Source organism: Rattus norvegicus, chromosome 14 (genome assembly GCF_021556685.1).
Source record: "Rattus norvegicus strain SHRSP/BbbUtx chromosome 14, alternate assembly SHRSP_T2T, whole genome shotgun sequence".
NCBI classification, from domain to species: domain Eukaryota; kingdom Metazoa; phylum Chordata; class Mammalia; order Rodentia; family Muridae; genus Rattus; species Rattus norvegicus.
Genome location: NC_141547.1, coordinates 16,713,981 through 16,786,069, shown reverse-complemented (window position 1 = coordinate 16,786,069; position 72,089 = coordinate 16,713,981). Strand labels below are relative to the sequence as shown.

Sequence of the window (72,089 nt, the reverse complement as noted above, 5' to 3'; positions counted from 1 at the left end):
TAGAAGGAACAAGCCATATTCCGAAGCATAAACCTCTTTTCTTTTTAAAGATTTAAAATAAATTCCTCTTCTTGATAGGAGAAGCAGGTATGATATTTTCCTTCTGTCTACCAGTCCACTTGGGATTTAATTATGTCTGCTTCTCCTCATCCAAAAGTTCCCTTACCTCCTATGGTTGCCTCAAGAGTCAATACAGTGTGGTTCTACCCTCTACAATGAACTTTTTGCAGTTTTTAACTTGTTTAAGTGGAGATGAGACTCTTTGGCTCTGGTGTCTTGGTACCTCCTCTCGATGTGTAAACTTCCAAACTTAAAAAAGAAAATCTGTTCTTCACATGCACAACATTCAATAGCGGAAGACGCCAAATGATGGATTCTCCTGCAAAAAGAAAAAAAAAAAGCAGGAGCAGACAGCAACTGCTATGTCCTGGAAAATTCCGCCATCCGGTTGAGCGTTTGTCAGAAGTTCCTCCATGGAGGGCGAGGGACGATCTCTGTTTGGAATGCAGTTGTGCTTGCAGGGTAGCTTCCTTGTCCATGGCTCTCTGTCACATGGTTCCACTGCCTGTGCTCACTCAGCTAACAACTGGACTGTGTCCATGATTCCAGAAGAAATGTCAACATTGGAAACCGAGCTGAGTTCTTTACCTCTGTCCACTTGACTCCTGACAACTAAGTTTTTCACTAACACAATGTTTTAAATCTCATGGATTTTCCTTGAGACTGGGTTGAGTTTACCTCTTGGCCACTTATGCTTCTTTTCCTGGAAAGTTTGTCTTTGTCGTGGGTGTGTCTGTATACAAGCTAGTACCAGGTCAACTTGACACAAGCAAGAGTCACTTGAGAAGGGAGAACAATGCCCCCATCATATTGGCTTCTGGCCAAGACTATGGTAGATTTTTATGATTGATGATGGATGTGGGGAGCCCAGCTCATGGTGGGCTGTCACTCTAGGTGGTCCTGGTGCTCTAAGAAAGCAGGCTGAGCAAGGCGTGAGAAGCAAGACTATAAAAGCAACGTTCTTCCATGGCTTCTGCTTCAGTCCCTGCCTTCAGGTTTCTACCTTGGGTTCCTGCCCTAACTTAATTCAGTAATAAACTATTACCTAGAAATTTAAGATATAGTAAAAAAAAATCTTTTCTTCTCAAGTTGTTTTTGGTCATGATATTATTATACCATGATAAAAACTCTAAGACAGTTTGCCCACTCACTATTCACAGTGCCCTTAATGCGCTTTAATAGTGCATATTCATTTATCTGTTATTTTAAGTTCTATTATACCATCTTCCAAAGGATGACATAGCTGCACCAGTGTTTTATTTTTTCATTCATTATTTGTCTCATGTTGGTGAGATAATACAACCTCAACCCAGACAGCCCTAGACCCCTGTGTTTGCTGTAAATTCTACTTAAAGCTGTGTCATTATCCCCTCCACTTTGTCTCCTTTTTTGACCCTTTCAGCAGTTTGCCTATCAACACCATTCATTCACTGGACACAGCAGACCTTCTGAGTTACTGCGGGTAACCATTTTGCAACCCCATAATCTTGTTACACGTGTTCTACCTGCCACAGCACTATCCATCAATATCTCCACTCCAATGTCTTGGTAGCTTCATCTAACATTTTCCTTCCATTCTCAAAGGAGCTGAGCTACCCAGAAGATTCTCAGACAAAAAAAAAGCTGCTTTGATTTCATTTCTGCCCTCATAAGTGATCTCTCATTCATATCCCTGTAAGTAACTCCAGGTAACCCCAATAAAACTCATTGATTCACCAAGATGGACTTTGACAGCACATGTACTTTGATCTGTCATTGGTTCCATATCTGGGGTGAGTAAGTATTTGTTCATATCTACCCAGGAACGACCTGTTCTTATGGAAAATATTTTCTGATCCTAGTAATAAAAGCACAGAGTCAGGGAGGATTAACTGACTGGACCCTTGGCGGGAAGAACTGAAAAAAACCATCCTATCTCCCATTTCCTCAGTTCTTCTCCCCTCCCATCTTCACAAGTCTACCAAAAGACTTGGATCCTGTGTCTTGTCTTCTGTCACACTGTGACCTTTGACAAACAAACGCATGACTCAGAGCCATGATTTAACAGCTACAAAGAATTAGAAGTTTGGGCTCAGTAAGCTTTTTCACATATAAATGATATTTTACCCAAGTCAAAATCATGAAGCCCTGGTTCAAATTAGGCGGGAAAGGTTCAGCTGCACTCAGTTTACAAATGCGCAAAAGTCTCCTCCCTGCTCCTGTGCCTTGCGGCAAGTTCTTAACCTGCCTCAGGCACCGCCTCTATTTCCCTAGATTCCGACTTTTTTTTTTCATTTCATCGCATCTCTGTGTTTTTTCTCAAGATACACTTCACCAGCCTCACAGAAACCGAGTGGTTCCTACTCCCCATCACAGCTGCTGATGTTTACAACCAGGAAAAGGACAAAGTCCCCAAAGTAGCTAGCAATCTATCAAATATTTGCTGCATGCCTGCTTTGTGTTCATTTTGATGATCCAACTTTAATCGTAAGTAGGTGTAGGTGCCTGCCGTGCAGTGCTCTACCAGTGGGAGAGGCGGGTGTTAATTTACTGGTGATATAAGGGTCCCTAAATAAAATCACGATGACCCCCACAAAAGAAACATACAGATTACTAAAACCACACGTGAAAGTACAGGTTTCAACCAACCTCTGGTGCGCTGCAGAGGTTTCCAGGAAAACTTCTAAGAAAGGTATTTCACCTTCAAGGTGAAGAATGACGAGAGCAGCCTGGCGAAGTTGGGGATGAGCAGGGCTGGAGAAGGTACTCGAAAGGAGTTTACCTTTGAATTGCAGAACACTGGACAAGTTCCTCGAACACAGATTCTGAGCCTGATTCCTTCTCTGTACAACAGTGAAGGGTTTCATACCTGCCCCTTAGCATTCCAGTAATGGAATGCTTGCTTACTTAATTGTGTGTGTGTGTGTGTGTGTGTGTGTGTGTGTATGTATGTATGTATGTATGTATGTTTTGTGTGTGTATGTTTTCTGTTTATGTGTGTGTATATTTTGTCTGTGTTGTGTGTATGTGTGTGTATATTTTGTATGTTTGTATGTTTTGTGTGTATGTGTGTGTGTTGTGTGCATTTATGTGTATATGTGTTTTGTGTTTGTCTACATTTTGTGTGTATGTGTGTATATCTATGTTTTATGTGTATGTGTGTGTGTTTGTATGTTTTGTGTATAAGTGTGTTTGTGTACTTTGTGTATATGTGTGTATGTGGGGTTTTTTGTGTGTGTATGTTTTGTGTGCATGTGTATGTGTGTGTATGCCTGTGTATGTTTTGTGTGTGTGTGTGTGTATGTGTGTGTGTTTGTATGTTTTGTATATATTTACATGTATGGGTGTTTTGTGTGTGTATGTATGTTTTGTGTATAAGTGTGTGTGTTTTGTGTATATGTGTGTATGTGGATTTTTTGTGTGTATATGTTTTGTGTGCATGTGTGAGTATGTGTATGCCTGTGTATGTTGTGTGTGTGTGTGTGTGTGTGTGTGTGTGTGTGTGTGTGTTATACAGATGCTATACAGATGCATACCGCACTGGCAATCCTAGTCAGGACATTCCCCTTTGTCCTTTCCCTTTCTGGAATTGCATTACCTAAGCTCCTGCCTGTGGGATGGCTGGGAGAACATGCAAGACGCTTTAAAACAATACTTGGTGCAGGATGGTTGTTGTATCAAAGTTAGCTTGTGCTAAGAAAAAAGAAAGAAATCTCAGGACACCAAATAAGCATTGAGAAATTATTCCATTGTTTCTATGTAAATTGAGATGCAAACAGTGAAATGAAACTTAAAAGTGTAATTATCCACTGTTTAGGTAAGGGATTGCATGATCTGAAATTCAGACATACCCTTTCCAAGTTCATTCCATGAGCACGCCCCATAGACCCAGTAAAACCTGCCTTCCAAGCACCTCAAGAAAAAGCCATTGGCTAATTGGCAATAATATTGCCATTGCCAACAACAATCTTTTACAGATTAGAAAAGACGACTTTGCAGAAGACATTTCTGAACTCCAGAGAAGCTAGCAAAAGTTTATGTCACTGATTATTTTAACAGAATACTTAACTACAGCACTAAGAGCGTTATGTTTCTCAACAGAAAATAACCTCATACTTGAGCATGACAGGTAGAATGGAGGGGGAAAAGTTGTGCTGCCTCTTGAAACTCTCATCTTTTAACGACAAACAGAGCTGTTCAACTCCGAAACACACTGCCAAGATCCTCTCAGATGTTCCCTATAATGAGGATTGCCTGTGTCAAACAGTGATGGGAGCATACTGTAGGGTCATACTTACCTGGGTCTGTCTGACTCCGCTTCTCTGATTGTGTCTGCTGCAGGATTGCTGGCCTCAGATCCTGCACCACGAGATGCTAAGAATTTCTCCAAGAGATCAAAACGGAAGCGGCGAGCAACACTAAAATGCCCAGAACCTTAGAGCTAAGCCTGGTTCAGAATTGGAGAAAAATACCCAGTGAGGCAGAACAAATCCTTAATTCTCAATCTTAGCACTATTTCCTTTTGGCTTGGTTTCCATGACAACCTGTATTTCTTGCTCGGTTCCTGGTGTACTTGCTGAAGGCACGTGATTGCTTTCCCTCTGCCTCAGGTAGAGGGAAGCTATCCAGAAAGCAGCTAGTACAAAGAGACTTGCACAAATTCGCTTAAAATGTCTACGTGCATGATAGTCATCATACAAAAGAAATTAATATCAATATGAGGACTATCGGGATGAGGAAGAAAGAGACAGAGGGGAATGTATACTTCTGACCACCCCAACTAAATAAGCATTGCTTACCCTGAGGCTCAAGCCTCCTGAGAGGCCCACCCCTCTCTGAGTCTACTCCACACCCATTCCTCTCTCCAAACTCTTCTCCTTCTACACTTAGGCATTGATGTCTGCTCCTGCTACTGAACAGAAGCACAGGACAGGCACTAGCTGACTAGCAGGGAAGCCATAGGCCAATGGTATCACCATCCGTAAGTTTCACAAATTAGAACTTCTCTCATCTCTGACTCTCTCTTTACCTGAGAGTTTACTGCAGCACAGAAGGGATTGTCTGTGACCAACACAGTGCACTGTTAAGCAAGAGCACAGCCGTTGGTGATAACCCTCAGGCAGTGGGGGCCAGGTGTATGTGAATGAACAGTCCCCCTTTGCACAGCCTGGGTGGGATATTTCTGAAAGCACTGGCCAGTTCTTCGGAGAGACCTATGCTAAATTGTTCACTGCAGTAATGTGCTCACTGCCATGCCTTCCAAGCTTCTCCTCAACTTTCCTCGCTCCTCACATGTAAACTAATTTCTACAACACAACCATTCTCAAACTCTCACATCTCAAAGCCCTCTTTAAAGTGAACGCAAATGAAAATATTAATGTGCTCCTTCCTTGGCATCAGTGTCTCTACCAAATAATATTAATGGCTATTGAGTAATATCGCCAATTGAAGCAAAAGTAAGTCGATAGTTTGAAACTTGCCACCACCCAATGTCTGACTTGCTGTTTTGGTTTGGTTGCATCAGTGAGTCAGAGCATTGAGGGGCCTACATCAAATTGTTAACTGCAGGCCACGTGAGGGTCAGCAGCTATCTAAGACTAAGGAATAAAAGGTTAAGACAGGATAACCATGCTACAATCCACAGACTCAATTAAGCCAAATAACAAGGAGAGCCTAAGGGAGGATGCTTGACTCTTCCTCAGAAGGGGAAGTAGAATAGAGATATCAGGGTGATGGAGGGACGGAAAAGGGTCAGGGAGGGGATGCAGACAAGGACCAGGCAAGGAGGGTGATCAGGTATAGGGAGAACAGTGGAGAGAGAGAACTGAAAGCCATGTTGTTGTAGGGCATGCATCTCTAGGCCATGCTAGAGACCTGGGATGGGGGTGGGTGCGGGGGCAACTCTAGCTGAGGCTCCTAGATATTGGGCCTGAAGTGGCCACCACCTGTGGCCAGGCAGGACTCCCAGTGGAAGTATGGGAACAATTACCCACAAAACCTGGCACCCATCCTGCTAGCAAAATGTGCAAGGATAGGGATGCATCAGAGATAGAAGGAGTGGCTGACCAATGACTGGCCCAGGTTGGGACCCATCCCATGGCAGAAACAAACCCCTGATGCTATTAATGATACTCTAGTATGCTTACAGACAGGAACCTAGTATAACTGTCCTCTGAGAGGCTCTACCCAGCAGCCAATGAAAGAGCTGAGCACAAGATGAAGCCAATGAAACAGAGACCAGAGCTAAGCGTTGGATGAAGCTCAGGGAGTCTACTGAAAGAGTTCAGGGAAGGATTGGAGGACCTAAGGAGGATGTGGGCTCCTCAGGAAGACCAAGGGCTCCAACAGACTGAACCACCAACCAAAGAGCTAGCATAGGGTAGACCTGCACCCTCCCATACATATGTGTAGCAGATTTGCAACTTGGTCCTCATGAGGGCCCCCAGTTGGGGGTGGGGCTGTCCCTGATTCTGTCAGTCTACAGATCCTGTTCCCCTAACAAGGCCACATTGTCTAGCCTCAATAGGAGAGATTGTGCCAGGGTGAGTTGGTACCTTGGAGGGCCATCCTCATTCTCAGAACAGAAAAGGAGGGGTAGGTGGAGTATCTCTGTGAGTGGGGACTAGAAGGAGAGATGCAGCCTACGTTTGGGAGGTAAAGTGAATGAATGAATGAATTAATGAATGAATTAATGAATGAATTAATGAATGAATGAATGAGGGGAAAACACAAAATGATATGGCTAAGATAGCCCCAGCTAGAAGCACATGACTCCCAGGTACACACTGAAAAGCATTGCAAACCTTTCAGTTGCTTTCTGTTCAGACATTGATTTTCCGATGGAGAACTAGTCTCTGTCCTCTCCTATCTCCCATGTTGTATGTGGATTAAATTCTAATCTATAACCTAAAAGGAATGGAATTATAAGAAAGTGAAACCCTGGGTTGAATTTCTTCCTTAAGATTTAGAGTGGATTCCAAGAAGGGGATGGTCATAGTTAGGACAGAAACTGCAGTCAAGTCAAGTAAAATATACCAGACGCAACCTTAGACAGTGCTAGACAAAGAAGGGAATGTCTTACTACCCAATATCTAGACGGCACAAAGACCGTAATATACCACCTTCCTTGCCAAAATTAGGCAGAGTCTAGCCCAGACAGAATCTGAGAGTCTCTGTAATTTGGACCTACCGGGATATACCCATTCACTAATCCATTAATTAGTCAGATATCCCTGCTTACCCTCTTCAATCCTTGGCTCGAACATGTGACCATTGGGAAAAAGAAGAGGAGATTGGAGACATTATGAGGACTTGAGCATTTTTATGTCAAGCAAGCCAAAAAATTTCTAGGAAAGCCTCTTTAAATTACTCAGCTGAATTTAAGCCAGATGGGATATTTAATTTCTTTGGTGTTCTCTCTCTCTCTCTCTCTCTCTCTCTCTCTCTCTCTCTCTCTCAACAAGAATGGCAAAAAAATAAAAATATTAGTAATGGACACAATTTATTAGATTCTGTGCAGACATTTTGAAGAGTGAGCTTCTATTTTGTCAAAACACACAAAACCGCATGCCCTCTGAGGCAATCCCTGAGAGTTAAGATGTGGACTCTGTATTCACATCCTAAGGGATGCTGTTCAGTTGCCATATTGTTTTTTCTTTTGTGAAATCTGTGCTTTTGACTGTGGTGTATACTCGATGCTAGCAACACACCTCACTCCCAGCTGTGTAGGTAAGCTAATGCTCAGTGAACACACAACAGAACCCTCCCTCCTCCCTCCTCCCTCCTCCCTCCTCCCTCCTCCCTCCTCCCTCCTCCCTCCTCCCTCTTCCCTCCTCCCTCCTCCCTCCTCCCTCCTCCCTCCTCCCTCCTCCCTCCTCCCTCCACTTAGCACTACTGCACCTTGATCTTGATCTTGATCTTGGACACTTTAGTACATTTTCAATTCAGGAACATGAATCAAGCCCCAAACCTACTTACCTTCCTATTGCTGTGCACATAAGCGGAATGCCTTCCCCGTATTGACTAAGCACTTCAGCTAGAGCAGTAACTGTACATTTAGTCTTCCCTTCACTGCTAATACGAATTCCCTTTTTGTCTTTCCTAATCTCATACCTAGGAGATTTCCTTTTAACCCCAGCAGAGGACTCTCTCCTCCCTATTGTCGCAAAGGCTCTTCTTTCAGCCACAGGAGGTGGTCTGCGACTTCCCTCACAGGAATTCCCATCTCATTACTTTTGCAGTTGTGGTCTTTTAATTTGTAATTTTGTGGTTCACTATTGAGTAAGACAAAGGTTACTCGAACACAGCACTGTGAAACTGGGAGGTGCAGTCTGATACCCCAGGTGACTCCTGAAAGGCTAAGGGACAGGCGATTCACACAGTGTGGATACAATTAACCAAGGGATATTTACGTTCTGGCTGGTGGAGGGGAAGTTAAGGTTTCCTCGCACTAGTTGGAACAACATACAGTGCCTAATTCTCCTGACTTTCATTTAATGTTTTGGTACTGAGGTTATCGGGGTAACTAAAACCACGAAAATCAAAAGCACTGACAAAGGAAAGTTGCTGCTCTCTGGGGAATCCTTGGAACGTTGCTCTCATTCCTTTGCTAAAATTAGTCATTGCCTTGGCCTGGACTATAGTTATTTATGAATTCCAGGTGATCACTAAGATAGTCACAGAATCCTTAAAACTATGTTTTGTACCGAAACCAAAAGTCACTTCTCCTACTTCATCCAGGCGTTCTTCACCTCAATGTGTTCTTTCTTCTCCAACCCACATCATAATTAACCATAGAAAAATGTCACAGAGAGATGGGTCACAGGTTAATAATACATACTGCTCTTTTTTTAAAAAAATTAGTTATTTTATTTATTTACATCTATTTATTTACATCCCTAATGTTGCCCGCCCCCTCCATCCCCCCTTCCAGAGTTCTTCACCCCATTCCCTCTCCTCTTTGCTTCTGAGGGGCATCCTCTGTCCCTGGGGACATGGTATCTCTACAGGATTAGGCACATCCTCTCCTACTGAGGCCAGACAGGGCAGTCATCTGCTACATATGTGCCAGGTACCTAGGACCAGCCCATGTATGCTCTCTGGTTGATGGCTTAGTCTCTGGGAGTTCACGGAAGTCCAGGTTAGTTGATACTGTTGGTCTTCCTATAGGGTTGCCATCCTCTTCAGCCCCTTTAATCCTTCCCCTAACTCTTCCATAGGGGTTCCCACCTTAGTCCAGTGTTTGGCTGTAAGTATCTGCATCTGTCTCAGTCAGCTGATGGCAGAGCCCCTCAGGGGACAGCCATGCTAGGTTCCTGTCTGTAAGCACAACATAGCATCAGTAATTCTCTTACAGAGCACTTGAGTTCAATCTTCAGTACCAATTTCAAGTGGGTCACAATAATCTGTGACTACAGCTCCTGGAGATCTGATGACCGTTTCTGACCTCCAGAACACCCACACATGGCATTCACTCACACAGACTGTGGTGGTTTGAATATTCTTGGCCCATCGGAACTGCATTATTAGGAGGTGTGGCCTTGTTGAAGGAAGTGTGTCAGTGAGAGAGTGGGCTTTGATATGCTCAGGTTCTGTCCAGAGCAGAAAAGAGCCTTCTTGTTGCCTGTGGAAGCAAGTCTTCTTTTGGCTGCCTTCTGGTCAAGATGTAGAACTACTGGATCCTCCAGCACCATGCCTGTCTGCATGCTGCCATGCTTCCTCTATGATGACAATGCACTGAACCTCTGGAAGTGTAAGCCAGCTCCAATTTGTTTTTTTTTTATAAGAATTGTTGTGGTCATGGTGCCTCTTCACAGTAATGAAACCCTAACTAACTAAGACAGATGCATAATTAATAAATATGCATAATAAAAACAGATCTTGAAAAAGGAACATTTTCTCTGGTTAAAGCTGGGTGGTAGTATTGTACATACAAAAACTTGGTATGGTAGCAGACTCTTAAAATCCCAGCACTGGGAAGGCAAAGGCAGGGTACCTAGGACTCCCTGGGCACTCATCCTAGCCTATTTGATGAGTTCTAGATTAATGAAAGTCCCTGTGTCAAAAGAAAAAGAATGTGAACACCTGAAAACTACTGAGATTGGCGTCTTCCCTGACCCACATGAATACACAAGCTCACACAGAAGAACTGTGGCAGTACCAGCATGATGCTCTTGCTTTTCTCCAACTCTACCCTCTCATCCCCCAAGCCAACAGATTGCAAGATCATGTTAGCTCTCCAAAATGACTTGCACGATTCACAGTCAGCTTCTAGTTTACCCTTCGCAGTTCTGCAGGAATTGTCTTTCTAAATCAAACACCCCATGGTGGCACTTGCTTGCCTCAAACCTTTTCTTTTCCTCCACCTAGAAAAATGCAGGGTTCTAGCATGGCATAGCATGCACACCATTGCCTCATTGTGAGCTCTCTGTCAGACTTTCTTGAGGTCCATTCCTCTCTATACCCCGCTTTCCATTATTCCACAAAAGAATTGACAGACCAAGCAATGACATGTACAGAGTGTTTGACACATACTTACTTACATATTATTCGCCATTTTCTACAATTGAAATTTCACCAACTATTTGTTCTTTACCTGGCAGCATAGATCAACACAGGAGCCACCAGATATATCCCACACTTAAAAACCCATGAAACTCATTTGTGGTTGTTTTCTTGTCAGATGGAAATCTTCACCATATCTCCCCCCTTATGCCATAGATCTCTTAGCAGTGATGTGATCTGACACTATTCCCTCCTGGGACAGGCCTCATCTCCCTGTCAGTATTCATTTTAATAAATGTTCTCCCCCTCGTCCTCTTATTACTGTAAGAGATGAAATAAAGAGATGAAACTAACAAAAGGCACGCAGAGTTTCTCACTGGAGCATGATGGGAGATGAGCTCTTAGGGAAAAATCTATTTAATTACTTAGTAGACAAATACCAGGTGAGGGAGGGATGATTCTGATAGACATCAAGTCAACCCATCCCTCATTGAGAAAAGGACCACTGTCCCACGGTTAAGACTCTAACCTTGAAAGACATCAGAGGATCTAAGAAGAAAGCAATGGGGCCATGGGTCACAGAAGACAGGGAGACTGAGGAAGTGTTCAGGAAATGAAAGCAACACAAAAGGAAGTTACAGACGACCATTTGAAGGCCAGGGGCGGCTGAGTTCAGCTCAAATTTCCTCCTCTTTCTTCTGAATGTAAAGTTTTGTGCATAACCACCAAATTATTTTAATGAATGGAATAGATACACTCCACACATGCAGACACACTACTATGAGGAAGAGTGGGTGGATGAGGCAGCATTGGGAACGAACACAAGCATCCCCTACATTCTGGTCCCAAGCTGACCAGACACTTCCTCAATGGACTTGTGGATTCCCCAATGTCTTTCCATGCAGATGAGATACCAGCGAAAAGGGGTTGTTTCCAACTACAGCTTGGTCCTTCATAGAAGCTAAGGACTTATACATAGAACCTGGAGTGTCAGAAAAGTTGAAAGCAGACCCATAGCCAGTTCTGTATAATTATTTCCCAGCCCTGTCTTGTTTGACAGGGTTGATTTATTGAGAATGTCAGTCCCCCGAGCTGCATACAGATACATTGCTGACTCTGACCCCGCAGGTTTGTTCAAGAGATTGCATGAATGCATTTCTCTTCCCTCCCAGAGGTGAGCATGACTTTTGTTTCCAAATCTTGGCCCTTTTTGGCAGGAAGAAGGTTATAAGATTTTGTTTGACCACTGAGAAGGGAGAGTTGCCAGAAGAACAAGAGACAAAACTAATAAATCATAAGCAATTGAATTCCATTCATTTTATTGCCTAATAAAACAAGGAAAAAATGGGCTTTTTGAGGTCGGGTGTTGAGAAGAAGAAAACAACACTGCTAAGGGATTACCAGAGAGCAAGAAGAGGGTCGGGGAAACAGACTAGACCTGATGAAGGGCGAACCGTCTGAGCCTCCAAGTCTCCGGCTGGTGCCAACTGACAATGCGCAGAGAGCAGAACTGACTGGAAGCCAAACCCTGCAGAGGCTGTGGAGCTGATCACAGCCTTGGAGAGGAGATGTGTGGAAGGAGCCACTCCTTGATATCAAGCCATGTAGATGGTGAACCAGTTCCGAGGCTGGGACCCTCCTTTCTGAACTGGATCTTTAACCCTGTGTCATCTCAAGAAGGAATGGGGGCTCTCCTGTCCAAAATCCAACACTGTCACCACCAACCATTCCGATATGCTGTCTGCTATCTTTCCCCAGTCCACTTTGGCTTCCATTTACAGAAGGCAAGGACTATAACCACTGAGACTTTGTTTAAACTTTCACATCCTCATAGGCTAGGAACCAAACTACATCCACAAAGCAACTGCAATGTGGCCAGGAACACTGGTGTTTCCTCTGTGCCCATTGTGAAGCAGGCACCCACCACACATGGGCCAGCATCACAGTTTATGAGCTCTAGTTCTAAGGGAGACGCTGGGCACATTGATCAAAGCTTAAGAATTTGGAGTGTGAGTCCATTCTCAGGAGAAGTTCTGTCTACTAAGTAGGTCTCAAATCCTAAAGCCAGTTCTGAACAGGGGCTTCACCAGCTCTGAACAGGGGCTTCATGAGCTCAATGCTAACACATGGGATGGGGACCATAATATCAAGTTCACAGATTAAGAAACTGAGGCTGGATAAATTAACTTCCCACACAAGTCATGGAGTTCCCACTGAACTCAGTTGGAAAATCGTTTGGTTAATATCTACAATATCCATGGGTAGAGTGAAATGAATGTCTCTTTACTGTCAAGTAGAGATGCTTGTGTGTTTACAGGAAGCTGAGGTCCCACAAAGGTTGTTTGGTGTTTGGTTTTGTTCTTTTTTGACACAGGGTCTCACTGGGTAGCCAGGACTGAAAGTCACTATGTAGCACAGACTGGTTATAAATTTACACAGTTCTACCTGCCTCTGCCTCCAGAGTGCTGAAAAATAAGGCCTGATGATTTGGGCTTGCCTTTTTTTTTTAAGTCTGGACTGGGATGAGAATAAGACACTTGATCATTCTTCTCTGATATTTAAGGGAGGGCCAAAAACTGTGTGAGTCTAAACAAATACCTAAAATCCATGTAGAGCTACACATGGAACAAAATATCAGAATTATAAATAAAGATAGGCTGTGGTAACTTATTTTATAGCCTGACAAATTGTGACAGGGACAAACTCTTTCCAATGATCCTGCAGTTCTCTGTCTTGGACCACAGATCCCAGCAGTGTAAGTTTATGAGAGGGCCGAGGAAAGTCTATGAAGAAACTGGACAGCAGCAGTCCGATGTGCAGCATGCTTCCTGATGACAAAACTTGTATTATTTTTTTCTACTTGGTTCAAACACCAGGATGGCTCGAGAAGGGTCTATAGACGCACCCTATCTTTGGCCTCAGTGCTCAAGATGGAGTAACATTGTTGATCACTAATTGTATTTCATGTAGTGCTCATGAGTATGATATAAAGTCATTGATTTACACCTGCTCTGCCATAGATATCCTAAAGAACATTTTGAAAGAATATACCCATGTGAAAGCAAACACTGTCTGGATGACCGAACACATGCTCTTCTTGCCATGATGATGGAGAGTGCTATGTGGTTTAGAGTTCTATGTTTGGGAGTCCAGTTGGAGTAAGGAGGCAAAGAAGTGTTCACATAATAATTCAAGATCACGTTCTTCTTGTTTTAAAGAGTGAAACAAATAAAAACCAACCAAGCAGATAAAAACACTCTGTAAGTGACATTTTAGAATTTTTGCTTCCAGTTCATTGAGTAAACAAAAAGTTCCTAGGATGTTAAAATGTAAAGTATAAAGAAGTTTATTTTAATTAATTCATACATTGCAGTGTTTCAAAAGTAGATCTAGAGATCAAGTCAAGTTCAAGATTTTCCTTTACTTTTTTTCCCTAGAACAAGGAACACCATTATCTAGCTTGAGTAAGAGAGTTTCAGGACATTTTCTAATTCTTCATCCATTGTATAAAAAAATAATTATATTTGTCATGGCAAGCAATGTTAAGGAGCTTGGTTTTAAGAAGCATTTTGCCTCTTCAAATAAACCGAAGACAAAAATATAAAGGGGAGGAGTCTTTTGGTTTACCTGTGTCCCACATTATCTATTATGTAATTTAAACTTCAGTTAAAGTACAAAGCATGCAAGGAAAAATCCTTTGAAAACACAGTTGGTCAATAGAATATAGAATATAAGTACCAAAAATAACTGTTGACCGATTGAACTGCCAGACCCGCCTTTCGAAATGTCCAGCAACAATGTTAATTATTTATCACTTGAAATAACCAATGATACGTTTTTCAGAGTTGTATAACTTTATGTTTTCCTTATAAAGAATTTTAGACTCCATGAATGTCAGTAGCTGATGGGGCCTGGGGAAGAATGAGTTGCTTGCCGAAGTGCCAGCTAGATGTTATGATAACACACACATTCCTAGCGTCTGGTAACATTAGCTAAGAGGCAAAGGTGGAGTAATTGCACATTATGTTCTGGCATTAATGCTTGGCTGGCAAAGGGAATCATATGGGAACCAGTTACTCTAAGGGGAAAAGAATTGCACTGACGCATAAAGGACTCTGAGGAATAGCAGGTGCCCAAGTATAGCCCCAGTGTTCTTCAAGCCTAATGAACAGAAGTAATAAAAACCAATTTTAGACCGAGGAGCCATAGTTACGCATATTACAAAATATGTCAGTTACTGAGGATCGTGGAAATCTCCCAGTTATCCTGAATGTTGGGCTTTTCTGTGAAGGTTCACCTTCCCTTTAAGACTCTAAGACATTGTTTAGCTTTTGTTTGCTTATTAAAACACTTGGAAATAATGAAAATATTACAGACTTAAAATCTGATAATAATGTCCCTCAGTAGTTTTTTGGATATGACTCACTTAAATTCTATATTATGAAAGGTCAGATTCACTCAAAGAAAGGCCATGAGGTTAGAGGTTTTGGGTTTTTATAAACATTTTAACTGCTTTACGTAATTGGTATAAATCTAGTGCTGACAGTACTTGGCGCCTACTACATATTTGAAAATAACTTTTAGATGAATGAAGACATGATCAAGCTAGTTATATGCTGATTACTATAAAAATAAACATGTCTTTAAGGAAATGTCCTGGTCTCTCTAAGTCAAAGACACTGGATACATTTTTTTCTTTTATAAAACCTTACTCAAGCTGGTTCTTTCTTTCATACTTTATTTAAAATGTTTTCCATGTAATATATTTTGGCTATGTTGTTCCCTTTCCATAACTCTTCCCAGTTCTTCACCATAACCTTACCAAGTCAATTTCGTGTTCTCAATTTTGTGTTCTCTCTCTGTCTCTTTTTCTCTCTGTCTCTCTCTCTCTCTGTCTCTCTCTCTCTGTCTCTCTCTGTCTGTCTCCTCCAACACATTCCTTGGCTCCTTATGACACAGAGCACCTGTATTAGGGCTCTCTAGAGTCAATCAATAGAATGTGTCTACAGTTACATGAGTGGGAACATTAAGGGAATTGGTACATGTGATTGTGGTGTCTAATAAGTCACATGACACATTTTTAGCAATCTGGAGACTTGGGGATAACAGCAATGTAGCTCGGTTCAATTCCAAGTCTCTTGATACAGAAAAGCTATGGCTATAACTTTGGGTATAAGACTGAGAGCCCAGGAGGATGCTGGTCTAAGATCCAGAGTCCGAAGACTGAATAGCCTTGAGTTGTAATGTCTATGGCTGCAGAAAATGGGTCCATTTCATGTCCCTTCAGAATCACATGATCATTGCCTCCAGGAACATGCTAATAGGCAAATCCAAAATGATGCTTTACCAAGTTTTTAGATATTGCATTATCCAGTAAAGTTGACATTTATATGAACAGCATCAAACGATGTGGAAATTTTCCATGTGTAGCTCATTCACCCTCAGATGGGTGCTTCTAGAGGGGCCACGCCTTATTCCCTTGTAGGTTTCTCACTAATGGCCGCACAGTACCTGTGGTGGAGTGGTGCAAAGTGGTGTTCTCTGAATACCCTGTTCGTGAGCAACCCTGCACGGCTGTACAGTGAAAATGGAATTCTGATGTTGGAAGTGACCCTCCTTTTATACATTGGCAGGCACTATTTGAAAACAACCTTCTCACAGAAGACAACAGTTAATTTTTTGTTGGTTTTTTTTTGTGTTTGTTTTTTGTTTTGTTTTTGTTTGCTCTTGTCATCCCATTAAGAAGCTCTTGTCTACAACCTCAGGACACAGCTCAATCACTTAGTTCCAGGTCAAAGAAATTCAAAGAGAACTATCTTAAGCCAAATGAGGAATTTACTATGGAAATACTAACATGTTTCATGGAACTCATAGACTGGAGAGAGCCTAGGCTGTAAGAGTGAAAGTGATCAGGCCTGCGGTACTGCCTATGGAGCACTGGCTAGAAGCCTCTCTCTCTCTCTCTCTCTCTCTCTCTCTCTCTCTCTCCCCTTCCTCCCTTCCTCCCTCCCTCCCTTCCTTCCCTCACTCCCTAAGAGGTTTCTTTACTTTTCAAGTCCACATGATGCTAAATACAGTTGTCAACAACTTTTAAAAATCTATGTCTTTTCTTCCACGTAGTCACATGCCTCCCTGACCACTGGCTAAATTTCTTCACAGATCTCTATTTGGCTATTTTTAAAATTTCAATCTTTTGAAATGAATTGGCAGATTTGTTTTAAAACCATATGACTTCAGACAAAGAGTTACATAAAAGGCACACTTATATGTACCCATATCCATATGTAATGTGCAACATATACATAACATATATATATATATATATATATATATATATATGCTACATAGGCAGAAGTAGGCTTATGTGTTTGTCTAAAACCACTTTTGTATTTATTGTTTCTATTGCCTGGCACTAAAAATCATGAACATACTATATTTTCTATTAGCTGGTTTCAGAATCAACACACATACACACACACACACACACACACACACACACACATGCACACACACTCACACACACACACAGAGTGTGTGTATGTATATATACTTTACACTCTCTTAAAGGTACCTTAAACTATGTGGCTTCTGAAAGCACTATGTAGATATGAACTGATGTCAGCAAATTTTAAACAGACATTTTTATACTCCCCAAACCAAGGAAAATTGATTTCAAGTTTCTAATTCCCCAGGAAGTAGTACTTCAATGGGCCAACCAAATACAGCTTGAGGTAGAGTTCAATAAAAGGGTCAAAATCCTGAGCAGACAGTCACATGGATGTCCCCATGCTTCCAAGTGCATTGTTATTAAAGAAAACATATGAGCCAAGTAGACTATCTCTAATGCTTCAATGAATTGTTTCTATAAACTTTTAAAAGCAATTGTATTTACATTTATTTCCACTAATAATTCATAGTATTAATTTCATAGTAGAAAATTCTCAAGGAAAGATATAGAGGCTGCTTTGTTTAAAAATAAATTTATTTTATTTCATTATAACATTGACAGTCTATATAAACAACATAGTATATGCAAAAACAATTACAAAATGCACTGTGAAAAAAAACATGAAAGATCTTGAAATTCTTTTATGATATCAGAATTTCAAGAGACACCATTAAAATGTTTCAGATAAAAACTGAGGAGATTCCTAACGTTGACTGCTTTGGTCAGTCAACCAGGGACCAGGAAGCAGAAACACCTAACAGTACTGATGGTGTTTTTAATGTTCTAGTGTCCATGTAATTCAAACCTGTTTAGTGTCAAAGAAGACTGAAGAGAAAACTCACACAGGAGCCCAAGGAAACTAAATAAAAGATGGATCTGAGTCAGGTATGGGTAGCCCTTTTCCAAGAATGGACATTCAGTCACAAGGAAGAAAACTCATTTTGAAACTTGCCAGTTCCGAGACTTAGCTGGAATTGGCAGGTAATCTTCATTATTGAACCCCAGCCTACTCACAAACACTGTGCTATAAGAACATAGGGAATGTAGGCTTTGTCTGAATCTATGGCACCTCTCTTGTAAAGTAAAACTTACAAGGACCCCAACAGACAGGAAAGCAGCACTCTCCGAGGACATCCTCCCATCAGCTTTTGTAAGTGACCTGTCTGATCAATGTGGAAATTTCCATGTTCTATAGAACACTGACTAAACATAAATTTTAATTTTTTTATGTTTAATATAGTTTCTACTAAATACAGCATGTAGTCAAGGGAACACAATAGTGGCAATATAGTTCAACTCATAAATCCTATGGTCAGGATGTTATGGTATCAAAATTCGCCTGAGAGCAATTATACATGCATCTGACGCTACATGTGGTCGCCTATGTTCAGCTGAGACATCACCGATGCTAACAGTCTCTTCCTGTGCTGTTCATACTTTACTGAACATAAATACCCATGCAAGGGCTGACGAACACCGGCCATTTACTTTCGCTGTTTGTTTCGGTGATGTAAGAATTTACTCATGTCACTGAGACTTTATGAAAAAGCAAGATAATAATAACCGTGACGTCAATCCTGCAGAAATCGTGATGCTGACACCAGCTCTAGCCAGGACTCCATATTCTGTGCCAACACGGGAAATATCACCCTACCACCTCAGAACATAGCAAAGCATAGTTCAGAAGGAAATCTTGGACTACACAGTTGAGTTAGATCTCAGGAACTCAAAATAACAAAACTGATAAGAACGTCAGCTTTGAATCGGGTCCGTCCAGCTCTGGCTCTCCAACTTCCTCTATCTCTACATCTAAGGGAAATCATTTAACTTTTTTATATATAGGAATGAGAAAAAAATGCAATCTCACAGACTACTGAAACGATAAAACGAAACAATATATTTCAAGCTCTTAGCATACGGTAAGTGTATAAACCTGGGGAGCCCTTTTATCGACTCAGGTGTTTTGCTGTTTGGTTGATTGGTTGGTTTGGTTTTGTGAGACAGGGTTTCTCTATATAACCTTGGCTACCCTGGATCTTGCTTTGTAGACCAGGCTGACCTCAAACTCCCAGAGATCTACCTGCCTCTGCTCCCAAGTGCTGGGATTAAAGATGTGTGCCATCGCTGCCTGACCATGACTCAGTTCTTAAAATCTAACTTCTTTCCAAATTTTGTTTGTTTAATAATCCTAGCAACAAAGTTTATATTCAATGTCCCTTATTGTTGTCACCTAACCAGGTCATTTTTTTCTCAGCTATCAGACTGTAACAAAAATATCATTATTAAAAACAATAACAACACACAGTTACAAATAAAATAAAAAAAGCAAATACAATATTTAAACATTCATTTCTGCAAGCTGTTTTCCTGAGACATGTCCTGTCCATCTGCAAATGAGTCAGGTCTTTTGGAGCTCGCCATCAGCTTGTGGTAACTTTATAATCTGTGAGAATGAAGAAAATAAAGGCAGCAACTTTAAAAGAAAGCACTGTGCCATACGACATTAGCTAATCCAGAATCGGCTTTCGTGTTTTGAGTCATGAGGGGTATCTTTGTAATAAATAGCAAGAACACTGTAATTCCTTAGCAAGTGTTACTAGCCATGATTGGGATTGGCTGCCGAGATGCTTGTGAAAAGGAGAGTCATTGTACCCAGAGAGCTGTGGAAAGAAACTGCTTTCTCACGCTAAGGCTGAATGAGGAAACACCAGGCTTGTTGCTCCTAGCCTCTCTAACCTAGAGGAACTGGCCAGGAATTTAGCCAGCGCTGTGAAGAGTTAGCAGAAAGAGAAAACGTTTATTGCCTTAAACACGAGTTTCAGTGCCACAATGGCACCATTTGTGTGAGTCCACACGCTACTTTATTCTTAGTTGTATTTCATGTCGTTATAACCCAAATCACCCCATGTTTATTCTGCAAATTGTGGTCTCTGCGCCCCTTGCAGATTTTCCAAGGCACCCCGTCTACTGATGACACGGTTGAGACTCCGCTCCACTGTGACTTGTGTGGGGTGCAGCTACCCAGTACCAAGCGTGTGGTGAAGATTTGAAGCAGGGGACTTTGGGCCATTTTTTCATTGTTTTGGTTTCAGCAGTGATTCCTTCTGCCACAGCGTCTGCCTCTGCCTAGCAGGGTACAGCTAATCCTCATCAAGGTATTTGATGGCTTTTCACTGCCACCAAAGTCAAGTGGCATGGTGTTGGCTCTTCTTGACTCCTCGGAGACTGACCTAGCAGTGTTCTCTCATCAGAATATCTGCACTGAATTAGCTGAAAGGATCTGGAACTTCTGCTGGGATCCTGACTCATGAACCATTCAAGAGTTGGGAAGTGTGCTTTATGTAAGGTACATTCTCCACCATCACCATCACCATCATCATTATCATCATCATCACCACCACCATCACCATCACCATAACCACCACCACCACACCACCACCGTCATCGTCATCGTCATCATCATCACCAATAGCCCACCATCACCATTGTCACCAGCATCATCATGGTCATCATCATCACCATCACCAACACCAACCTCACCACCATCATCATCACTGCTATTGTATCTCTTCTCTTGATTTGATATGTTTAAATTAAAATACTTCTTTTGTTCAAAAGTGTGGAAGAAAACATATACAAAATAACCATGACAACTACGTAGCATTAGGATGCCTACTTCTGTGGTAGTACATTTGAGATAAGGAAAAAAGAATTGTTCTTTAAATATAAATATATAAAATATAAAATTAGGATTAATTATTTTGGTGTGTTCAAACAGAATCTTGTTTCTCCTTTTCTGTGTTGTTATGTCGTGATACAGTTAGGGCAAAACTTTTAGGTTTTGTCATAAGGGAAATGAATTTATCTTTCAATGTTTGTACACATAACCCAATTCCAATCAGTAATTATTAGACACAATGAAGCCCCTACTCATCACTTACAGTCACTGGTTTTCCCTTCTACTGGGTTTAGCCTGCTTACCATTAAGTTAAGCAATATTGGTCTCTTGAATATCTTCACTTATGGGAGTTTTATCTTTACTCAAAGTTTCCATTTTCTCTTCCTTCTTCTTTTTGCGATGTTTCCGAAGAGGACTTCGAAAATAACATATTAGAATTAGTCTGAGTATGTAGAGTTCACAACAGCATGCAAATAGTCAATAATAGAGCCCGGGGTCTTAATTCTATGCTGTTCAAGATGTGTAAGCTCCATTTTGTCTTAAATCCACTGTCTTCTCTTTTGACGCATTCCTTAGTTTTGAATTTACATTCATAGGCCCACAGCAGTGGTGACATATATTTATATACACAGGAAAAATCTTGTTCCTGATTATTGATAGAGATTAGTAGGACAGAAGAAAACTTGTCATGCAAAGTTATTTCACAGTACAGAACAATCAGTACTATACAGTATTAAGGAGAAGCAGAAAGGGCTGGAATCAGACATAAGAAACTGGAAGAGTGATAGTCACCCCTAGAAATAGTACTAAACTAGGCACGTAAATGAAAAAAAAAATGCTTTAATATGCTGGGCTGCACTCTAGTTTTCTGAACATGTGGTTCAAGATTAATATAAAAAGGTCATTTTCCAGCTGTGCTCAACATATCCTCTATGTTGACCTAACTGTAAAATTAAAAATAGTCCTTTCTACCATAAAGTATAAAAACTCAAAACTGGGGTTGGGGATTTAGCTCAGCAGTAGAGCGCTTGCCTAGCAAGCACAAGGCCCTGGGTTCGGTCCCCAGCTCCGGAAAAAAAAAAAAAAAACACTCAAAACTACTTTTCAATCGAATAGCTAGGATTCCTGTAAATTACATGTGTTTTTACAGAAAATACAATCCAAGCTCAGAGACAATAAGAAATGTGTTTGAAATCTCAAAAATATCTAATTGTGGAGGTGGTCAAAATTAGTTTTTGTTTTATTTTGGTTTTTGGTTTGGAAGTTTTTGTTTGTTTTTCTGTGTTTCCGTGTTTTATTCTAAGAACACTGCAAAGGAATCAACCACACCCACTTTCGGTACTGTTTGGAGCCCAGAAGAGGACACCGTGGTTTAGGAAGGGATGCTCCTTAAGACAAGAAATGTTTAAACTTAATGATACGTTTCCAAAGAAACACTCACATAGTAGTAACACCCTAGCCCACTGTCCCTTGAAGAAAAAAGAGAGATGTCTCTGAATTCCAAATGCATAATGAAAACTCATGAAAATTAAAACAGACGAAGTCACCATGCAGATGAAATCAATTATTTTAATATGGTCACAAAAAAGGGTTTCAGTTTCGTTTTATTTTTTTTCATTGTCACTACGTGATGAAGCAGTTTTGGAAAATGATAATTCCATTCAACTTGCTAACAAACACAAACTGAAACGTTTAGCCCAAAGACATCTACAAATTTTATTTTAACTTATAATTCTTTATTTCCTGTAGATTGATACAAAATTATCTACACTATGTTTCACTACTGGTAAAAACATTTTATGTCAACAAACACAAGCCTCAGAAAGTTGATTTATTTAAAGCAAGACAAAAAAGTGAAGAGATAGTGGGGAAAAGAAGAGAAAGAAAAGAGAAGAAGGGGAGAGAAGCAAGCTACGATTTCTCAGCTTTACTTAAGAGTCATCTTGACACTTACTGACAGCAGGTGCAGACGCCAATGACTAAAATGATGAACAGCACCATGACGCCTATCAAGCAGACCACCAGGATCTGCCCCCTGTCCTGCTGGAGATAAAACAGGTCCACCTGCTCACACCGGGCCCCAAAGTAGCCTTTCTCACAGCTGCAAGGAAAGAAACTTTCATGAGTCTCCAGTTCTTTTTGGAAGAAGTTAGCACCGGTTTTCATTACTTAATAAAGAACATAGTTTCTTTTTAAAAAGGAAGCTCTCCTGAAGACAGCCAGACCCGGCCTCACTGAAACCCACCATCACCGGAGCATTATTGACTTGTCTGGTAGGGATAGACTGTCATGGCCACCTATTAAAATATTGTACAGTTTTAATCTTCCAGATTATGCAGAGAAAGGGATGTTAAAATTCCCTCCACAGCATTTTCAACTTATAAAAATCTCACGACAAAGAAGGCAAAGCTGCTCGCGTCAACGTAGAGTAAGTCAAACATTGCATCAGTGTGCTACCTTAAGACTACATGATTTCATATGCCAGCAGCGGTGGCTCACACCTTTGATCCCAGCACTGGGGAAGCAAAGGCAGACAGATCTCTGTGAGTTCAAAGCCAGCCTGATCTACAGAGCCAGTTCCGGGACAGAGGACAGCCATGGCTACACACACACACACACACACACACACACACACACACACACAGACACCATAAAATCTGACTCAAAAACCTACAATAAATAAATTACATTTCATATAGTCAAACATGGTAATGGGCATGAAATCCCATGACTCCAAGTCCAAAACAATGAAGTTTTAGAAAGATCATTTCTATAGAATCTCCCCAACACACACACACACACACACACACACACACACACACACGCCCTGGGTTTTAACTGTATGACGGGGAGACTTCAAGTCAGGAAGCAAGCTTCTTTTGCCCATGCATCTACACCTCACAGATATGTCACAAGTCCTGATCTAGCCTCTTAGATGGTTAAGTATGGCTACTTTCCAGGTGTGTTCACCACTGTCCTGACTCCACTCCCTTCTAAGCAGTGTCTTTTGATTCCAAGGCCCCTATTAAAGAAAAGCAACCAGAATCGCTCAGAGATTGCTGTGGGGCTCTGGCTTCCCTCAGTCTCTCACATCTCCACCAGTATAATCTCGAGAAATACTTTAACTCTTCAGACCCCCTAGGCCTATGGTTGTTGTTAGGGAAACTTTTGACCAAGCTGGGAATTATCCATACAAGGCTCCCTGATTTAACAGCTCAAAGATATATGGATGTCACACATAATTCTGTGAGTTGTTACAGAAGCTTAAAAGATACATAAAAAATTGAGAGCATTTAAATCAAATGTATTCCTTGCAAGGCCAGCATCTTTGAATTAATATTTATCCCTATTCGCTACAGATACACCCAAACACAATGAGATATTGATCACATGCACCGTTATTTAAACACCAGAAAGATCAAATCCTGTACCTTGGAAAGATTTCTGTGCCACCTCACTTATTTATAAACCTCACGGTTTATTGCCAAGCTGTTCTTGTGGAGCTAGTGCTCCACAAGAGCCAAGGCAGTTAATTCTCACAAAGCCAGTGCTGCTTCAGTAAGAAGACCCTAACACTGTAGCTCACAAGATGTTCCAAAGCCAACAGTAGCATATAGAAACAACCTCCAGGAAAATGTGAACTGTTCCAAAGAAAACAGAGACCCACACTGGGACACAGAAGGATGCAGAAGAGGATCTCAGGACAGGCAAGGGAGAACTGCTACATTCAAGACCACTGGACGCCATCATTCTAAGGTCAAACCCAGGCTAAGGAGCTGGAGAGATGGCTCAGTGGTTAGGGGCACTTGCTACTCTTTCAGAGGATCCAGGTTCAATTCCCGGCACCCACGAGGAAGCTCAAAGCCATTTGAAATTCCAGTTCTAGAGGATCCCGTGCCTTCCTCTGGCCTTCATGTGCTTCTGTGTACATGTGGTGCACTCAGGCATTAAAAAAAAGTAAATATTTAATTTTTAAAAAGCCACAGGTGAAAATTTACAGCTTAAAATATCAAAAATGGTCTTTAAATCGGGCCTGAAAAGGATCACTTTTAATTGAATGAGGCAGGGGAGGTTATTAAGCCTCTATGAAGAATATAATTAAGCCTCACAAGTGTGCATGCTCTCTTTTAATTAAAGTAATGATTTCTTTAATAAGCTTTCTACATATGACTCTTTAAAACAACTGTTTCGCCCATACATGGCCAGCCATTACCTGCTGCTCTTTGGGAATTTCTGTCTCACTATGAACTCTGGGTCCAGTGGCTTTAACGAAATGTCTCAGCAAACAGAACTTCCTATAGGTTGTAACCTAATGACATCGCGCTAGAAGTCAAACTTGAACATGGCTAGAGCACTGCCCTGGTCATCTCACCATTCAACAAACCAACTGCACATTGACCGTGACCATTTTCACTGTGAGCCTCCTATGTGGAAAGCAAGAGGAAGAGAGAGCGGAACTGAGTCATCTTACATCACTGGTAGGGAAAAACTCTGAGGAGTAACAAAGGGATTTGTATACCAAACCCTGAGAAGTGACACAGGATCCTACAGGACATCTACAAACACAGTGAAAAATAGGCCAAGAAAGTTAATCTAGGATCAGAGGACTTTTGGAGGCTAAGGACATGGGTATTACCCTCCTGTCGAATGGGGGAAGTGTGAATTGATTTTAGGGAGGGAGATTACACAATCTGGCTTTCATCTCAGAAGATGGCACAGTTAAAACAACAATCAGCAGACATGGGAACCAGTCAGGAAAAAATGTACTGGGTCAAAGGGCATTCATCTTTTACAAACTCAGTATATGTCTCTAAGCCAGTAAAAAACACTAAATGAAAATTTTAAAAATCAGGCCTACTCTTACACACACACACACACACACACACACACATTTTTACACTAGCAATTCTTATCCCACCTCTAAGTATTATCTGTGCATACTTCTTTATAGAAATGAATTAAATTAAATTTTGAAGAAGCCCATGTATAATGTTCAGACAAAATTGTGAGATTTTTGTATGCTTATGAGATACTTATGGGGAATTATATATTAGGGAGGCCGTATAGAAGAACATGTTCTGTGAACTTCGGGTTAAATTATGCTTTAAAAAAATCACTTGAGGGGGTTGGGGATTTAGCTCAGTGGTAGAGCTCTTGCCTAGGAAGCACAAGGCCCTGGGTTCGATCCCCAGCTCCGAAAAAAAGAACCGAAAAAAAAAATCATTTGATCCCTCTGTGAAGCAAAATCCTAGAATTCTCTTTATAAAGGGGCATCCCATTAGGAGAAAATGAATATTAATGATACACAAAAGAGTTGGAACTTGGACTCTTGATCTAAGACTTGAAAAGTCAAGCCCTCTTCCCACTCACTCCCGAGTGGGCTAAATAGGCCTTGATGATTTATATTTGGAACTAGGTCTGACTTCCTAGTTCAGTGACACCTGCGAACAGAAAAAAAAAAAAACAAACCAGTAACTAATTTGGCAGGAGTCCCTTCATATTTATGTTAATGGCGGAACTGCCTCACACAAGCCAAAGAATCTGTTTTCATTTGAAACACCCAGGAGATGACTGGAACTGTCGAGCCTCCTAACACAGTTAGAATCGCCTCTTCTTGCTCAAGGGAGCTGGGGACACCAGCAGCGCAGAACTGGACCTGGATCCTCCTACTCAGATTTCAGGAGGAAAGTCTGCGTCAGTTTCTCCACAAGTAGATGCTGAGTTGGGCCTTATAAAGTGGCTGAAGGCAAGACCCGGCGGAACTGTGTCCGGACAGATGGTAGGGTTAGCTCAGACTTTCCAATGTTGTCAAGCCCCAGGCTGAGAGTATGTTGCACCCCTTCGCTCATGGGCACCGGGCTTTCCACTTACATGCAGGAGGGAGTTTGTTCGTCCATCACGAAGCGGCATCTCCCATGGATGCAGTAATGCTTGTATTGCTTGGGGCACCGAGAGAAGTGGGTTTTCGATTTCTGTCTAGGGGTGGTACCTGGAGAAGGAGAAACCAGTATTAAAATACTAACTCCCCGATTTATTCGCTGATTCACAGCTAACATATGCCTAAGGTTGAGAGAAGAGCCGCGAGCCAGCTCCCACCCTGAGCTAACCTTCCATGCTCGTGGCGAAAGGAACACTTTGCAGGACTGAGACACGGGGAGAGGAGAGGAAGCAGAAAGACACATAGCAGTCGCTGCGGAGTCCCATTTCCCACATGCCAACGATATTGAGTCGCGATTTGGTTCACAATACCTACTGAACTTCTTTATATTAACATAACACCTCTGGGGCAGACAAAAGAATCTGGAAGACTTTTGGGTAACCGATACAAAGATCTCCATGACGCCAAGATGTCGTGCAGATTTCTCAGGACCCATGGGAGATTGCTTTCTGGCCCTTGAGGGGTTCCTAAACCCAAGGAATTCTAAACTTCTTATAAGATGTGGTGTAATGTATATGCATAATGTATATACATCCCCTCTATACTTTGTCATCTCTAAATTGCTTACCATACCTGGTGCAACATGAATATGAAATAAACTGTTACACTGTATTGTTAGTAAATAAATAGCCTGCTAATCTCAAGGACAGGTTTGAGCCACAGTTGGATGAACGTGTCCATGCAGAGCTCACAGGCTCTAAGAGCTACTCTGAAATTTCAGCGCGTGGCAGACTGCCGCTGAGTTTGCTGGCTGACCTGGTTTTCATCACTGAATCACTTGACTCCCAGGCTGAATGCTTGTGCATGCCAGATATTCTTCTCTCGTGCATGCCAGTTAGTGGGACTCATCAGAAAAGACTGCAATTCTCCTAGAAATAACTGCACAGTGTGTCAAAGCGAAAACCTGTGCCTTCTGCCAAGCCTCTTCATAAGTCGGTTCCAACCCGCTGAGCGTTTTCCAACCCTTTCAGTACAGGTACTGAAGCATCAGTGAGCAAAGTACCCTCTGTCTGCTTCAAGTGGCAGGATAGCACAAATCAAAATTAGGAACAGCCAGGAAACATCTTAGTAACCATGCTAGCAATTGCAGTGCAAGCGGGGAAACATGGAAAGGACCCTGAACCAGGTGTGCGAGTTTGAGCTGAGAGAAAATAGCCTAATGAAGCTGCCAGAGCCTCAGTTTCCTCACCTATACAGAGAAGATGATAAAGCCCACCTTAATGGGCTGTTGAGAGGTATAAACAAAGACGTGAAAATCCTTTTAAAAAATCCCCCTAAAAAGCGTGGGAGTCCCCAGCAAAATGAACATGAGTGAACGGAGGGAGACAGATGTCATGGAGTGGGAGGGTCTTGCCAGGATGAGCAAAAGAGGAGAGGGTGGAGTTAGAGGCTGTGAGGCTCAACGGACTGTGGTGACACGTGGAGACTAGACGGTGGTTTGTGCCCAGGAAGTTCAAGTCAGATCATTCTTTCAACCATCAGGCAAGGCACTGTTGACTGCATTAGCATAAAGAGATGCTGGGCACTAAGAGACCACCAAGGAATACTGGGCCATGCAGGTCAGTGTGAATGTGGACCCAGACCAGGGAATGGAAAGGACGTAGATAACTCCAAGATGTAAGCAAGACCCCATGGCAGATCTGAACGCTCCAGGAGGTCTTTCTTGATTTGCAAAGCACCCTTGCTTTTTTTTTTTTTTGGAGCTGGGGACCGAACTCAGGGCCTTGCGCTTCCTAGGTAAGCGCTCTACCACTGAGCTAAATCCCCAGCCAGCACCCTTGCTTTTAAATCTAAGCCATGAGGCTGTGCATCTAAAACTTCACTAATTCCTCTCATCGCCGGGGTTCCTTTATATGCACCCAGACTTACAATAAACGCCACATAGAATATCATTCCGAAAGACAAATTAGCCAGCAGCTGCTGGATGCTGTGATTTAAACAGTCTCTGGCTATGCGTGCAATACACAGCCACGCCAAAGCCAGCAGTTGCCAGGCCTTGTTTTGATGGCTCAGCTGGCCTTGCTGGAGAAGCATGCTTTTTAGAATTCCCAGTATCAATTTGGATTTAAAACCCTTTCCAAGCCACCAGGCAGCAAAAGTGTCTGGTGATTTCTCTATGGAACTTTCAGAGCCGAAACAGAAATAAATCACACATCCTGATATTTAATAGCAAATGAACGAAAACCTGCCTTGCGTTATCTTTGAAATGAGAAAAATCTGTCGTCGTTCTCCCTGCAAATGGCATCTAGAGGAATAGCATCTCATTCAGCATCTGCCTTGGTCACCCTGTCTGAAAATGGACTGGGAAAGCATATTCTGACTATCAAGAGACCTGGGTGAGAGAGGCCAGGGGAGAGCCCACTCCACCTTTCAGGTGCACAAATATTTCTCAAGAAGGAGTTAAAGGATAAAACGATCATTCCTATGACAAAACTACCCTCAGTCCCAACTCTTGCATTTCTCTCTTGAAAACTGAATGGCATACTCCTAGAACACGGAACAAGAGTAGGGTCCATGGTTTTAGAGGGGAGTGAGTTTAATTGGTCTTCCTCCTCTCACCTTAACCTGGTTCAATGCACTTTATTCAACTGAGTTGCTCCCTTGAAGGTTGGGTGCTATTTCAGAATTTCACAGAGCAATTACACTATCAGATGGCCAGGGCACAAGGCTAACCTCACACTTGGAGAGCTGCTAAGGATGTTCTATCTCAGTCTCCTGTGGGCCACTGTATCCTCAGATTCGAAGGCCAACTGAGTCAGAAACAATTAGAGTTATAGCAGATGAGTGTGGGCAAAGTTTTGATTTAAGGAGTTTGCTGTAAGGATCAGAAACAAAGATGTCTTGCTCGGCTCATCTGGGCCATTCAATGAGAAGCAAGCGCTTGCTCTGGTTGAGTTAGTTAGAGTAGATATGACAGATTCCCGCAGGCTAAGCCATTGGAGAGAAATCCAGAAGACAACTAGTTCTGATACGGAATTTTCCTGAATCTGCCGCATTTATAATATTAGTATGTAATTATTACATAGCAGACTTTCTGTAACATTTGTTTCCTTTCCAATAGAGCTTGTAAACAATTATTATTATATATTTTATATATTATTTTATATATATATTATTATTAATAATTATCTAAGTAGCATGCTACCAGTAACTCTATTCAGTAGGTAACCAACTCTAAGGGTAACATACTATAATTATTGTGACATGTAAACATTTTGTTATATTAATTATTAATTAACTTACATGTGTACGTGCATATGTGCGTGCATGACGTGCGTGGGTGACTGACGGCGTGAGTGTGGACCTCAAAGGACAACTTGAAGCAGTTGCTTGTCTCCTACCGTGTGGGTTGTAGGAATCAAACGCGGATCCTCAGGCTTGGGCAGCAAGTGCATTTACCACCTGAGCCAACCCAGCAGCCCAGCAGTGCTTTTTGTAAGACTTACTGTGGTGATTATAAGTCTACATTATTTCTGGCCCTTTAGTTACATGTTGAACTAACTACAAAAGAATGCTAAGCATTGAAATAGAAGTCTTATGGGATAAAGAAAGAGGAAGAGGTAGACAGTGACTACACATTTGTTTGAATGTATATTCATATCTGACCCATAAAACGAAGAAGCATGCAAAGAAGAGGGCACACAAAGCCCCCCACAGAGCTGGAGGCTAAGGTTCCTTCTAGCCTATGAAGCTTGTCAAAGGCTTGAATAATCTACTTCTAAGCTTCTGAGCCTCTTCCCAGCAGAGTTTTCCTCACTTTACAATCTCCTTGTGCCAAAATTCTAAAGATAGGTTTTTTTTTATTTTTAAAGTAGATTTCCCCTCTTATCTTACCAACTGTCTCCTTGAATTGGATGCATGGAAAATTCACAGTGCCCTTGAAGCAGTGAAGTGGTCGGAATGTAGGGAATCTCATGTGTCTTACTGCTAAGTGTCATTTCCTATAGAAAAGTGGAAGGGAGAAGTGCCCCTATCTGAGCAACTGGGATCTATGACCGAGGCTGGAGAAAGCTGGGAATTATGGGATGGTGTTAAAGCCAGGTTAGACCATGTTTTGACCAAACTGGTCATCACAAAATTAAGGTCTACACAGAGAGCTGACCTGCTATAGTCTAGTAAAGGAAAAAAGGACCAATCCATTTTTGCAATGGTTGGATAAGCATTGATCAAGAGCTCACTTGTTAAAGGCGTGGTCATCTGACCACAACCCTATTGGTGGATGGTTGAACCATCAGAATGCCATGTGTGGTGAGAGAGCTTGGCTCAGTCAGGTGGGCCTGGAAAGGTGACTAACAGGATGTTGGTTTCTTTCTCCCTTGGTTTCCCAAGTGGCGTGGAAATGAGTGCCCTCTCTGAGTGGTGACATGCCCACCATGAAGCACTACCTCACCACAGGCTCCAAAACAACAAAGCCAAGAGTCTACACAGTGGAACTATGTGAGCCAGAACAAGTCTTTTTCCATAATCAATTGATTTCCTCCAGTATTGATTGTTATGACAGAAAGCTGAATACCAGAAATATTGATGTGTCCTAGTTTGCATACATTCCAAATTCTTGGTGGTTGGAGTAAAATGGCCACTAATAGTCAAGAAGAAAGCTTGTGTTTTCTTTTGGTTTTAAAACAAATATGCTATACAATTCTGAATGGAACCACAGTTTCTTTGTTCATATCCTGTCTTCCTATGCAGGGTCTCTCTCATTTCCCTTCACTTCTTGGGTGTATCAGTCCCTCGAGGCCCAGGATGGTCTCTTTTCTCCATACTCACTCCATAAGGGAGGCCAGGAGGCCCTCTTTTCATGGCAAAATTTGCAAGTTTGTTGTCCCATCTGAGATGTCTTCACATAATATGAATTGTCTACCTAACAACACAGTCTATCTAAAACTGGCATTTCAATTTAACAAAAGGAAATCCTTCACTTTTCTTTAAGCATGTTTCTTAAGTGTGTTCCCTCCGTCCCCCTTAGCTCAGGAAGTTATGTCCATTCTGTCTGTTTATTAAACCAAATGCCTCAGCGTCATTTGGACCCCTTTGATTCTTATTTCACGTCTATTTCATCACCAAATCCTATTGGCTACCTTGGAAATACATGCAAAAATCACCGCGCACACCCTCCATCAGGGCTTAAGCCACATCTCCTCCCTAGGCTATAAAATATCCCCTTCTTGTGACACCTAAAACTCTTCCTGCTTCTCTCTATGACATCTCAACTATCTAATCTGCAACAGAGAAGCTGGAGAGACGCTCTCAAAATGGAGTAATTAAACCGAATTGCTATGGGAGCCCATCCTACTACTTTCTTGACCTGTGTGCCCTTTGTTCATAATTTATTGCTGGCATTTGTAAAGAAGGTTCATTGTTTCCTAGATGGTGATGTGTATGAGTGAATGTGCTCCTTAATCATCAGAAAACAACAAGCCACGGGAGTGATTCTTAGATAGTGAGGCTATTCAGAGGAAAAATAAGAGAATTATTCAGAGACAGAGAGTATGCTCCAGTATCATCCAACCTACTTCTTCACACCCCTGGCTCCAGACTTGGGTTCTCAAAGCTTATGCGAATTACCAATGGCAAGTGCCACTCATTAAAAGTCTGCTCCTGACACCAGCTATGCTTTCCAGAGCCATCTGGACTCCCCTTGTACTTTGCTGTCAGGAAGTTCGTCTTTTAAAGAGATCCCTCGTATCGTCCTCATTTTGATGTTCGCCTATGGCTTTCCAGTGATTAGTAATGTGCATCCTAGAGACAGTGTCACCTGTGTGTCAGGCTGCACTGCTTACTGTGTGACCCTAAACAAACCCCTTAGCCTTTCTGTGTCACAGTGCCTTCATATGAAAGAAGAAATAATAAAGGTACGTTCTTTACCAATAAATCAATGTAAAGCACAATAGTGCATATATATATATATATATATATATATATATATATATTATATATCCCAGGTTTAGTAGATGATGCATATTATTGTTGTGGATGCCATTGCTAGACACACTCTATATGCATATAAATTTAGGAAAATTAAGAGGCTTTGTGTGTTATTGAAATTTAGTTGTCACCAGGTTAAAATAACTATTCCTTTATTTCTTCTATTATTTTATTCATTTGTTATATTGTCCAATTATTTTTATATATAAGCTCCCTGCCAATGGCAGATAAAATACTCGTGGAGAGGAAGAATTAAAATATACTAGTAAAAAAGTAACCAACAAAGAATAAAGACAAGAGAAAAAAATAAGAACAGAAGAGCCATAGGCGGAAAAATAAAAACTAAAATATAATCTATCCTTTTACCTATCAGTAATTACTTAAAATGAAAGTGAGGTGAACCCTTCCATCCTAAGCAATTGACTGTCAAAACTTTACTATGTGTACAGTGTCTATGGGACACTTCAGGCTTAGGGAAATCCATAAAATGACAAGACAACAATGTGTGCATTGTCTATGAGACACTGTGGGTTTAGGGAGATTGAGAGAGAAGCACTCACAGCAGTGCTGGGCAAAGGACATCAGTGGTGGTTATGCATATATCACACTTAAGAAACTTTAGCTCAAAAATCTGCCACCAGAAAGCAAGAATCAAAGATAAGTGCTATTATTTGATAAGGCTTTCAGTGCCCCACTATAAATATACATCACCCAACATGAGAAAAATCTAACATCTTTGCTGCTCATAGATAACAACAACTCAGGGCAAATGAGTGGGGTTAGTGTCAAGCACTTTGTTCAGGGCTCAGGAAGGTTGTACGTAAAGAATGGACTAACCTCTACATGCTCCACACAGCACTGCAGTTGATGAGTGGTGGGGAGCAGCCCACTTGTGTCTATACCCTTTATAAATGAGATGAAGCAGACTGAAACATGGTAGGACAATGTGTTCCAAGCAAAGCCTCCCTAACCAGAACTTGTAGATGCTAAGTCCCAGGGCATTGAAAAGTCATTGGTAAGAAATATAAGGGAAAAAAGGAATCTAGGTGAGTCCAGAATCATCCAGAAAACCATCACACGGATACAGACACTGTACTATTCTAAGGCTTCAATATCTCATGTTTACTATAAATACATGAAGACAAAATATTATTAAGCTGGCAGTGGGCTTAGACATTACCGGCTGAGCAGATCTAACTGACATATACACAGCTTTTCTCAAGCAGCAACAGAATGTGTGCTCTTCCCAAGTGCAAACAGTGTGTTCTTCTGGTTGGATTAGTGACTTGATACATTTAATAAGCCTGGAGTCATTCAAATGCCTTTGTGATCCCAGTGAAATAAACTTAGAAATGGAAAATAGTAGAAGGAAAGTGGGGGGTTTGCCGGTGCAGAGCTGAGCAATGTGCTTCGGCAACACCAGTGAGTCAAAGATGACATTAAAAGAGAAATTGGAAAACGTCTTGAAGCAAACGGAACATACCAAAACATACCAGACGTGGTAGAAACAGCACTAAAAGTTTATAGTGACAGAGACTTGCATTGTAACAGGAGAGAGATCTCAAATAGTCAACTAACTGCACATTTTAAAAAACAAAACGAACAAGTTAAAATTTTGGAGAAGCAAACAAATAGCAGAGATTTAAGTAAAAATAAGAGAACACAGAACAGAAAATCATGCACACACACACACACACAGAGAGAGAGAGAGAGAGAGAGAGAGAGAGAGAGAGAGAGAGAGAGAGGAATGAGGTTTTTTTTTCTGGAAAAGCAAACAAAACTAACAAACTTTTAGGAATATTTAATAATAAAATGAGAGAAAACAAATACTAAAATGAAGACAGAAATGAAAAAGGAGATATTGCATTTGATGCCACAGAGACAACACTTGTATAAAATGTCTATGAAAAAGTATGCACTAGCAAATTGGAAGTTCTAGAAATAGTCTACCATGGCTGCATGATAGAGAAATATAAAATCTTAACATATGTATGACCCGTGAGAAGACTGTCACTATAATTTTTAAGAAGCCTCCGTGGAGAGACTTCACAGGCTTCACTGGTTAATTCTATCAGACATTTAACTAATGCCAACACTTCATAAACTCTTGCCAAAAATCTAAAGAAAAAAACACACTCATTTTACAACCTCAGCATCATCTTAACACCAGAGTCGAAGGCACACCAAGCAACGAAAAACCATAGGCAAGTGCCCCAGATGAACCTGGATGCAAACTTTCAATAAAATGCTAGAAGATGAAATCACACAGAAAATTTAAAAGAATATGGATCATAAGCAAATAATTTAGCTGTGAGAGGTAAGGAGGAGTGAGTACAGGAAAAGCAGTCAGAATAATGCACCACATTCACAGAATAAAGATGAAGTCAAATGATCTCCAGGCATGCAAAAAGGCATGTCAATATTCATTATTCTTTTATAATAAAAAGTTCTCAACAAACTATGAATGGAAAGAAATAACCCCAATGTAGGTCCCATCTGGAAGCCCAGAGCTAACATTATACTCAATGGTGAACATTTTTAAACTTCCAAGAGTGAGGAAGAATAGTCTTATTACTTCCAGTCAACACAGGATTGGAAAATGGCAGACAAAGAAAGTAAAATAGAAACAGAAAAAATATTCAAATTAGAAAAGGGAGGTTTAAATTGTCCCAGTTTTAAAATGGCATGATCTTGTATGTAGCCAATTCTAAAGATCCGACACAAAGCAACACTAAAATCAATTTATGAATTCTACAAAGTTCAGGGATTAAAAAAATATCAATACATAAAAGTCAGTTGTATTTCTGTTAACAGACCAACCCAAGTTGAAACTAAAAAAATAATAATAATCACAGTGACTACAGAAGCAAAAGGAATAAAATCTTTAGGAAGAATAATGAAAATTCTGATGTATTTTTGCAGTAATAGAAAAACAATTGGATAATTGGTAGAAAATAATAAAGGTTCAAAAATCAAAACCATCTTGAACAATAAGAAGAGAGTTGGAAGCAATTCCTAATTTCAAAGAGCATGCACAAAGGTATAAAATAGGATATGGTCATACAAACACAGATACATAAACCTATAGAAGAAAATCAGCAACGCATAATTCAATTCGGGTGTATATAATTCATTAAACTGCACCAAGAGTAATAAGAATACAAGATAAAGAAAGAGTAGGATAGACTCTAAATAAACACAGTTTGTTGCAGTAGTGACACACACACACCACGGTGATAACCTGCAATTCTAATTGGACCTAAGACCCACTTAACAATGGAGAAGTCACATGTGGTATCTAGACACTAGTAACTAGTGAAGTCATGGATCTTGAGGAGAACCTACCTCGCTTTAATAAACCAGTTAATCCCTAAGTACACTCTAAATATTTTTTGTGCCCATAGGTAAGTGTAGTTCTTACCCTGCATCAAGGAGACCTCTCTTTACAACAGAAAAAGACTATTCTAGAAAATTATAACCAATCCAAATGCAGAGGTGTGGAGCAGAGTCCTAAGAGATAGGTCTGCAGTAAAACTCTGTCACCTAAGACTCAGGGAAGATTGCAGAAGATGAGGAAATTGTAAGAGGCAGAGGATCAGGAGGTTTGCTGTATGACGTGTCTGCTAGACATGTCAGAAGCTACACCAAAATGTCAGCCTGACATGACCTGAAACCAAGGATAAGATCAGTAAACATGTTTACCTGGAAGGGGACAGTTCATGAAGCTTCAACCTCAAGACAAAGACCTTCAAGCAATTATGGAATGGTGAGAAAGGAAGTTAGGCTTTCCCAGGAAGAGCACAAGAACTGGTTATCCAGTACCAAATGGTGAGCCCTGAAACATCTAGGCAAGTAGCTATGTACAGTGTAAACAGGTTGTACTTAAGTATTTAGTAACATGTGAGTGTGTGTGTGTGTGTGTGTGTGTGTGTGTTATAAATACATACATGTAACAACAATTAAAGAAAAGCCACAAATTTGAAAGAGATGGGAAGGGTTGGAGAGAGGAAAGCAAAGGAAATGATGTAATTGTATTATAATCTCAAATAATAAATTAAGTTTGAAAATGAATATCATACAAAAAGCATGAAATTTGATTCCTTCCTCACACTGTTCAATGGTATATTCAAAATGGGTTTTGGATTCAGGTAAGAACTGAAACTTCAAAATTTGTATAAGAGATCATAAGGGAAAACTTCTTGATGGCTATGACACCAAAAGTATATATGGCCATGTGAGAGTCTGCTCAGCCAAGGGATCAACAGAGCCCAAGGCAGACTGTAGGACAGAAGAAAATGTCTCCAATTGTATTACAATAAGTTATTGATATTTGAAATATAGAAGAAATCCTTAAACTAGTCAACAACTTAATATTTGAAATGGTACTATGGAATTAAACGAGTATTTTACCAAAGAAGACTTAGAAATGCTCAAGAGAGAGAGAGAGAGAGAGAGAGAGAGAGAGAGAGAGAGAGAGAGAGAAGGGGAGGGGAGGGGAGGAGGGGGAGGGGAAAGGAGAGAAGAGGAGAGGAGAGGAGAGGAGAGGAGAGGAGAGGAGAGGAGAGGAGAGGAGAGGAGAGGAGAGAAACAGAGACAGAGACAGAGACAGAGACAGAGACAGAGACAGAGACAGAGACAGAGAGACAGGGGAGTCACTCACACACAGTGGTTTAATATCCTGGATCATCAGAGAGATGCAAGTCAAAACCACAGTAAGAGATTTTACCTTCTTTGCTATTCTTACTAAAAATAGAGGGAGAAAGAAATTATGGTGAGAGGGACGTTGGTGAGAGTTACAATCTCCCGGGCTATTATGCTTCCATAATGAAGCATATGCTTCCATAATGTCACCAAGTTCCCCAAAGACAACATGGCTTCTGGATACTAATCCTAAAGAGCTAAAACTGGGAAGCCAAAGAGACTCTTGCAGTCTATGACCATTGTAGCGTTCTTCACAAGAGTCGAGTGTAGATGTAGCCTAAGTGTCTATTGATGGCTGGGTGAATTAAGCAAAGGCGGCATTTACAATGAAGAAACAACAGCCATCTGTGTAAAGGAAGAAAACCCTGGAATTCATGGCAGTCTGCACTCACCTGAAGAACATCATACTAAGCTAAGCAGGAAATTCACAATGGATTAGTCCTGTTTGATCCCACTTCTCTGTGCTATGGAAATCAGCCAAATTCACAGAAGCCAACAATAGAGTCATGGTTGCCAGCATCTGAGGAGAAGGACAAGGGGACTTGCTAGACACTAGGCATAAACCTAATTAAGCACAATGAATAAATTGAAGATATCCGTTGCACAACTTCGATCTCTTAACAACCACTGTATAATGCCCCTTAAAATTTGTTCGAGTTGGGGATTTAGCTCAGTGGTAGAGCACTTGTCTAGCAAGCGCAAGGCCCTGGGTTCAGTCCTCAGCTCCGGAAAGAAAATTTGTTCGAAAAGCAGAAATGTTAAATTACAATAAAATTAGAAGAAAAATCATTAGGATGGATTATGTCAAGGAAGATAATCGAACTTTGCCAATCATAAGATTATGAGATGATTTTCCAGGGAGAATGTGGAAAATGCCATCATTTATAATACTTGAAACTAGACTGAAGAAAAACATTCAACTATGTACAGTTGGCCTTGTTGTCCTAACAAGGGTGAGAGGGCCAGGCCCCATTAAGCATGACCTACGACACCAGTGGGTTCCATGGTCTATGAACATCCCACAACCCACCCACAGCTCTGAAGGACGAAATAGGAACACTGGGCCAGAGCTGGTGACTCACATGAGGGCGACATGCTCAGCATGTTCCTGGCTCTGTGACAGTGTCCCTAGGGGGCTATTCAATGGGTACTCTCATCTGTGACCCTAATTCTAGCTCAGTGAACCTCCTGGGGACACACCAGGCCCTTCTCCATTATACCCAAATATTTCAAGTGGTCTGTAGGGATTTTTCCCCTAAAATTAGAAATAAGCCATGTAGAAGTCTAGATCACATAATCTCTGTAGGACCAAAAGCAACTTAGATCAGCCAGCAAGAGCAAGTGGTGGCCAAGGACCAAGTCGGTGCACAGCCTGTTACCCAAGCCTAACACCTTTGAGAATATTAAATCAAGCATCTCCAAGATAAAATAAGGAAATATTTTCTTTTTCCCCCCTTTTATGGTACAGATTAGACAAAGAAGAAAAGGATGGATGTGTCAAGAATTCATGAATCCAAGCCAACATATCACACTATGGAGTGTGAAACACAACAGGGTCTGTGACACCGGGTGATATGGTTTATCTCAGTTGTTGATTTGACAGAACTCCAAATCACACCCCTGGGCATGTCTATGAGGAGATTTAACTAAGGTGGGAAGCCCATTCTGAATGTGTGTGGCAGCATTGGTCCAGCTAGTGTGACTGAGGACAGAAAGGAGTAAACTAGGGGGCACCAGCATTCACCTTTTCAATGCTTCCTGACTGTGTCTATGATGTGACCAGCTGCCTCAGGCTCCTGGGACCACAGCTTCAGCCATTCTCTATTGCACCTTCAAACTGTGAGCCAAAATAAATCCTTCCTTCCTAGAGTTGCTTTTATCAGGATTTTGTCAAAGCAGCCAGAAAATTTACTAAGACCCTCAGTCTATGGCGGCTAAACACAGGTACCGAAATCAGGGAGAGGGGAGTTCAAATCACTGTTTCTTTTACGGGCTGTGTGACCTTCAGTGAGGTAACCTTAGGAGAGTTTTGTAATCTGTTTAAAACTACATCAAGCCATTCTTATAGTATTATTTAAATACATAAAATATGGTATATTATTTTTAAATTTTTGTCCCAGAAAACTCTTACGAGTAATGAAAAAAATTACTTCATGCAAGATATTTAATACAGTATCTAGTATTCTATTCTACACACATAGAACCTCCTATTATTCTATTACACTCCTGAAGACTATTAAAAAACGATTAAGCCTTGGAGAGAGGGGGTCAAGTTTCTAGGGTTAACTATGAAGCATAAACATTACCTGTGCAGTTTTCCCCAGGAGCTCCACAAAGAGAGCCATTGGTTTCAGGGGTTCTGGTTGTGTTCCCATCTGCCACCACGCACTGGAGAATCACAAGACCTGCAGGTTCAAAACAGAACCAGAAAACAAACTTGAAACTTCGCGTAACATAAAGTATCCCCTAAGTGTCATGACCCACTGTGGAAAGCAGGAAGCCAGTGACTTCCATTGCAGGCTGTCCTCTTCCAACCAAGAAGAGGATCAGGGAGCACCGTGTCTTGGTCAACTCAGTATAAAGATAGAATTTTCAAGTCAGTACTACTTCCTGTATTTCCATATCTTCAGTGAGGAGACTTGGCTATAGCCAAAGCGGAGACTCATCACAAAAGCAGAGAGTAGAGGGACAGGAGCCCAGTCACCAGACAGATATGAAGATGCTGAGAGAATAAGTAATGACCAATCCTGATAAAGGAGCTGGTCCATTCCACACAGACACAGTGATCTGCTATTTCCCAGAGGTTAACTTTTGAGCATTCCTCCATTGGGGGAGATGGCAAATAGATATAAATCCATGGGGGATTTTTGTCGGTGGTATTAAACCACGGTTTCATGCATACTAGGCAAGCCCTCTGCCATCAACCCATACCCTCACCTCACCATGATGAGTCTTTGAGAATTCTAGGTCCCTTAGCTTAATAATCTCTAAAGAGAAGTGTGTGGTGGTTGGAACGGTTGAGGAAAACAATAGCTGGTACTTGTGCTCATCCTGACTCCAGTATGAGAAGTCATATACGAGACAATCAAGGAAATGAGCACTGTCTATGTATTAGATCTTACTAAAGAACTGCTGTAAACATTTCAAATACAGCATCAGCATTGGACTTTATATTAAGAATTAGTATATCATAAATATGCTTAGTCATTAATGAAAGAAGGTACCTAAAATTCACACTATTATTAATATTAATAGCAGCAGTAGTAATAACATTATTATTTTCTGATATTGACAATCAAACCCATGGTCTTTGGAATGCTGGGAAAGGGCTCTACTACTGAGTCAAAAAACTAGCCTTGAGTCTTATTTTAAAATAACCTCTTAGGGGAATGCGGTACAAGATGAGGAAAGACAGGCAAAGATGAAGTAAAACGTGACACGTGTTGATAGTTGTTGGATCTGAAGGGTGGATGGGTCAGGTTTATTATGCAAGTCTTTCTAGTTCACATGTGACAGAGATGATGAAAGGGAGGCCAAATAGGAGAGGGTAGAAGAGACAAGAAGAGGACCAGAAACATGACTTGGGAATTGTCTGCTGCTTTGTTCAAGACCTTGTTGACAGTGTTAAGAGCAGGAAGTATGTGTTAAGGATACAGATCACTAAACACGCCCTGGGATATACACAGTGCTCAGTAAATTGCCACATTATCATGCAGCTGATGGGAATAATAGGCATTATATATCTGGCCAACAGTTCCTAAGCAACGTGTTCTCCAATTCGATTCAACTCAACAAACAAACATGAGCCTTTGGAAACAATCAGACTAATAGGAGACACTTGACCCTCAAAATGCTCGGAAGCTGCAGGGCCGATAATGGGTCAACCAATTAACCATGACACAAAATGACAGCAGCATGCCAGGAAACAATGTCTAGAAAATCATAAAGTCAAGACTTCCACAAGCACTCTTTATAACAGCAGCTTTGCCACTTATCAAATTGCAAAACATTGTTTTAAAGAAAAAGAAAGTACCAAGTGTGGGAGAAATTGAAAAGAAATGGAGACTCAAATTCACTGGTGATTGGCAAATTCACCTTTTCTTCTAGAGGACAATTTAACACAAACCATAAAAACAGAAGTAACTAACCAGTGCAATTCCTCATGCACAGTAATTACAAACTAGTACGTTCTCCTATGGAAATAGCACAGGATATATACATAATAAATTACCCACAAAGGTCTCTCTGTGAGACACATTAGGAAACATTACAAGTTACTTAAAGAGGAAGCCGAGGGAGACGGTTCAGTGGATAAGAGTTCTTGCTAGGCCATCATGAGAATCTGAGTTCCAGTCAGTGAAACCATAGAAACCCAAGCCACCACCCAGTTTCGAGTTGTTGGAGAATAAGGTTGTCAGGTTGAATGACAGAGTTGCATACCCAACATCATCTTCCAGCTTCTGTGAGGTTCACACACACACACACACACACACACACACGCACACACACACACACTAAGTATATAGCAATACAGAATTAAGCTAATTTATTACTTTCTGTAATAAAATGCTAATAAATTATGAAACTGGTGTTAAAAATTAATAGTACGTTTTAGTATATTTCTGAATAATAAAACATGCTGGGGAATGATGATTTAGTGTGGTGGTGGTGGTGGTGGTGGTGGTGGTGTGTGTGTGTGTGTGTGTGTGTGTGTGCACATGCGCATTCATGCTTGCACACATGCATGTACATATAAACTACATTTCTTCATTTATCTAAATAGCCAAAAGGTAGGTAAGAAAATTGATCCAGCTAGTTAGAAAACCTTTTCTTTAATTTTCTTATCTTTATTTCTCAATTTTTCTGAAAGAACATTTCGTTTGTTGCAACAGGAGAAAAATGAGTGAATTTTCTTTAAAAAGAAAAGAGCATGATTTGGTCACCAGACTTCTGTTAATTACCCTTTTCCCTTCAGCACTTGTTCCTCCCCTCCTGCTTAGAACAGTCAGCAGCAAACACGGGTGGGTTCCTAAAGCCCAGGAACTATAGATCCTTGTAACCCAGTACCTACCGCAAAAGACGATGGATAAAGAGTTAGTAAATAGTGTGTTTTTAAAATGTTTTCAAATCCAAAAATCCCAGCAGCAGATTCTCCTGGGAGACAATAAAACACATGTTCTAAATTCCAACCCAAGAGCTGGTATTTCCCCTGGGGGTAAAATTAAGGCGGCCTTAACTCCGCAGTTCATTTGGAGAGGGCAGACGGAGAAGATGGCTCAGATAGTGAAGAGCCAGCCACACAGCTATGAGGTCCTGAGTTCTAATCTCCTGGCACCCATGTACAACTTCGGCATGGTAGAGAGGGAGAGCAGTAGGGAGGGAGAGAGAGTAGGAGAGAGAGAGGGACAGACGGATGGACAGACTGATGAAAGGTCAGTCTAAGGAAGGTCTAAATCTAATAGAGATTCAATATCAAAAACTGAAAGAGGAAATATTTACTTCTCAGGATTTTTATAAAGTTTAAGGTTTTTTTTTTTTTTTTGGTTCTTTTTTTTTTTTCGGAGCTGGGGACCGAACCCAGGGCCTTGCGCTTCCTAGGTAAGCGCTCTACCACTGAGCTAAATCCCCAGCCCCCAAATTTAAGTTTTATAAGAAAAAAATTGGCTTAGAATACTTCCCAATTTTTATCTAGCTGCCTTTATTCCTAGTATTATTTATATTTCAACCCATTATTCTCCACTCCTATCTAATGGAGGGAACACTGATTGCATTGAGGCTGTCCAGTTATTCAGACACTTGATCAGGCTGAGTCCTATGGCCAGGTTCCTTCCGCTAATCCCCACTCCACCTTCTGGCTTCAAAAAGGCGACCAGCCTCAGAGGCGGAGACAAGGCCAAGTAAGAAGAGTGTGCAGACAAGCCTACAACCTGTGTAAGAAGCATGTACTGAACAGCACGCTCTCTACCTCTACGGCTACCCCAAACATCTTCAGCTAAGAAGTAGGGGCTATGAACCTAGCTGAAAGGAAAACATTTCCTTGGACTGAACAGATCCCAACAATTGAGAGAAGGCACTTTCTCTCATATTGAACTTAATCCATCCATTTATTATTATTATTATTATTATTATTATTATTATTATTATTATTATTATTAAATCTTTCTTTACAGTCCAGTTGTTATCCCCTTCCCGGTCTGCCTTTCTACTGTTCCTCATCCCATTCCTCCTCCCCTGTCTCCAAGAAGATGCCCCAACCTCCCCACCCGACTCCACTCCACCAGACCTCCCCACTCCCTCGGGCCTCAAGTCTCTTGAGGGTTAGGTACGTCTTCTCCCACTGAGGCCAGACCAGCCATATCACCTTCCTCCTGGGATCTGGCTGGAATGAAGAAACAGGAGGCCTTTAAGTACCATAAACTCCCATGACATTTGCTGTGCTCATTTTAGGTCATTTCAGGACTATGGGTTTATGATCTCTAAAAAGAGGCTGAGGCAGGAAGGGGTGGGTGGGTGAGAGAACACCCTCATAGAAGAAGGGGTAGAGGGGATGGTATAGGGGGTTTATGGACAGGAAACCAGGAAAGGAGATAACATTTGAAATGTAAATGTAAAAAATCCAATAAAAATATTACTATATGTTTATTTCGAAGAAGAAGAAGAAGAAGAAGAAGAAGAAGAAGAAGAAGAAGAAGAAGAAGAAGAAGAAGAAGAAGAGGAGGAGGAGGAGGAGGAGGAGGAGGAGGAGGAGGAGGAGGAGGAGGAGGAGGAGAGAGAGGAGGAGGAGGAGGAGGAAGAGGAGGAGGAGGAGGAGGAGGAGGAGGAGGAGGAGGAGGAGGAGGAGAGGAGAGGAGGAGGAGGAAGAGGAGGAGGAGGAAGAGGAGGAGGAGGAAGAGGAGGAGGAGGAGGAGGAGGAGGAGGAGGAGGAGGAGGAAGAGGGGAGGACGCTGAGAAATAAGTGGAGCATTCACAAAACTCGTTCCCAAATACTACGGGCTACTTTACAAAGAACACTCTTGTTCCACCCATTAGTCAACAAATATTCATTAAGCACTTATGGTTGGTACTGATGCAAAACACTGAAGGCTCAGAGATAAAAATATCATGGCTAATCTCACAGATCTCATATTCTGCTTTGAGAGAAAGATGGTGTACAATTAGCACAGTGAGAGACGACACAAGAGAAAGTCTGAAACAGGATCAACTTTGCCTAGTGGCAGAGTTTGTGTGAAGAAACTGAGGTTTATATGAGTTTTTAATGCAGAATAAGTGGCTTTTAAAGTGCCCATTAATTACTTGCTAAAAATGCATGTAAGCAAGATAATCACTGTCTTTTTCTGTTGCAGCAATGGTTAGCATCCACGTGGTCATAATAATGCAAATATTGATCATTTCTCACAAAAGCTGTCATAAAATTAGAGACAATAATTAGTCAGCATCCACTACCTAGGTCACGTGGTAGAAACGAGTCGGTTCCTAACACTTGGCTTATCCGCTGTCAGGTAGTCATGCTGGCAAATAGAACATTACCTTGAAAGAACAAACCTAGAAAATCTTAGGAAAATAAGACCTTTAAAAATCCTACTTTATTGTTTAAGGAAATTCAAGTTCTAGCTTAAAATTAATAGAAAGCATCCTATGAAATGTTATTGATCATGCTGTTGAACTCTGGGGCTGAATACATCTTTGCTGTGAGAGTTTGTGCATTGTAGGGTGGTTAAGTGACCTTGACTTTTACCTCCTATTTGTCAGTAGTGACCAGTGCCCCTCTGCCCACCACTCCTGAACTGTCACTATGTAAAATGTCCATACGCCACCAAATGTCCCTAGGGTCAGGGAGGAACTACTCCAGGTAAGAATCAATCGGATTCTCTCCAACCCATTTTATATATTTTAATCTAAAGTGCAGCTTGTATTTTTAACCACATCCCTTTCTCGTGAAACAACTGCAAATGCACAGCCTTCAAGGCTAATACTGTGACTTCATAAGGTATTTTTAAGTGTCACCATCTCATGAAAAGGTCCCCAGAGTCAAATATTAGTTCAATATGTGCCTTTGAACTAATAAAGAAATTTTCTATTCCCCAATGAAAACCTTAGATAATAGGTTTTCTGCCCCTCTCGTAATCTATTTCATGAAAATCTATGAAAAGCAAGGACTTTTCAGAAGCACGGATTGTTAAAGTTACCAATATATTTATGAGACAGAGAATGCACTGTGTTCAGGGAAAGTCATGGCACAAAGGGTAAGTACGTAGAAAGCACATAACTCCCAATCAAAAACATCAGAGATTATATTAAGTGACTAAGAATTCTGAAGGTTTTTAAAATATCCTACCAACTGTGAACCCAGAAACTATCCTTTCAAAGCACCCGCCAAAGTCATATTTAAAATTTCATTGAATGGATCCTGTCTGCTCTGACAGGCCTATCTCAAGACCAACCATGTATGGTATCGGTCACAGTCATTCGCTCATTCAAACCTGAGCACCTTTCTCTATGACACTACCAATGGCCATCTGTGTGGCTCATTTTTAGTACCCTTTCTCTTTGGGGTCCTTTTCCCAAAGAAGATTAGGAAATATTTGTATCTGACTACTGAGTTTCTCTATGGTGCTTTCTCTTCTCAAACTAAGAATACTAGCTGCTCATTCGAGCATATTTTATTAGATATGTCAAAAGCCTTGTCATTTTCCCGTAAATGCAAAGTACCACCCAACATGGTCCTTAAAGGACAGACATGAGTGGGCTTCTCAGCCCCAATACGTCTAGTAATGCAAGCCCATAGTCTATCAGCCCCTCTGGGCTGTCACAATAAATAATGGAGTTTTATTCTGCCTACCATAAAATACACCTACCAAATTCTTGTGTTGCTGGGAAGCCGTATCTAGATGTTCATGTTTCCCCCTTGTTTCTGTTCTCTTTTGCTTCATCCTTTGTATTTCATCTAAGCAGACAGATATATATGTATTTGTATGAAGTTTCAACTGTCAAAGAACTCAGAACTTTTTCTTTTGCTTTTGGACTTCTTTTATTAAGTCTATCAAATATTCCACTTCACATGATCTATAGAATTTCTCAGGTGCACAAAAGGAAAACAATAAACACAGAATAAAATAAAGGCACACGGTTAACTGTACTTGCTAAGTGACTGGAAGTTGAGTTCTTGTTTCTGGAGTTAGTTTTAAAAATATTAATTTTACTCATAAAATTCAAGGGAAAGGAGAGAAGAAATCCAGCCCTGTTTCAGTTGAGTCCAAACCCGTCTCCATTAATGTACTTTGAGATCATCAAGTTAAAAAAATTACAGAATGTATTAAAGTCTTATCCCCATCAGTCAGCATGGGCAATGAAGTCAGCGAGGACAATACAAGCATTGAGAAGGAGGCCACCCGACAGGCCCATGACACAGACTCAATGTCACTGCTGGTGCTGAGGTAAGCAGCAGGCCAGCTGGATCAACTCTTTAAAAGGATCATATATGGCCAACTTACACAGTGTGTGCATGCTGTATTTGCTCATCTCTGAGCTGAATTTTCCATTTTGAAAGCCAAGAACATTTTGTATTTTAAAAACAAGTATCAGAAAATGTTCATTTGTCTCTATCATAATGATTAAAGACTTCTTAGATACATCGCAGGCTTCTGCTTATCTACTGAATCCAATTTCTTCTACAAGACTGATTTTTAAGATTTGAACCACACTCCCTGTCCCATCAGGGACTGGAAGACTATTTCATACTCATCCTCCCTGGGCTTTATTTAAAATAAAGTCAAATAGCATTGAGCATCAGGACAAGAGCAGCTTTGGGGTCACGGGAAGCAGGACTTGAGTTCTAGGTCTGCATTTTAATTGATAGGTTTGTGATTATGATTGTTACTAACCATGAAGCTTCAGTGTTCTCTGGGTTAAGCCTAACTCTCATGTCAAGGCAGGAAGTGCTTAAACGAAGAGGAGGAAAGAAATTATAAATTTTAACTGTAGTAAATGCCTTTTGCAGTTATGGAAAGCTATATCCTCAGCTTCATAAATGGTAGATGGCACTAACTAATTTCTACATTTTGAATGTAATTTCACTTGTCATAAAATGTGCAATATAGTAACAACAAAATATCTATGCGTACATATACACACACAGCATTCCTACTGTGTGTTCTGTAGTTAATGAGAAAGACTGTATATAAAAATCTTCATGTGACGTTTCTTCCTGGTGTTTTTGTTCACTTGGCTTTGTTCTTACATCTGAAGTTACTAGGTCTTGGCTGATTCATAGCCATGTGGGGTCTTTCTCATGTGTTGGGTCTTTGTGTTCTCAGCATCGCTCTGTGAGTCAGCACAGCATTTATAGGAGCTGGGATTTCTGACTTGGTTGGTTGAGTCAATGGCACGAATGTAGTTGATAAGGTCAGGTCTGAGACAGTACAATTCAGTAGCAATTAACTAAATTATAATCATTTCTCTAGACTCCAAAAGACACAGTAATAAAGTTTGCTTCCAGTTTAAATCAATGCAAGGAGGAAGATTGCAAGCATTGGAATTTTTCTCATAGCGTCTTCATTCATTTCATAGGATCTAGACTGTGTGAGCTGAGTGGTTCCCAGGTCCAGAAAGAAGCCATAGTTAACATGCAGCTGGAAACAATGACATTGGGCTTGCGCTTGACCTAGACATTGTGAAGTGGGTGAAATTTAGTACTTGTGCTCTCCTGTCAAAAACAAAGTCAAATCCTTTCCTACCTTTTCAGTTGTTGTCTTTCAGTGTTTATAAACTGTGCCCTTGTAAAGACTGCCCCAAGTATAAGGTATCGTTTAGTTTGTCTTAAAGCAAACCCATAAGAAGAGAAATTAGCTCAGAAGAACTTTTTCTAGAATCTAGACGAGGATTATGAAGTTACAATCCCAAGGCCATGAACATGGTTGAAAAGAAAGGAAAGAGAAGGGAGGAACTAAAACGTCTTCATTGTACCACACAGGGATAGAGTTCCTCCAGATGGGATGTTTACCCACACACGGGTCACATCAGTGGTTCTAACAGTCACCGGATCTAAGGTATGCTTCAGGAAAACAGAAGGAAGGGAAATGTATTGACCCAGGCAGGTGCAACACCAGTTCCCTCTGACAGAACTCCTTCTGCTACATGCTAATTTCCTCAGGTGGACGGGAGGCTCACCACGAGGCAAGGAGACAGTAGAAGAGCCCATTGGTTGGCCCACTGCATTCCAGCACAAACTGATTTTCTTGTGTGACTTAGGGAAATAGGACTCATTAGGAAGCAGTCACACCACATATTTCATAGTTCTAGGCCTGCTCACCGTGTCCTGAAAGACACATTCACAATTATGAGGCTGATTAGTCTAGAAAACCATTCAACCCATGCATAAACATGACGACTACTGTTGGGTAGCAGTCAATAAGAAAGAACAAGGGGGATATCATTTGGTTAGCTTTTGTTTAAAAAGGCACATGAAGTGAGCCTTACAATTATGTACACGAATACAAGCCAGAGAAAGGAAAGTGGGCATGAAATTTCCCCTTTATCCAAGAATTTATTTGCAATGGATGGGTTCTCTGGGTGGGGAGGGATCACTTTTTCTTCAATGGGCGATAAGAGGTATATCAGCCACACTTCAAGACATATTCAATTCTCGAGAAGTGACAATTTAATTCTCATTAGCTAACACCTATAGGACTCAATGGTTTTGTTTGTTTTAAAGAGAAGGACAAGAAGCTGGCTGTGTAGGGTGGAGGGGGAGGATAGGGCAGGAGTTGGGGGAGGGGAATATGTAATCAAAACATAATATGAAATTCTCAAGGAATAAAGAGTTCTTTAGATGAGCTTGAATAAGCCAGTTCCCCTTAGCATTCATCCGTCCTCATCTTTATCGGTAAAACTGTTCATTTAGGAGTAAAAATCAAAAGAAAGGAAAGCATGAAGTGAGCCTTACAATTATGTACACGAATTCACCTCACAACACAAAGTCAGTCTTCTGGCTGACTGTAATTACAAGCTGTCTCTAATTTATCTAAACACAAGTGAAGATTTTTCTCCCAGTTTTCTACTGCAAAATGGTTATGTTAGAAAAAGAAAAGTGGCCCCTGACATAGCAGCACTTGAAATTCCCATCAACCCATTTTAGCGGATACAGCTGTGGTTTCCGGTTCCTTCACACTAATAGGGTCCAGTTGACAGCTATTACTCAACGATCAGATCTGTGGAGACTTCGAGGTAGAAACGTCCTCAGGCATAAAATTGCTGCTGTATTCCAAGATGAAGCCCATGAGGAGGAAAAAAGTCACTGAACCCAGGTTTGGGTGGAAAAGAAATCGAATAATTTTCTGCTTCAATTTTCTGAATATTTATTTCTGAATTATTTCTGAATCAAAAAATTCTAGCTCTGACGGCTTGCCTCTTCTCTCAGGGGAGGCTGGTACCTTCTTCATTCGAAGATCTTCTAACCTTCAAAACATTCTCAAGGTGAAGTAGCCTTGTTCTGTATCCAGAAAAGCACGATACATCCCGGAAGCCATTTGGTCCACCTGGTTTCTGCACACTAAGAGCTCCCCCAAAGTGCCCAAGCGTGGGCAAATCGCCACATCTAGAACTTTCTTTTCTTTTCTTTTTTTAAATTTTATTTAATCTTTTTCTTTTACACTACAGATTTTATTCCCCTCCTGGTCCACCCTCTGACTGTTCCCCATCCCATACCTCGTCCCAGCCTCCCTGTGTCCACGAGGATGTCCGCACACCCCCAGCGCACCCCACCCTTTACCCAGCAGACCCCTAAACTCCCTGGGACCTCCAGTCTCTTGAGGGTTAGGTGCATCTTCTCTGACTGAACTAGAGCTTTATTTTCAAAGCTTCACTTGCTTTCAAGTATGTCAAGTTGTCTCCGATAAACCAGGATGTATCGTTCCCAGTCCTGTTTCCTCGGTGACTTGTTTACGTGCGCGCTTGCTTCTTCTTCCCACGTGATCAGTCTGGTTCCTGAGCCCACTTCTCATCTTATTCTTTTCAGATCATTGATGCCTAATAACCATAGACGTGCTTTAAAGTGATATCAGGCGCCCTTTCAAACAGTGAAAAATTAAAATAAATTTACATCTTTCTCATTATTATATGTTTTATAAGTAACAATAGTGCTCTCTGTTTACCAGCTAAGCACTATGCCGTACGAAAGAACCTTACTTTGGAATAAAATGATATGTTGCTGCTGGTGGTCCTTAGCACTAATGTCCATGAATAAATCTAATTCTGCCAGGCCATCTCCCTCAGAGACCAAGTTCTGATGTCATCTTGGCAGAAATATGTCTAGAAAAAAAGGTGTTTAGCAGATCTAAAGACATAAATGCAAAGAGTTATGGGGGGAAGTACAGGTTTCCTGAATTTTGGAAATTGTGTGTGTGTGTGTGTGTGTGTGTGTGTGTGTGAGAGAGAGAGAGAGAGAGAGAGAGGAGAGAGAGATTATGTATGTGTGTGAGAGAGAGAGAGATTGTGTGTGTGTGTCTGTGTGTGCATTAAAGTGTAAAGTTTACATTAAACACTTCATTGCCTACTATGAGTAGATAGTGGTCTAGAAAGATTTCCTGAACTAACTCACATTCATTTGCTCAACAAGTGTTCGCTGAATACTCCCTATACAGAAGCACTTAGACGTGCACGCTAACAAGATCTCTCTTGTGGTTATGGACAAAGATTCTTGCCTTTTTTCTTCCTCCAGAGGTGAAGTGTGGCACTTTTCTTTTTCCTTTGCTCAAGGTAAAGAATCTATTGTACCTAACAAATACACTGATTCTACTTCTAGTTTTTAAACTCTACCTATAAAGTATTTTGAATGTTAACATATTCTCAAAGTTGAGAATAGCCATTCTGTTTGAGAGATGTGTTTCCCAACTCCTGTATTATTCTATATTGTCCTCAAAATGACCCCATGTCCCTAAGTGATGATGATTATTATTATTTTGAGTATGTCAGAGAACAAGATGTGGGAAAGTTAAATAATTATCTCTGTTGTGAGCCACTAACGGAACAACTTAACATGATAAATGGCTATCTAAAGAATTTGAATTTTTCTCCTGAAAATTTATGAAATAATATCTTCTCCATTTTTCTTATACTCAGAAATAAATTTTGACATTTCATCACCGCCAGTTCTTCCAAACTGACAGTTCTATTCCTTTTTAATTGAAGCAATTATTTCTGTAATTCAAATAAATGAGACAATCTCATTGTGATGAGATGACTTCAAATATCAAAATCACCTTGCAGATACATTCAGCTACTGCAGAATGCCTGTGCCTCCTGTCAGTGTCACACAGCGACGTGAAGCTCTTAACTATGTGAAATCGGAGTCAGAATTGGCAGTGAAAAAGAAAAGAATCCATATTTAGAGGGTAGATGTGCATTTCACCGCCTTTGCAAATTTATGTTGCACATTTTCCTTACAAAGTCAAAGTAAAGTTCTTTGGGAGGGAATTTTTTTCTGTCATCTATTTCATAACTTGCAGGATCAGAAACATGAGAAACCAAGGCTGAAGAAAAAGATGCTTTCTCATCAATCAATACATCCTGATGATAATCAGAAATCCATACTCAAATTTGCAACAAAAAATCTTAAGAAGGTGTTGGTCACAATGACCTTTTCTCTGAGTTCTTTATTTTTTTAAAGATCTATTTATTTATTTTATGTATATGAGTACACTGTCGCTGTCTTCAGACACACCAGAAGGGGACATTGGATCCCATTACAGATAGTGTGAGCCACCATGTGGCTGCTGGGAATTGAACTCAGGACCTCTGGAAGAGCAGTCAGTGCTCTTAACTGCTGAGCCATCTCTCCAGCCCCCCTCCCCCTTTCTCGGATTTCTTATTGTCTAGTAAAATAGATTATGTGTATCTAAACCCCACTGTTTGGACTCCCTGTAGGTGTTTTACAGAGATAAAGACCATTCATACCATAGCCTTGGTTCATTCCTATCAGGTTTTGTAAATGAGGGTAGTAAGACTAGGAAGGTTTGAGGGACTGAGGTCTCAGAGTCAGTAATTCCCAGCACTGGGGATTACAGCCAATGGTCTGGCTAAGTCTGCTTCTTAGCTCCCATATTAATCCAGATCAGAGTGGACCTTGTCACCTATTCTCAGTAACAGGCAAGTGGCTCTACTCTAGGATGACAGAAAAACAATGCCACCCCCCAACTGGCTACAGGAGCATGTGGGTGTCACGTGGCTGGAAATAGGCCCAGGAAGGTGTAGGAGTCAACCCATCCATTTGAGTTTATTTAAGTGTGGGATCAGACTAGAATGTCTGGAGTGATGCTTGTCACAGGCCGAAGCAAACACCTGCTCCAAGTTAACTTCCACCCAACCAGGAATGCCCAGGCCAGGTTCATGGGCAGATGGGTTGCGTGGGTGGATTTTAGAGCCAGAATCTTCCAAATACCCAAGATAGCCAACGATGACAGAGATGCACAGGGAAGCAACATTGCTGAAGGTGAGGGGAAAGCTATGGTGGAAACTCCATTAAAAAAAAAAATATATATATAAGCCAAGAATATGGGATCCCAATGTCAGTTTTCCACTTTAAAGCATCTCTGGCTTTTAGGATCCAGTGTGTCCCATTCAACAGTGAATGCTTATCTACTAGGACTTAGAAACTTACCTCCCACTTTAAAATTCATACACAATAATGTCAGAAACATGGACTCCTTACATGATACCTCAATGTAGCTCCTGTACTAAGTGTATATATTTTATACATTAAGTTATCAGTGCCTTAGGCCAGTGCCTGTCCTGTACTACATTACTGGTCACTTTTGGGATGAAGACCAAATGAGATAAAGGGTGTAGAGATGATCTTTATAAAGATTCCCCCAAAAGATAAAGAGTAACAATGCTAAGATTCCATACTTAAGGTCAAGCAGAGACCTAAACACCCAGCAGCATCCTGTGTCCATCAGAAGCCTAGAGGGTGGGCTACTAAGAAGATATTCAGGAGGGAATCAACTCAAGTCCCCCAAAAGGACTTCATGCATCTCTGCTGAAGATCCTTTGGCCTTTCTCCTAGCTGATCTGTCCTGGATCCCCTCATGCTCAGTGCAAGCTTGGACCACACAGCTCACCCCAAAGAAGGGAGAAGAAAGGTTTGTGTGCCCTAGCTTGCAACTGGGCAATTGCTGGTTCGACCATCTCCATGCGTGATTGAGAACAAATGAAGAATTCCCCAGTACTGACAAGGCCAAGGGGAGCAGCCTCCAAAGCAAATCTATTTCATGTCCACAGAGGCTACCAAGGCTGTATTTTGTTGTTTTTCTTCCGTTGAATATCGCACAGAAATCCACGAATATAACAACTTTCTTATTCTCCACTGATGAAAAGCATTGTTCTAACTGAACAAGAGATAAATCACCTGGTATTCAAAGAGCATTTTCCAACTGCCTCAATTAAGTCTGCTGTCCTTCCCTACCCCACACAATCACTTCTTTTTCTTTCCTTGGTGTTAGATATTAAACCCAGGTCCTCAGGCATGAGGTATATTCCCAATATCCAAATACTTCTTTTGAAGAGCTTTTTTGACCCATCAAATCTGCCCTAGAACCAAACCTATAAAACGTGTACAGTACATTTGAATCTTCGACAGAAGAAATGATCTTACTTTTTGCAAAATAAAAGTCTTTTCTGTGGAAGGCTCTTTCACACCTGCAGTATCAGGCTCATGTAGCAAAGGATAAAAGAAAAAAGTCCTTCAGTATCTCTGACCTGTGTCAACATGAAATCAAAAGATTTACTAGACTTGACATTTTGATAGGGCATGCCCTCCAACGGCCATGTGCACTCACCATTCACTTCACTAGTTATTGTGAATTCTTGTTTCATGTCAAGAATTCTTTACTCAACCCTCCATGAGTAAATAAGGGCAAATAATAAACTCAGAAGTTTTAAAAGATACAAATGTTCTACCAGTAACCCAGTCCTTTATAGAGTTCCTGCCGCACTTTCAAACAAGAGAACGGAATATGAACACTGTTGTGCTTTCCAAACGCATTCTGCAATTCATGCCACTAACCCACAGATCAGTAAACAACAATTTACATATCCTTCAAAAATGTAAAGAATGAATGCAAGTATTTCATGGTCAGTTGACCTGAACAACTGATAAGCAAAGTAGGCAATTACTTAATTGATGTGAATTCAGATTAAATACCGCATCTCTCTCCAACCATCTAAAAATATCTCTCTTCATTTCTTTAAAAAGACTCACCTTAGCAACTGATTTTTTTGTAAGATCTAGTCATTAGCCTTAGAAAGCACACTCATTTCAGTCAGACTCGCTTTCCTCTTCAGTTTGACTTGTGAGCACTAAAGTTAGCAAGAAACCAGAGTCACCCAAACCAGATTTAGGTCCTCATGGCTTGCTTTACATGGCAAGCAAATGCAAGCAGTCCAGGAGGAAATCACCACAGGGTGTTCCCCACTTTCTTTGGCAAGTGAGAACTCACGGATTAGCTTCTTTGTCATTTAAAGAACCGTGGAGAACATAGCTCTGACTACAGAGATCTAACATCTTATCTCCTATAATTCTAAAAGGTGGGACTAAAACAGGATGTCAAGGGGAAAACAAAATCACTCAAATGGTGCCCTCTCAGGCACTGGAACGTCTATCAATGACTGAATTTGATTAACAAGAGACTCAAGGTGAGACATTTAAGTCAAGATTTCAACCGACTCTCTAAAAATGATTTGGTGTAGTTTTGATAAAATAAAACCAACTCGATGTGTATAAGGATATCAAGTGCATAGGTAAATAACATATTTACATATAGAGATTTGCAATATGTGTTAAACGTATGTGTATTTTATAAAACTAATGATTGTGTGGTATACCTCTTTGTTCTCCATCCCCAACTCATTTTGCTTCATAAAATCACTAAATTTTATGTATCAGTACACGCACACACACACACACACACACACACACACACACACACATAGATAGATATAGATATAGATATTCCTGAATAGGTCATCTACTACATGCCCAGTATCTTTTGATGCATCTACATCTACAATACATATGCTATCCCTAACTGATCACGTATTATATATATGCTATTCCTAACTGATCACATATTATTTTGGTTTTGTGTGTGTGTGTGTGTGTGTGTGTGTGTGTGTGTGTGTGTGTGAAGAATGTGGTGATGAAAACATAACACCTCCTCTTTTTACAAATGAACAAAGCCATGTCAAGCAACATGTCACTTACAGACATCCCGGGACACAGAGGAGCAAGGGTAGAGCCAGGTCTCCTGTCTGCTCAGTGACAAGTGGGCAGTGTCACCTCACATGACATCGCTCACAGTTTTTGCAAAAGTAAAGTAACATATGGTTTAAATTAGGCATGGGGGCATCAGTGTGTGTGTGTGTGTGTGTGTGTGTGTGATTGAAGGAAGGAAGAATAGATAATGGAAACATCCCTTGACCCTTGGCAAGCTTGTCTGGGATTTAGAGACAGGATCTGATCTCCTAAGCCATCAGTCATCAGGGAGGTGGCACGTTTAGGTTTCCCTGGGTGTATTGTAACATTGGAATAGGGAATTTTTTTTTTTAACAGGTTGAGGGTATGGAATAGAGTGATTGACAGTAAAGGGGAAAAAGGCCATCAGCCCTGAAAGATCATTTCTTTCCTGACTCTCCTTCTGGCCCAGAAACATAGCTCATGCTTAACTCATGTTCTTAAGACAATCAGGCCATTTAGCCCATTGTCCCCTCCCCTCCCACACAGCACCCTAATGCCAGTTTTATCTCCTCTGATTCATTGTTTACATCCTCCATTCATGACTTGTGTTGAGTCTGTTTAACTGCGTATTGATTTCTGATTAAACATTTTAACTTGTCTTGGATTTATTGCTGGTGGTTTATTTATTTATTTTATTTTATTTTTTTTTGGCTTGGTCTGTTTGGTTTGGTTCTTTTGGTTCTTCATAATCCACATTTTCTCTCAAACCAATTGCTTCTTTTTTTCCAGGAGAGAATTAATGCTGAGTCAGCATCCCTCTACTGGATGCTTTTTTTCCCTTCCCAACTCTTACCCTGGCTTCCTCTCTTCTTTCAGATTCCCCCAGTACCCATACATATCTTCCGTGCAACTTCACGTTGTTCCATATTCAACATGGTGCTCTCCCTTCTCTGCTTGTCTGAGCCTTCCCCCTGATTGTTTAGCATTGTCCGTTTGACATTCCCAACTCAACATAAATGCAAGAACCGTGTCTAAGAACACTCTTCTGCCTGCGCCCTGTACACTTTAGCATATGGCTGGCCATAGCGAGATGAAGAAGGACTCAGCTGTGGGGCAATCCAGACAAGGTAGAGGACGTGAGTGCCAGCTGCGTTCAAGTGACACTGACAATAGTCTCAGCGCTTCCTCTACACCTCCACCTCGTGTCACTCCTCTTAGGCCACATCACTCTACCGTGGGTTAAGGTGACCGGCCTCCACTGCAGGCTAAGCCAGTCCTTTCTCTCTAACCTGGACCCTTCATGGAATCTACCTGCCACCGGGTTGACAAGCATCTAATCTTCCTTTCTAGCTCTGTAGACACAGCCAAGAAATTTCACTTACGCTCACCTGTTTTTCCACTGTGAAAGACAATCTCATCCCTTTTCAGAGTTGCTAGCCTTCCAGGCTTGAGAGTCGGTATATAATAGCATGGTGACACATGAGAGGTCCCTCTCCTCCCAATGCCCAATCCTCCTAGACTCTGCCTAAGGCTAGAGAACACCCTTCCCTTCCAAAACCCTGAGGACCTCAAAGCAGACATCTTGAGATGGCTGGACTTTGGCAGAGGGCAGGATACCACCTGAAGCTCCAGCTTTCCCTTCTGAGCTTTGGTTTCCAGGGAGCTGCTTCTCCTCTCTTCCTTCCTGAGGACATCACAGCCAGGAGTTCTCAACCAACTGGCCCTAACTTCCCAAATATAGAGATGAATTTTTCTCTCCTGACTTCTTAAAGTGGGAAGCAGCAGGTCCCAAGTAAGGCGGGTCAGTATTTTTTTTTTCTTTTCTCTTTGCTTTCTCCTCCTGAATGGAAAAGTAAAAGAGGGCTTTCCCCTCATAGCTCTAGCCACTCTCGGATGGATGAAAAAGGTGAAAGAGAAAAGGGGTGTGTGTGTGTGTGTGTGTGTGTGTGTGTGTGTGTGTGTGTGTGTGTGTAATGAAGCCTCCTAAGCCACTGGTAGTCTCAAAAGCAGTCCTGTCTCTCTCACACATTCCTGGAAAACACACACACACACACACACACACACACACACACACACACACACACACACGTGATAGGAATCTGCCTCTGCCTCTGCCTCTGCAGGTACCTTCTAGGTCAGAAGGGTACTTCTTGTTCCTGCCTTTGAGATCCTCCTCCCATCTCACGCACCTGCTAAGCACCTCCCGGGTCCCTGCCAGCACCTCCTGCTGGCTTCACTCCTGGCACTCCAAGGTGCCACCTGAGCACAGCCCAGCAGCCGGCAGCAGGATCCCTTCCTCCCTGGGGCCTCGGGCACACCCAGGGAAGCCTCCAGCAGGTGTAAGCCAGAGGCGGGATCTTCTTAACTTCGCCAGCTCACTCTTCCATCAAGGCTCACGGGACTCCAGCACCCTGTCTTTTCTTCTGATCTGTAGCTCTCTCAGAAAGAACACTTACCCAGGACAAGGGCCAGGAGCAGCGGCAGGGAGCTGACACCGCTGCCTGGGGCAGTCGAGTCCATCAACCGTGCTGTGTGGGGCAGGGCAGCCCCTGAACGAGTCTCTCTCGGCTCCTTCTCCGTGCCCTTCCCGGGCCCTGGCACTGAGAGGGTGCTTGGAAACTAATCCCTTAGCCAGGAGGAAGCGAAACTACGCTGCAGGCAGCCTGGCTACAGAGCAGGGAAACACCCGGGGCGGGCAGCCAGCGGGTTCCAGTGTCACCGAGAACTGGGAGCCTCCTATTTATCCTGGAGCCTTCTGCACACACCCCCGGAGAGGCACACCACTTGGTGCTGGTAGCCTGCACGCTGCTCCCACCCAGCTGCCCCACACCCATACTCACACCCAAGGACACATTCAGAGGGCCACGGGGCCAGCTCACCCACTCCCCCTGCTGGGTCTCACCTGATGGTTCATTTCTCTCCCCTTGCAGGAGAGAATAAGGTAAACTGGGCCCAGAAGAGAAGCTGAGGAGGACCTGACCATGTGGCCTCAACTCATGGAGCCCTCTGGGGGAAAGTCTGGAACTCTCCTTCTGGCCCAAGGAGCGAATTCTGAAACAAGAGCGAAGTTCACCGGGGGGGGGGGGGGGGGGGGGGGGGGACCCTCAGGCATTTGACAGCTGACACAGGCAGGCGATTTCCCAAGATTCATTGTTGTCTGTAGAATTCTTAAAGGTAATACCTCACTTTTTTCAGTGTCTCCTGTTCATTTATTAACTATCTGGGTATTTTAGTTTGCCAAGATGTACTTTAGAAATGTCACCTATCAGCTGGATGTGGTGACGCATTAGGGTAGAAGCAGGAGGATAGCTAGGTCGCAGGGTCAGCCTGGCCCACATAGCACAATGTGAGCTCAGAAACTAACTTCGTAACGACTCATCTAAGTAAATAGATAAGTAAAAGAACTTTATTTATATTTAATTTACCTATTATTTTTATTTATCTCTTAATTCTAGTTGAATTTTTCTATTTTCTTTTTCGTGTGCGTGCGTGTGTGTGTGTGTGTGTGTGTGTGTGTGTGTGTGTGTGTGTTTGTGTGTGTGTGGTGTGTGTGGGGCGGAGGGCTTCTGTGATTTGTCAAACCTTATCCCTCCTTCATGATGCCTAGTTATGGGAAGTTCTTATGCATCGAGCCATTTCTGGAACCCAAAGTCACACTTGACAGCCTTCACAGAGGGAAAAGAGCTTCCAGTTTTACCATATAACATGAGTATATTTGTATCTAAACTGACCAAAGGGTTTGACTCTTGCGAACTGATTTGCTGATCTTGTAAAAAGCAACTCGAAGAAGCCACCGACCTTCCGAAGTTGTATTTCTGACACTGAGAAGCACAACGACCATTTCTTACATATGCGATGTAAGTCAGCCATCTGCCCCTTCTTTCGGATTCCTTTTTATAAATTAGGTCAGTGATACTTTATTTCCAAACCCATCCTAATTATTTCAGTGCTCTAGGCAAATAACAAATCTGCAAGGATGGGAATTGGCTCTTTGGTTTTCAAATCCATCCATTCTAGCTACCCCCTTAGAGCCCTGGAAGAGGTGACTTCTCAGACGAAGGGTGGGGTTGAGGGCATGGAAGGACTGAGGGATAGGAGGTCATGCACTGCAGAGGTAGCGGCCCACTAGAGGAGGCCAGCAGGGCTATAGAATGCTGTACTCCCTCAACATATCTCCTCCCTTCTGTCCTCCTGGCATCTTCTCCCTCTCCTACACCAAGGCTCTCTCTGAGATGACACCACAGTCAACATCTGCCTTCTTATCACCAACAGACAGCTACAGCCTCTTTTCCTATCCTGCTATCTGTAAATACTAATAATAAAAAAAAGCACACCTAAGCAAAATGCCCTGTTAGTTTATTGAGAAATTATGAGGCCAGGACGTGATCTACGTATTTAGCATTCCTGACATTCAAATGGTAAATTAACTTTTTCGGGCCTAGAGGATGAAATAGTGTAATTTAATATACTTACTAGGCCAGATAAAGTAGTATCTTCCCTGGGAGCTTTATTTACCGCCAGAAATAAAATGAAATGCTCTCAAGAATCCGTCCTCTAGATTTCCTGGTCACAGAGAGCGAGTCTCTTCAAGGTCAAGAGAATCTCCCTTCCTCTTTTCCACTCTGTTCCTTCTCCTTCTCCCCTTCCTTCTGTCCCTTCCTTCAGTCTCCCCACCCACCAGCACCACCACCACCCCACACACACACACACTCTCCAGCACTCTAATTTCTTAGGAAGGAATTTAAACCAGAAATCCAAGCTTTAAGCTTGGGAAGCTGGAGTTAAGTACCGACCTTCCCGTGTCCTTATTTGTGTAACCAAGATGTGTCTCAAGTCTTCAGATCATAAGCTGGGCTATAGCCAAAGGAGAGCAGCTCAGTGTGGCACGGGAGTCACTAAATGGAACTTGATCCATTGTTGTAGACTTTGTTTGGATGACATCACCCTGTGTCAGGATTAGTCAGGTACAAGCAGCCCTCCCAAATCTGGTATGAGGCTCTAGAAGATTCCTTTGAAGGGCCTTCGAGCATCAGCTTTTTCCTCTTCCCACACAGAGTAGCCTCCGTCAAGGATGCTCCTCCCCCTCCTCTGGACAAGACAAAATAAACCTGTAGTTATTTGTGGTCACAACACATAAACAGACACACATGATGATGTAATATGGAAGATTCCAGAACATATTTACTCTGGGTTAACATAGTCTCCAAATTTTGACTGAGATCATAGATTCAGCAGTCGTGGGAGGTTTTCAAGTGGCTGTCAGTGAGGCTTACTTCAATAAGAGTAGTAAACCAAAATCTTTTTAAAATGTATTGTTTGGGTATAGTCATGAGATAAAATTTTAAAGTATCAAGTTGCTCTCTAATAAAATACTGATTAAAAATCACTGCTCCAGATTTCTACTTACTTGACTGTGTTTTACAGTGGAATTTTTTTTTCGTGGAAGACTCCTTTGTCTTTCTTTTCCTTGCCCACTTTTTCCTTTTCAGCATTTGAGGATTCCACCTTTATGTACAAAGCAGGTTCAACTCGACATTTTTTTCTACCCAGCAGCTAAGTGAGAGTTTAGGAGGTCTCAAACACACTCACCTAGGTTTGGTTCACTGTTGTTATCCTTTCCTTCAATCAAATTATTAATGCTATGGAAAGAAATATCCTCTGTTAAAAGGAGGGAACAAGGTAACAAGCACCTGAGGAGTACAACTCTCAATTCTGTCTGTGACAAGACCCTACCGTCCTTCCCTAATGTGCTTGCCACCATGGTTTGGTTTCGTGTCCTACAACACAGTGCCAAATTCCCATCTGTGTAGCTATTCCTGTGGGTGCGATAACAGAGGTGGAATACCAGGTGTTGCTGTTTTAGGACTCTGTTCAAACTGGAGCTGTATCCCCAAGCTGATGGATCAAAGATGGTTCCCTTTCCTAAAGCTTCAGTTTCTATCGCTACAGAGTGCAACAGTCAAGACTGGCATAGTTTTCACGGCAGAAAATAATAGCTACCTCTAAGGGAGAAATCTGGTACACTAGAAATCCATTCAGTGAATTACAATTGTCACACCATCAAACTTTAGATGGTTCCAGGAGGCATTGCCTTAGAAAGAGCTTTGTGTAGAAGCTCAATCCTTCTATCAAGGTTCTGTCAGGGCCTCTGAGCCATCATGACGTTCTTTGAAATCCATGGAGGTGAAGGCATGTCCTCACAGCTCTGGCATTTTTTCAGGCCTGCAGAATCACGATATACTCCATCAATGTGGGGCTCTTGTTTGGAGCAGTGGGTGGGGTCTCACTTCATAGGACCGACAGCTGGAGCAGAATGGATGGAACTGGAGTAGGCCAGATCTGAGGCTCTCAGGTAAAGTGAGCTCACGAGTGGGCCCTGGGTCAGTGCCCTGAAGCTGTTCTTCCCACCAACCTTTAGACTGTGATGGGAAGGGCTCACTTGACAGTCTGAAATGCTTGGCAAGCCCTCTAGTGTTCTGGTGGTCCCTTCGAGCCATGTTAATCTCCTAAGCAAAAGGTTAAATGAAGAAACAATTCGTTTCTAGCACAGAGCCAGCCAGGCTAAGGACTTTCCAAATCTTTCTGCTGTCTTTTCCATTTTATTTAAGTTCATCTTTAAGTTATCTCTTTGTTCTCCCTCTCCCTGTCTCCCTATCTCCCTGTCTCCCTGTCTCCCTCTCTCCCTCTCTCCCTCTCTCCCCCTCTCCCCCTCTCCCCCTCTCCCCCTCTTCCTTTTTTAGAGGAAGAATGGAATTTTGTAAATTAAATGAATGGGGAAATGCTGTGGTATTCAAATTTGAAACATGGTCATGTCTTATTCTTCACTTGTTCTCAGGTGAAACCATCCAAATTCTTAACATGATGGATTCTCAGTTGTCTACTTGATGATACTTAGAATCTCCTAGGAGATAGATCTTTGGGCATTCAGGTGAGGGGTTATCTTTATTAGGCTAACTGAGGTGAGATGACCCACCATGGCTGGCACCATTCCCTGGCTGAAGTCTTCGTATGAGAGGGGAGAGCACAAGTGTCCACGGGGATGTGCATCTATCCGGGGGATGTGATGTGGCTCAAGCTCCTGCTGATTGGTTTTCCTACATGGAAGGCTGTACTCTGAGCTGTGTGGGAAAACAAACCCTTTCTCCCTTGAGTTGTTTGGTCAGGGTGTTTCATAACAGCAAAAGAAGGACCCAAGAAACTTGTTTTAGCTTCAGTGAGATTCTGATTCTCCCAAACAATTTAATTATGTCCTTGGTCTAGCCATCTTCAGTGGTTAAGCTTTTCCCACAGAAGAAAATGCATTCCTTAGTGATGTCTTTAAGCTGATTTCTAATTTCTCTAAAGTATTTTATTCAGCCTGGTACTATTTGTCTATCATCCGTCTATAGATAAAGTATTGTAAATATTAAAACTGATATAAAATACTCACAGTTAGCTTAAAACATGTTACTCTGAGGGACTGGAGAGATGGTTTAACTGTTAAGAGCACTGGCTAGTCTTCCAGAGGACCAAGGTTCAATCCTCAGCACCCCACAGCAGCTCACAATTATGTGTAATTCCAGATCCAGGGAATCTGGCACCTTCTTCTGGTCTCCATGGAGAACTACATGCACGCAGTGTACATATGTAGTGTAGACAAAACACTCATAGACATGAATTAAAAATTAATAAATCTTTTAAAAAGACATGATAGCTTATAAAAGCATTCTTACGTTTTTGTCTCTCTCTTTAAAGAATACGGATGTCCCCACTAACGATTATAAACAACCTATAATGACATCATTGTTGAGATTAACTCATAATGATCACTCACATAAAGTCGTTCAAATTCAAAGGCAGGTAGTTCACAATGCAAAAGAAGTACAAACTAGAAAAATCACACAAACTGTATGAAATAAAGCCATAGCTGTTCTCTGTGGCGGTTAGAGTTAATAGCCAATCCGATTGGATCTAGAAACATCTAAGAAGCCCTCTAGGTTGTCTGGGAAGGCATCGAGGAAAGGAGAGGAATCACTGAAAAGCCAGCCCAGCCATGGCAGAAACTTCCAGATGTGGCCCCAACATAAAGGAGCCCAAGGGAAACCCATGCTGCCTGTTTCCTCTCATGGGCGTTTTGCAGGTGAGTAACTTTATCCTGTAGTTCTCTCCATTAGAACCCATCCCCCGTCTCACAGTGTGGACTGACATCTGCTCTAGGAACCCCCAGGCCTTCTTGCGGGAATGGGACTGCTAAGAACACCTGGTTCAGAGCGGCCTCACTGTGCAACGCCATTGTTGGATTACCTGATGTGAGCATGGTAACCAACACAATACATTTCCTTTCATAAGACAGAACCGTCCCACGGGTCTATTCCTCTGGAGAATCTCGACTAATATGGCCTCTGAACCTGTTACATGCAGTTTGAAGCCCCCTTTCCCTAATCAATCAGGAATCCCACCAGGATTCCACAAAGAGTATAGTTTTCAACTCTCCTCATAGTATCTGCATGGCAATAACGAGTTTCCAAACTGTTTTCCATGATCTTTACACTCAGAAGAAAGTGACTTCCATTTTGCTTGCTAATAAGCCGTCTACACTTGCAGATGCTATGATTCTAAAACTGCCACTGACGGGAAACCAAAGCAAAACCGGACAACTGGGATTATGTCTGACTACTAAGCTTCTTGCCTCAAAGGTAACAGTCAGTGATATGAAGAGACAACCAACAGAATGGGAAAAATATTTCACACCCATTCACCTGAAAAAGGATTAATACCCAGGTATATGCAGAAAGCTAAGAGAGTGGAATGAGAAGACCACTCGTTAGATTAAAATATGAGCAAGTGACTTAAGTAGACATTCCCCCTCCCAAAAATTAAAATGCAAATAGTCAACCATATTTAAAAGAGTCAATATTATTAACTACCAAAAAATATAAAGCAAAACTGTAATCAGGTTATCATCTTATTCTGGTTAAGATGGTTATTAATAAAAAATAACAACAAAAAATATGTAAAATGTAAATTGCAAATGCTGGTGAGGATGAGGAGAAACAGAAAGCCTGAGAGTCATTGGCAAGGATGTATATTAGTTCAGCCATCATAGAAATCACTGTGATTCTCCTTCATTCCTCATCTTGAAATATGCCACACATGGCCCCATCACTGGTCAGAGTTCTAACAGAGGAAACGGTATGGAAAACACTACAGGCATCCAGCCCACAGAAGGTATCTTAGAATTTTGAATTACACACGCTGAACTTGGTCACTTTCTTTCTTTTTGGTAGATTTTTATTTTAAATATGGTTTAGATTAACGATGCTTATCCTTGGTATGGCCCTTTCGCCAGCTACCATGTGGGAGCTAACACAGTTTGGGTATTAGCTAGAGTTTTTGTCTTATTCCTATCTGCCTAGTTTCCCCCTAATATCCTTTCCTGTTGAGAATTCCACCAGAGTCCACAGTGTGCTTAGCTGCCATTTCTCCTCCAGATCACATTGGCTGTGACAGCTTTGCAAACTTGTTAGGTCTTTTATTCAGTGTCTCTTCCTTGATCTCCTTGTAGTCAGGGGAGACTCATAGAGGTGGAGGCAGAAGACTTCAACAGTGAAGCATCGTCTCACACCACAAGACGGGTGCAGAATGTAAGCATTGCTGACCTCGACTGATCGCCTGCATTCTACCATTTTGTCAGTGTTTCGGGGTTGTTTGCTTGGTTTTTGGTTTTTCAAGACAGGGCTTCTGGCTGTCCTGAAACTCCTCCCCTCTATAGACCAGGCTCACCTCAAAAGCAGAGAATTACCTTCCTCTGCCTCCTGGGAGCTGGGACTAAAAGTATGTGCCACCACCCCTGGCTTATCAGGTTTTTCTACTGCAAAGTGGCTCTCCCCTTGATTGTTGTCCCATTGTTGCTTTCTGTAAGAAATCCCCAGGTCCAAAATGCACTTGAGGGGGACAGACATTTGTCTCACCTGTTTGAGGGCAGAATATCTATGCATTTTAATTATTTTTATTTTTGCAGGGGTATATACATTATATCCTATTGTTCCAGCATTAATTTGTAGGCATTGATTTTTTTTTTACACTTGGGATATAACCAGAGACAACTTGGCTCCCTGTCACTAGCTGCTGAACATATGTCTTCAACAGAACACAAGCTCCTTCCTCTGCCAGTGCCTGTCTCATAGGAAACACAGGTAGCATGGGAGGGAAACTCCAACTAGAGCCAGTGTGTTTATAAAATTAGGTGTGGCTACGAAGAGGTGCCAAAATTCAGTGGCTTAGAGAAACATGGGTTTATTGCTTTTTCATATAACTGTTTAAGGTGGAGCTATGGAGTCACGTACTAGCACCATGTCCCAGCCTGATGAAAATTAAAACACAAATATAAAAAAAAGGGGGACAGTGGAAGTAGGTAGTTATAAAGACCAGTCAACTCCAATCCCATGACCAGATGCAGAAAATAAAGAAGGTAACTCTCCTGTTTTCCCCTATTTAGTTTTGAATCTGTGTGTGTGTGTGTGTGTGTGACTGTGACTGTGTGTGTGACTGTGTGTGTGACTGTGTGTGTGACTGTGTGTGTGACTGTGTGTGTGTGTGACTGTGTATGTGACTGAGTGTGATTGTGTGTGTGTGCTTGTGTGAGTGACTGTGTGTGTGACTGTGTATCTGACTGTGTATGACAGTGTATGTGTGTGTGACTGTGTATGTGACTGAGTGTGACTGTGAATGTGTGTGTGACTGTGTGTGTGTCTATGAGTGTCTGTGTGTATGACTGTGTGTGTGAATATGTGTGTGACTGAGTGTGACTGTGTATGTGTGACTGTGTGTGTGTCTGTGTGTGTGACTGTGTGTGTGACGGTGTATCTGACTGTGTGTGACCGTGTATGTGTGTGTGACTGTGTTTGTGACTAAGTGTGATTATGTGTGTGTGACTGTGTATGTGACTGAGTGTGACTGTGTGTGACTGTGTGTGTGACTGTGTGTGTGACTGTGTGTGTGTGACTGTGTGTGTGACTGTGTGTGTGACTGTGTGTGTGTGACTGTGTGTGTGTAAAGCAAAACCCTTTGTCTTATCTCATGTATCATGAAATCTGTTGTCTTTGTCCGATTAGTACTTACCTAATTTTTATTTTATATTATAGAATTCAAATTACAGGATATTACATTGAATAATAGAACTCAAGGCCTTTGCCTTCTCTTTGGAAAATTGTGTTTTCTTGTGTATGAGGGTTAGTTTCATAATGTTGAGCAAATTATGACACATTAACCCTGTATGGGAACAATATTGTCTCTCTATGATGATTAAATTGGAATCAAGAATTGTGTGTAGAGTTTTAGCTTAACAAGGAGTGGAACTGTGATAGTGAATTTCATGGGTCGACTTGGTCCAGCAACCACACAAGGCGGTTTTCTGGGAGAAGCTTGAATGCAGTGTACATCATACCTGCTCACATTTAGTCCTCATATGGTCTCATATTCAAGAAAGGTAGGAAATATTAAGCAGTTGTGCCCAAGGAAGGATTTGGTAAAAATATAGTCTCTCCCATCATGAGCAGAAGAAACGAAAAATGTGTGACTACATATCTTCTGGATAAATAACATTGACTTATCTTTAAAAATAAAAACAAAAAATACCTGCCACCAGAAAGAAATATGTTCTTGCTGATGTTTGCTCTAGGCCAGAATTTTAATATACATACCAGATAATATGTATAAATTGCTTCAGAAACTATAAAACTATATATAGAGATACAAAGTGTTGAGATTATTTCTCATTTTAACTTCTTGTTTCAAAAACTACATATTGGAAATGTACTGATCTTACCAATAACAACTGGTTTAGAATTTATCCAATTTATCAGTGCTAAGAGCCATTTGTTTTAGACTGTCATACCTTTGACATTAATATACAACGGTCTGTCTACTTTATCAAGTAAGAGTTACAATGAAGTTGTTAATGTATTTGCATAGTCCCATAGGTGAGGAGAGATCCCCATAGGCCACAGGGCAGTACTAGGTAATGTAATCTCATGGGTGCCTTTAATGGTGTAAAGGAGGATTTGTGTGGAAAAGCAGGATTATCAGAGTTTAAAAATGTGAAGGGATGAAGGAAAACAAGAACTGGATTTTTTTAAAGTCTTAGAAAGTATTAAGATTACCACTTTTATCCTCTGTTAATGTGCACATAATACCACATATGTGCACATTAATAAAAATGCATGACTACATCTAAAGCATTTCTTTTAATTAGGATAAAATTAAAACTCTAATAAGTATTGATCAAGACTTAATTTTAATTGAAGAGCATCTCTCTTAATTTCCATTAAAAGTGGTAATTATGAATGAAGCTTCTATGAACATAGTGGTGCAAATGTCGTTGGGGTGTGGTGGAGCATCTTTTCGGTATATGCCCAAGAACAGTCTAGCTGGGTCTTCAGGTAGAACTATTTCCAATTTTCTAAGGACCCACCAGATGGATTTCCACAGTGGTTTTACCGTTGGTAATCCCACCATCAATGAAGGAATGTTCCCCTTTCTTTACATCCTTGCCAGGATATGATGTTGAGTTTTTTATCTTAGCCATTCTGATTGGTATAAGTTAGAATCTCAGTGTGCTTTTGATATGCACTTTCCTGGTGACTAAAGATGTTGAACATTTCTTTAAGTGCTTCTTAGCACTTCAAAATTCCTCTATTGAGAATTCTCTATTTAGTTCTGTACCCCCATTTTTGAATGGGTTATTTGTTTGTGTTTGTTTGTTTAGAGTCTATCTAGCCCTCTGATGGATGAAGAGTTAGTGAAGATCTTTTCCCAATTTGTAGGCTGCCATTTTGTCCTATTGACAGTGTCCTTTGCCTTACAGAAGCTTTTGTTTCATGAGGTTCCATTTATTAGTTTTTCTTTTTCCTTTTTTTTTTTTTTTAGTTTAGAATCAACAGGTAACTCAATTGCTGGGTGCAGCAACGAGCATCCTAATTTTGTAATCTACTCTAAATAGAACTCCTCTGGTGGTAAATCCTGGCAGATCTGCCATCTAAACCAGGGGCCTCTTGTTAGCCACATTTTGTCCTACAAGGTCTCCCTGTCCAAAAGCAAATCACCTTTTCCTGTCTCTTCTCTTCCCCTCTCCAACCCAGAAGTCCCGCCTACTCCTTGCCCAGTGATTGGTTCCTAGAAATCTTTATTCGTTGGGGGAAGGTTCACAGGAAGTTACCTGAGTATGTGATTCACTCCTCATCCCAGACTGCCCCTCTTGGGGAAGTGGAATTAGCATCAAAATACACACAGCACCAGGGCTATCCACAACACTTTCCCCTTTTGTCCAATTAAAAGGCTCTTTTCTCAGATATAAATTGATCACAACTATTACCATTGTGTAATTCATAAAGTACAAAATACACCTAACACTCAGTCCATCATTTTTGTCAATTAAATAGAATACTCTTATCTATCCTAACTTAAGAAGAGCTATAAACCCATATGTTATGTCCTGGTTAGCTTGATACTTTCTGAAAACTATCCTCTAAATATATTCTCTCAATGCTAAGTAGCCTGGGTTGGCTATGAGACTATAACTAATCATTTAACCCCATCAGAAATCCAAGAGCGACCAATATTATCTGAAAATATAGGAAGCCTAACACAGCTTCCATAACTGAGACAAACTGTAGAGACAGTTGCTTACCTATATAGCCCTAATATGTCCGGAAGTTGGAGCATAAGTCTTCAGCCCTCTGGTCCAGGATCATCTGACAGACCTTGAAAACCAGGAATTATAAAGGATTGACTGGCTTATTCTGTCTTGGCAGAACTAAGCTGTCCTAACCTGTCATTTATGTCCTCTCAAGAATGGTACAGGTCTGTAGGAGAAATAGGCCATTCCTGCCCAGAGGCCAGCTGGCCACAATGTACCTCACCTGGAGGTAGAGATGCTCAGCTGCTTTTATGAATCCACAAATGGGGAGAAGTTAGGATCAGACATGTCTCAACAAGTGAATAAATAACAGTGAATGTCCCATTCTGTGGATTTCTGATGTTTTTGAAAACTATCTGTCTGTGTAAAGTAATCTGGACTGTTGTCCGTTAACTACTTTCAGCTATTTCTAATTAAAGTATCTTGAAAACACACTAACAGTGAACTCAGAGCCATGAATTTACTATCTGCCCTTAATTCAAAGGCTTAAACATCTCAGATCAGTTTGCAATAGCATTTATAGAAGGACTAGGTCTAAGCCTTGTTTTCTTAAATGAGTTGTATAGGCACAATGCCTATATGACAGAAAGAGTATTAATCACAATTTTATATCAATAAGAAATTCATACCGATGAAAACCTCAAATTTGTATGAAAATAAATTCTGTACCGAAGTAAGAAATTATGACTTCAACTTAGTAACTATTATAAAGATTTCTACCAAATGAGATTATGACTGCACAATCAAGTCTAGCTATTTCCTCCCTGTTCAAATTATGACCGTTTCTAAATTCCCCAGAGAGACGACTTAGAATAACTGCCTACAGACCCTCAAGTCCAGGGAACCGGGGCGATGACTCATCATAAGTACTTCAAGCTGTATATGGGCGTTGAGATATCTTTAAGGAGGTAGAGGGGAGGGAAAATGGGAAAGTTGTTTGGCCTTAAGAAGGCCACACTAATGATTGTTGTAGTCTCTGATGTCTGGCCTGACTGAATCTGACTGAAAGTCCCTGAGAACAGGAGTTCAAGCAGGTCATTTCTGCACATCTGACGATGAGATTCACCAAAGATATACATTCCGTAACATATAAATCTCAAAACAGAATTTTAGTATCATCAAGATAATGTTTTTGTTCGATTCTCTGGGATCTAGTTCTTCAGGGGTTCTCCCTCTGTCAGTTCTGATCATATAGCTCTGGAAGATGTCCAGAATCTAATCTCCTTTTCTAACAACACAAAGACAAAACGTTTCTCCCAACTCAGTATATCCTTTAGTCGGCGACCAGGAAAGCTTGTATCTTGCATTTTCTCACAGAGCAACAATAAAGCAACCACAAAACTCATATTTTAGGTCTCTTCTAATTTGTCATGCCAGGATGTTAACCCAAAATTCCTATGGAGCCCACGTTCAAAGAATATGAGTTACCCTGCAGGACTTCAATATACCATCTGCTTTCTGCTTTGAGCCACAGACATCCATTTATCAATACCTCTTCATAGCAGGCAATTGTCACTGCTCTCTACTTGGAGTCAGTGACTAATTTTCCTTATCTTAGTTCTGAAAAGCAGGTGAAATTTCCCCACATAATTTAAACAAAATCTGTACATAAATCTATCCTAAAAGCAAATAATCCCAATTTTAAAAATTCACAGTTCAATCAATATCTGCCCCAAGAAGTAGGCAACTTCCATTCTCCCGCTCTCTGACTCAGAGCAACCATCTTGTTTCTTTCAACAGCAGGGGACCTCAGAGCCCATTTTCTTTGTTTGAAGGTTCCTGCCTTGAGTTAATACATGGTTCGACTCTAGCCAAACTTCCAAATTTCTAACTAGATTTCTAACTAAAGGCTAAGAATCTTAAATTTCTAGTGGATTCTTGCCTGTTATGTTGGACATCATCTGTTTTGTGAAATTAATAACAACAACAATAATAATAAAAGCACCATCCCATACTATGCAAGCAGGGCACCTGCAGCGGGCCTAGCCTGTTCTCCTCTTGGCAAACTCTCAAATCTCTCCACCCGACTTTCCTATGGAGGGTTGCTGCCATGCCAGCCCCACACATCCAAACAACCGTGGCTGGTTGGGGTGACCCACCACCGTCCCTTTCTCTGGAACTCAGTCGAGTCACTGCAGGAAGGAAAACACCACACAATCTTGGTTTAGAATCAACAGGTAACTCAATCATTGGGCACAGCAACTAGCATCCTAATTTCGTAAGCTACTCTAAATATAACTCCTGGAGGATCCACCATCTAAACTGGGGGCCTCTTGCTAGCTGCATTTTGACCTCCTAGCTCTCCCTATTCAAATACCCACTTATTAATTCTTGACCTTAGTGCCTGAGCTGTCAGAGTTCTGTTCAGGAAATTTCATCCTGTGCCAATGCATTCTCCTGTCCCATTTTCTCTTCTATTAGATTCAGTGCGTCTGGTTTTATGTTGAGGTCTCTAATCCATTTGGGCTTGAGTCTTGCATGTGGTCTGCTTGCATTCTCTACATGCAAGCATCAAGTTAGTCTAGCATCGAAGATGCCCAACAGTTCCGCTACATGATTTTGACTTCTTTGTCAAAAATCAAGTGTCTATAGGTGTGTGGGTTTATTTTCTGGGTGTCTGGAAACAACCCAGATGTCCCTCAACTGAAGAATGGATACAGAAAATGTGTTACATTTACACAATGGGATACTACTCGGCTATTAAAAACAAGCACGTCATGAATTTCACAGGCAAATGAATGGAACTAGCAAATATCATCCTGAATGAGATGTCCCAGAGTCAAAAGGACATGTATAGTATGTACTCACTGATAGGTGGATATTAGCCAAAAAAAATTTGGAATACCCAATGATACACGGCACAGAAGGATAGCCCAAGTGAGGATGCTTGAATCCCACTTAGAAGGGGTAACAAAGTAATCATAGGAGGTAGAGAGAGGGGGAGTGACCTGGGTG

The 72,089-nt window shown here is 41.4% G+C and overlaps 1 protein-coding gene and 1 long non-coding RNA gene across 2 annotated transcripts; one reads left to right on the top strand and one right to left on the bottom strand.

The window, feature by feature from the left end:
• Positions 1-19,411: 19,411 nt before the first annotated feature.
• Btc (betacellulin) lies at positions 19,412-58,027 on the bottom strand. The gene is made up of 6 exons (NM_022256.2): positions 57,916-58,027; positions 39,540-39,638; positions 26,541-26,658; positions 22,624-22,770; positions 20,972-21,084; positions 19,412-19,433 (listed from the first exon to the last, which is right to left on the bottom strand). Exons 1-5 carry the CDS (start codon positions 57,977-57,979, stop codon positions 20,979-20,981), a joined length of 534 nt encoding a protein of 177 aa, NP_071592.1. The 5' UTR covers positions 57,980-58,027; the 3' UTR covers positions 19,412-19,433; positions 20,972-20,978.
• Positions 57,642-58,650, top strand: LOC148001251 (uncharacterized). The gene is made up of 2 exons (XR_015636886.1): positions 57,642-57,798; positions 58,390-58,650. It is a non-coding gene; the product is annotated as an uncharacterized LOC148001251 (long non-coding RNA).
• The last annotated feature ends 13,439 nt before the right edge of the window (positions 58,651-72,089 follow it).

Coding starts and splice junctions, on each gene's coding strand:
- Btc (NM_022256.2), bottom strand. CDS start 57,979: ATGGACTCGACTGCCCCAGGCAGCGGTGTCAGCTCCCTGCCGCTGCTC. Junction 39,639..57,915: donor GCTCCTGGCCCTTGTCCTGG/GTAAGTGTTCTT, acceptor TTGAACCTGCAG/GTCTTGTGATTCTCCAGTGC. Junction 21,085..22,623: donor GGCGTCTGCACCTGCTGTCA/GTAAGTGTCAAG, acceptor TTATTTTCGAAG/TCCTCTTCGGAAACATCGCA.